Source organism: Ornithorhynchus anatinus, chromosome 4, assembly GCF_004115215.2.
Source record: "Ornithorhynchus anatinus isolate Pmale09 chromosome 4, mOrnAna1.pri.v4, whole genome shotgun sequence".
Classification (NCBI taxonomy): domain Eukaryota; kingdom Metazoa; phylum Chordata; class Mammalia; order Monotremata; family Ornithorhynchidae; genus Ornithorhynchus; species Ornithorhynchus anatinus.
The window spans coordinates 11,699,220-11,771,308 of NC_041731.1; the positions used below are offsets into that span (position 1 = coordinate 11,699,220).

Below are 72,089 nucleotides of genomic sequence, written 5' to 3' on the forward strand. Positions count from 1 at the left end.
TGTGGAACAACCTGATTAGCCTGTATCTACCCCAGCGCTTAGAACAGTGCTCTGCACATAGTAAGCGCTTAACAAGTACCAACATTATTACATACAGAGTGTAAACTCCTTGAGGTCAGGGATCATGGCTCCTAATTCTACTGTGCTTTCCCCAGTGCTTAGTTCAGTGCCCTGCAAACAGTCGGCATGCAATGAATGCTAATGACTGACTGATAGTTAAAATCAAGGACGTGGATGGACGCCTATAAAGAGTGAGTGTAAAGTGAATAGAACCCACTTGTGTATTCTTTCCCAGTGTTTAATATAGTACTCTGTACACAGAAAGTGCTTAAGGAATACCATTACTACTAACATTATTTCTATTACTACCACTAAAACAAAATTAAGCCCTATGAGAGACACACGGCAGAGAAAAGAAAATGCAGGGAAGGACAAAATTGAGAAGTGGTTGGAGAATTAGAATGCAAAGTAGGAAAGCATCACGCCTGTAAAACCAAGGTTAGAGAGTGTAATTAGGATGGGGAGGAGAGTATGGCCAACTTTTTCAAGAGCAATGGAAGATTCAGGAGAATTAATAATAACAATAATAATGTTGGTATTTGTTAAGCAATTACTATGTGCGGAGCACTGTTCTAAGCGCTGGAGTAGATACAGGGTAATCCGGTTGTCCCACGTGAGGCTCACAGTCTCATTTTGCAGATGAGGTAACTGAGGCCCAGAGAAGTTAGGTGACTTGTTAAGAGTCACACAGCTGACAAGTGGCAGAACTGGGATTTGAACCCATGACCTCTGACTCCCAAGCCCGGGCTCTTTCCAGATAAGAGACATATTTTGCCAGAAGAAGGTTACAGGAATCCTTCATGGCATTACCTTAGTAGAGTGAAGAGAACTGAAGATTAAAAAAAGAGTTGGAAGAGAAGATTCTGTCTTTGGACAAAGTGGATGCAAGGGATTTTTTAATTCGGTTTGGAGATATGGGCACCTTTGAAGGCAGAGGAGAAATAGCAGAAGAGTGAGAGACCGAAGACAGCGGTAAGAGTAACGAGGAAAGTTTGAGCAAGCATGTTGAGGAGGTGAGAGAAGATGGTGTCCCCAACTAAGAGAGATGGAGATTTGAGCAGATGGGAAGTACTTTTAGAATCCTGAATTTGCCAGACATATATAACAGTTTCCACAATAACGATGGATTTGTCTGGACTTAAATATGCAATGTCTCATTTCATATTTCATTTCGAACCACTTATATAGTAGGTGTCAGTGAGAGAGCTAGTGTTAGAACTCAGAGTTTGTAATTCTTAATGTATGAAAAACTCTGGGCAGCGGATTACACTCCCAGTAATATTTAATTAAATGCACCAAAATAGCAGTGGAGTTTTATGGAGTTTTATGCTACAGTTAACTTGCCCTTTTTTTTTTTTGTGGATCATACAAAGCAATGTTTTCTAATTCTCTGTGCTTTCATACAGTGAAAACAATAGCATCTTCCCTGCCTACACCGGTGTTGTACTGATTTTTGATTTCTTTAAAATGTGCGGTAAAAAGTACCTATAATAAAGCATCTGAATTTTTAAAATCACAGAATATGCAAACTGTACTATAATTATGGAATTTGTTAAATGCTTGCTCTGTGGCAAGCACTGTTCTAAGCGCTAGAGTAGCTATAAGTTAATCAAGTTGGACACAGTTCCTGTTCCACATGAGGCTCACATCTCAAGGGGAGGAAGTACAAGAGTGTGAGCCGGTTGTTGGGTAGGGATTGTCTCTATATGTTGTCGAACTGTACTTTCCAAGTGCTGAGTACAGTGCTCTGCACACAGTAAGTGCTCAATAAATATGAATGAATGAAGTATTGAATCCTCATTTTAGAGATGAGGGAACTGAAGCCCAGAGAAGTTACCTTGTTGGGGTAGGGAATGTGTCTGGTTATTGCTATATTGTACTCTCCCAAGCACTTAATACAGTGCTTTGCACACAGTAAGCACTCAATAAATACAACTGAATGAAGTTAAGTGACTTGCCAAGGTCACCAAGCAAGCAATTGGCTGATCCAGGATCAGAATCCACCTCCTCAGGCCCATGTTCTTTCCACTGGGCAACACTACTTCATTATTACTGGTGAATCTATGCGATTTTAGATATAATACATTTCAAGTATATTTATATTTCTTTATCTCATTGAACAATTAAAATAAACCCTCTTTACGTGAACACATTTTCTTTTTAAGTTGATTTTGGGTGTAAAGAATAATGAATGACTCTATTTTCCTAAATTTGAGTCATACCCACATTTACATTTCCTTCCTCTTTCCACCCAGGCAATTTCTAGCTTCAATCTATTTTCCCATATTATTGGGAGGAAAAAACCCATCATACTAGCTAATATAGCATTGATTTGCTGTGACCTTTTATGGAATGAATTTTTGAACAATCACTCTTCTGCTGGGTAAACAGTGGGAGGTCATTTCAGTAACAAGGGTTGGGTTAAATAATGGAACAGGTGACTAGAAATGGTGCATTTACTGGGAAGAACAGGTTTTATGCTGTTACTACTATAAAATGCAATGATTCTAAATAAAAGTACCAAATGCAGGGTAGTCTGGGAAAGGACAGAGATTACTGACAATATAAAGGGCCAATTATAGAGAGATGGCAAAACGTTTTCCAAGTAAATCTTCATTAAATCTAAATTTTAACTAGAGTACTGAGGTGAGACCAAAGCAATAGCATCGAAAGAACCTAAAGCATTTCTCTGTGGTGGACACCAATCCTCTCATCTGTCCCAGAGACTTTGAATGCCCCTTCCAAATACCACTGAACAAGGATGTTGCTTCTGAGCAACTGGAGCCATGGCACAGGGAGATGGGGAAATGAAAATTAAAATATGGGACCTTAAATTTCTAATGTCATTTCCTCAGAGATCAAGCGGAACTGTCAAAAACTGGACTGTCTAGCATAAAAATGGTTGACAGACCACCCTCCATGGTATCCAACTGGGCCAAGAATGAGAAGCATTGTGGCTTAGCACAGTGTCTGGCACATAGTAAGCGCTTAACAAATACCATTAATAATATTATTAGTGGAAGAGAGCATGGGCCTGGTAGGGACGGTTCTAATCCCGGCTCTGCCACTTGCCTGCTTTGGGACCTTGGGCAAGTCACTTGATTTCTTTGTTCCTCAATCAGTGGTTTTTATTGAGTGCTATGTGCAGATCATTTTACTAAGCACTTGGAAGTGTACAATGCAATAGAATTAGCAGACACGTTCCCTGCCTAGAACAACCTTAGAGTCTAGAAAGGGAGATGGGCAGTAATAGAAATACATAAGTAATTCATAATATATAATTTAAAGATATGTGCACAAGTGCTGTGGGGCTGGGGGCAGGGCGAAAATCAAATGTCCAAAGGTTACAAATATAAGTACACAGATAACACAGAAGGGAGAGTTAGCAGAGGAAGGGCTTAATCAGGGAAGGCCTCATAGAGGAGAGGTGAACTTAATAATGTTTTGAAGGTGGAGAGAGTGGTGGTTTGGCAAATCTGGAAGGGGAGGGAGTTCCAAGCTAGGGGCATGATGTGCGAAAGGGGTCAGTGACAAGACAGATAGTTTCCTTATTTGTAAAATGGGGATTCAATACTTGTTCTCCTTCCTACTCTGACAAGGTCTGTGTCCAACCTGATTCTCTTATATGATGAGGAAAACTACTTCAAAGGTTAAAATGCTATTTCCCTCGATGAATGCACCCGCCCATCCCTGGGCTTAGGTTTTTGACTGTTTATTGGAAGAGTGAAGTGGAAGCAGAAAGGAGTAGAAGGAAGATGAAATTCTGAAAGTGCAGAAGAGTGTGGAAATATAGGAGGGGAATTTGGACTGGATCTGAGTTTCATTCTTGATTTCTCAAAGTTATGGCTGTAGGCAGCGGCTGTCGGTATGCTGAATTCTCTTTTTATCTGGTCATCAAGCAGCCCTAACCAATCTCTTGGGAATGATTTGTTCAGGGGATGCCCTAGGAAAATCCATTTATCAGCTGCTAAAACTCAGATGCCCAGTACATGTGGGTGAATATGATTTTTTGAGGTTGAACAACATCAGCCCTGTAAACCATTAACTTCTGTGAAGTCAGATATAAATATAAAATTACTAACTCTATCTATAAAATGTCCATGTCCTATCTCGTAGAAGAACAGTAAAGTATTAATGCATTGAAGGGGATGAAATCTATATCTATATATAGAGATGTAAAATCATTATTACTAATCAGACCTAAAATTATATAATTACTTTGTTCTTTTTATTTTTCTGGAATTAATTCTAACCATTATAAATTTTCAATCATACTTGATTAATACTAAGTAATGCCACTTTCCGAGGAGCTAAATTCCTTGTCCTAGCTTGTAAACATACTTTAGTTTTTCGTCAAGGTATGTTTTATTCGTGATGTATTTTATTTTCTCTGAAGATTACAGATTATTTATTTTGGTCCTTCCTTAATAGAAATTCAATTAAGATAAATTTGGATGCACAGAGGATAAAATGCCAGGTTGTAATTTAGCTGTTACATTTACAGTTTATCCCTGTTCAGTATAAAAAAGCCATCATCTCCCATGATGCAGGGTGAAATCATTATTTACAAAATAACAACAGACATCTTGGTTTGAGATAGGTGCAATTAAATGCCAGGACTTCAGTGAGCTAACGTTGTCCAAAACTGCTTCACAGTGGGGTTGTTAACATTTAAGTGAAAGTCCTTGGTTTAACGTACAGTGGAGGAAGTTACTTGCTCTACTGGAAGCATTTTACCTAGCATCTATGGATATTATCTGGATTCTTATAAGCATCTGTTTCAGGGGGAAAGTAGCATCTTCATGTAGAATCATAAAATCTACTCTTTCAAAGCCACGTGGCATAACACACCATATATTCTCAGGGGCTTTTGTGGTCAGTGAATCAGTGACCATTCGGAAAGAAAGATCATCTGGCATTTATAAACCAAGTATGGACGAGGCTATGAGAAAATGAATGTGAACCACGAATAACATTTATGTTACATCTTCTGCTCTGGCCCTCTTTAACGGTGACCTGGTCTGAGAAGAAGCTTACTTAGAACTAAACTGTAGAGTAATTGAGCTGCCTTTTCATTTCTGGAGATAACATTAATTGGTGAGGAGATCTTCTCTGTATATGTGGGTATGGCTGATTAGAGAGATATGCAAATGATAATCATTCCACATCACGCAAAGTAGAGTGGTCTAGTGGATAGAGAATGGGTCTGAGAGTCTCAACTCCACCACTTGTCTGCTGATTGAGGTTGGGCAAGTCACTTAACTTTTGTGTGCCTCTGTTACCTCATCTGTAAAATGGCACTTCAGATGGTGAGTTGGACTGTGTCCAACCTCATTAATCTGTACTTATCCCAGCAGTGCCTGGCACATAGTAAGTGCTGAACGTATATCATAAAAAAAAATGGGGCTATGTCTAGTTCTTTAATACAGGGATATGCTTACCATTTGTAAGTCCCATCTCTCTTTGGAGACTTCTCTCCCCATTTTCCTGGTGTCTTGTTCTTCACATAGTATGTAACTTTGGCATCCCACCACAGTAGTGTAGGTGTCTTTGTCTGTCTCAGAGATACCCCCATTCGCTGTTCATTTCGGTCAGTTCTTGGAGCTAGAGTTCGATGTTCATTGTAGCTACTGGGATCTTAGGGAACTCCTTACGGGTTTTTGTATTCATCAGGAACTTGCTATTTCTCCTTCTTGATGGTTTGGATCCACCTTTTGAGACAGTGATCATGCTGAAAACTCTGGTTTGAAATTTAGAAGTTAACTGTCCATTCAGCCTTTCACATGGTGGCAATGCTACGTTTATCTTCCAGATCCTGCTGATCCATGTTGCTATATGAGATGCCATTACATAGATTAGAGTCATTCTCTTGATACATTCCTCTTAAATGACAGGTGGGGGGAAAATACATACTATTACATAGAGAATTGCTTATAATACTATGTTTGGGACTGTTTATCATATTTGTAGATGACTCTACTTACAGTGTGATCTTACAGAGTGGTATAATGTGGAAACCAGAAGGACCTGAGTTCTAATCCCAGCTCTGTCTCTTGTCTGCTGTGCGACCGTGGGCGAGTCACTTCACTTCTCTGGGCCTCAGTTACCTCATCTGTAAAATGGGGTTTAAGACTGTGAGTCCTATGTGGGACATGGACTACATCCAACCTGAGTCACTCGTACCTACCCCAATGCCTAGTAATAATAATAATAATAATGTTGGTATTTGTTAAGCGCTTACTATATGCAGAGCACTGTTCTAAGCGCTGGGGTAGACGCAGGGGAATCAGGTTGTCCCACGTGGGGCTCACAGTCTTAATCCCCATTTTACAGATGAGGTAACTGAGGCACAGAGAAGTTAAATGACTTGCCCACAGTCACATAGCTGACAAGTGGCAGAGCTGGGATTCGAACTCATGACCTCTGACTCCAAAGCCCGTGCTCTTTCCACTGAGCCACGCTGCTTCTCTCACACATAGGAAGTGCTTAACAAATATTAGTTAAAAAAAACAACAAACCTTGGTGAGCAAATGTGCTTGCGAAGTCCTCTGAATAGCCGACAATATGTTCCACACTGAAAACATCCTATTTTTTGACTGCATGAGGGTGACTCTTCAATATATGACTGAGAAGATGGAAATACCCTGTAGGAGTAATAGCATTCATTAAACTACATCAGCTATCTAAGTTTATGCACAGAATAAGATGTAGAGTTCTGATGCAGCAAACAGCTGGGGACAGTTGGTTTGTAATTTCTACACAAGTCCAGTGTTCCTGAAGGTATTTGTTAACTGCAATGACATCTGTGTGTCTGTGCTTCTGCTTACAAAAGAAATGCTGCTGAAAAGAAATGCAGTGTGGACAGGTAAGGACAAAAGGAAACCTCTGAGCAAGTAAATGTTCACAATAATAATTATGGCATTTGTTAAGCTCTCACTGTATGCCAAGTATTGTAATTAGCCTCTGGAGTAGATAAAATAAAATTGGTTTGGATGCAGTCCCTTTCTGACATGGGGCTCACAGTCTAAGTAGGAAAGAGGAGGATTTACTCCCCATTTTATAATGAGAAACTGAGGTGCACAAAAGCTAAGTGACTTGTCCAAGATCACACAGCAGGCAAATGGCATAGCCAGAATTAGAACCCAAGTCCTCTGACTTCCAGGCCCATTCTTTCTGCTAGGCCATGCTGCTTCCTTGAAGTCTGCCAGCCCTTCTTAGCAAAAGATAATTCAGGAGAAATGGGAAAATTACACTCACCTATTCTTAGGCATGATTACCAGCCCTGGAAGCCTTAGTGACAAAGCAGTCTTAGACTTGTATGTGTTGGATTATAATACTCACAGCCATCTGTATTTTTTTACCCAGTATCTAACAATAGCACACCAGACCCAAATATTGTATACTGTAGTTGGCAGTGGCAATGGCTGCACTTATTTTTTATGAATTTATAAAACTGGGGTCCCAGCAGACATCAATTCTTTGCTGACTTCCTTACACCCTGTACATAGAAAAACACAGGGGCCTTAACTCACATCTAATGAGCTTTTGCACTGAGGTTGAAGTAGACTATTTTCTATGTTAGAGAATGGATACGCTTTAAAATGGATTTGCTTTGCTTTGGCCTCAGTGACTCTCAGAAAGCTTTTCTGACTGCTGCAAATTTTGTAGCAGTGAAACATAGCAGATATTATAGAAGCTGGTTTATTGAAAGGACAGTCACTCAAATTTTTTACCATACAATAAAGTGACGCTTATGTGCACGGGTAGATAAGACAAAATGAATTTTTGGCTAATAAAATAAAATGTTTAAGACCGATTTAGAAACAGAGCATAGTCTACTCAGCTTAACATGTGAAAAAAATGGATGGATGGAATATTACAGTGTGTGTGTGTGTTTGTGTGAGAGAGACAGAGAGAGAGAGAGGGAGAGAGAGGAAGGAAAGGTTGACCTATGATTTGAGTGTGGAGAGGAGATTACTGTTGGTGAGCTCTTTGTTGGGTGTGTGGGTGAATGTGGCTAAAATCAATGCATTGTAATAATAACAATAATGGTATTCCTCAAGTGTTTACTTTGCGCCAAGCACTGTACTAAGTGTGGGGTAGAAGCAATATAAACAGAGAAGACACAGCCCTTACCCCTATAGAGGTCTCACAGTTAAAGGGTGGGAGAACAGATATTCACTCCCTAGTTTACAGATGAGGTACAGAGAAGGTACTTCCGAGTTCACAAAGCAAGGAAGAGGCAGAGCCAAGATTAGAACCCGGGTTTCCTGACTTCCAGGCCCATGCTCCTTCCATTAGGTCACCCCGCTTTTCCACGCTGAAAGGTTTACAATGTCTTCCACATTACGAGCATTGTACGGATTCCCTCTTGCTGCACTGTTGCATTATTGCCCGCAGAGTGTTATGTCACTCATTTATAGGTCACCATCTTCAGGAAGGCTCTGCCGTAAGAGTCGCTCGTGTTTCTGATAGTTGCACGCCAGTCTGACCTGTCTCCTGCTGCTCTCTCCTGATTCTTCACCGCTGTGTCACATCACTTGAGGTTTTAGCCTCACTGTGCTTTTAAAGTGTTTCTTCTTGTCCACCTCGTTTATGATTTTCCCATTTCAGCTCCCCATAGAGCAGGTGTTTGGGCACCTTGCTGTCATTCATTCTCCTCACATCTCTCAGCCAGTGAAGGTATGTGACAAGTATTGTTCCAGTGCCAGTAGACTGAATACACCCCAGGATCTCTTTGTTTTTGAACAGGTGGTATTGTACTAAGGCGAAATTCCTCTGTGCAGTTTTCTTTCTCTAAATACTTCTCCAGAAAACTACGTAACGGCTTTTTTTTGGAATAGTATTTCTTAAGGGATAACTATGTGCAGGGCACCGTACTAAGCACTGGGTAGGTACAAGTTAATCAGGTTGAATACAGTCCATGTCCCATTTAGGCCTTCCAGTTTCAATCCCCATTTACAGATGAGGTAACTGACAAAGAGAAGTTAAGGGACTTGTCCAAGGCCACACAGCAGACATATGGCAGAGCTGCGATTAGAACTCAAGTCTTCCATGCCTAATTTCCCCTTTCCATATATATTTTTTTTAATTGGAAGGAAGAAATAATGAACTCTGAGGTCAATTTCTGGGTCACCTGTAATAGTGTCACCAACCAGTAGAGAAATCCCCTAAGACAATAGGAATTTGGGTGACAGGGGCAGGAATCAGTTTCTCTTTTTTCCCAGGTGTCTTCAGCTGTTTTCAGCTGGGAGCTCATTCACTCCCATGGCTTCAAATACCACCTCTGTGCAGATGACACCCAAATCTACATCTCCAACCCTGCTCTCTCTCCCTCTCTCCAGTCTCACATCTCCTCCTGTCTTCAAGACATTTCTACTTGGATGTCCTCCTGTCACTTCAAACTTAACATGTTCAAAACAGAGCTCCTTATCCCAAATCCACTGCTTGTCAGCTGTGTGACTTTGGGCAAGTCACTGAACTTCTCTGTGCCTCAGTTACCTCATCTGTCAAATGGGGATGAAAATTGTGACCCCCATGTGGGACAACCTGATCGCCTTGTATTCCCCCAGCGCTTAGAACAGTGCTTTGCACGTAGTAAGTGCTTAACAAATACCACCATTATTATTATTATGGGAGGCAGCATGGCTCAGTGGAAAGAGCCTGGGCTTCGGAGTCAGAGATCATGGGTTCAAATCCCAGATCTGCCACTTGTCCGCTGTGTGACTGTGGGCAAGTCACAACTTCTCTGTGCCTGTTACCTCATCCGTAAAATGGGGATTAACTGTGAGCCTCACGTGGGACAACCTGATTACCTCGTATCTGCCCCAGCGCTTAGAACAGTGCTCGGCACATAGTAAGCACTTAACAAATACCAACATTATTATTATTATTATCTCCCACCCAAGCCCTGTCCACTTCCTGACTTTCCCATCACTGGACGGCACCGGTATCCTTCCTGTCTCACAAGCCCATAACTGGTGCATTCACTCTGACCTCAAGATTCAGGTCCCGTGTCACACCCTCAAACTTGGCAGCCGAGACTAAACTGGACGGGTTGTGACCTTCCGCACTGTCTTGTCTTAAGGTGTCGAGTTGTCTCCGACCCCTATTGACTCAAAGGACACATCTCTCCCAGAATGTCCCACCTCCATCTGCAATTGTTCCAGTAGTGTATCCCTAGAGTTTTCTAGGTAAAAATACAGATGTGGTTTATCTTTGCCTTCTTCCGCACAGGAAACTTGAGTCTTGGCTGACCTTCCACCTAGCGTGCATTAAAAAGAGGACAAAACAGGGGCCTTCACCTCTGTGACTGATGAAACCTAAAAATCTTGGTGAACACTTTAGCCAAGCTTGCTTGGGAGTTTCCAGAGCCCCTTGACTGCAAGTGATGTTCAGGCTATTGCAAAGTCTGCAAAAGGACTATAGTGGTATTGGAGTCACTACCTCATTTTATCTGCATCTATTGTGGCTGAAGTCACGTTTCAGTTTACTTAGGGCACAGGTGACTTTGCTTTGGAAATCTGTTCCGAGAGATTCTGGTCTTAATCTCGATGAGAGTGAAAAACTCAGTTCCCACAGTCAAATCATTCCATCTTTTACTGAAAATGAAATTATGTTGGTATCTTTGAAGTGTTATGGCATTTTTTCATGGTTTCAGTTAGTAAGGAAGCATCTGGACGAATGTCTAAAGATTAGCTCCCCTTACTGATTGTAGGTTTGTACAAGGATGCCATTGCATGAAAAGGAGCATGGGCCTGGGAGTCAGAGTACCTAGGTTCTAATTCTGGCTCTGCCAGTTGCCTACTGTGTGACCTTAGGCAAGTCAGTTTACTTCTCTGTGCCTCAGTGTCCTCATCCATAAAATGGGGATTCAATAGCTGTTCTCCCCACCTTAGACTGTGAGCCTCATGTGGGACAAAGACTGTATCCAACCTGATTAACCTGTATCTCCCCAGTGCTTGACCCATAGTAAGAACTTAAACTTTATAATGATAGTGTTATTATATCTGAAATAATAGTTATATTTATGAGTTTACCATTTTTCATAGTTCTTATCGGGGTTGTCACATCTTCCATAATGTGGCCAGTTTTCTGTGCTTTGAAAGGTTTCCTCTTGGATAGAAGACAAATTAGAGAGTTAATTGCCGTGTTCTTGCCATCTTTCTAAGTCTGTGATGCAGGGGGTTTCATCTGTAATTTTTAGTAGTGCCGAAGATATGTCTTTGGGACCAGAGAGTTTCTCTGGTACTTGTGGCAGTCAGTGAAAAGTGGTGAAGGCTGATCTCCTGCATACTGTCAGCCTGAAATATGGGGAAGAAAAATACAACTTGCACTTGACCCTATGTCAAAAGGGAGTTCCATTCTTTATCCTTTCTTCCGTTACTGCGATAGTAATCTATTTATTGAGTGCTTACTGTGATCAGAGCACTATATTAATGGTGGGAAAGAGTAAATGGACCCTGACTTTCAAAGGGATCACATTTTAAGAATATAAAGGAGAAGAGGGAACTGTCAGGCACATAAGGAAAGTGGATAGGGCATAGGCCAGGGAGTCAGAAGGACCCTACGATCTAATTCCGGCTCTGCCGCTTGCCAGCTGTGTGACTTTGGGCAAGCCACTTAACTTCTCTGTGCCTCAGTTCCTTCATCTGTGAAATGGGGATTAAGACTTTGAGCCCCACATAGGAGAGGGACTGTGGCCAACCTTATTAGTTTGTCTCTACCCCCATGCTTAGCACTGTGCCTGGTACGTAGTAAGTGCCTAACAAATACCATGAAAAAATACCATGAAAGACAATGTCAATCTATCAATGGTATGTATTTTGAGTGCTTTCTGTGTGCAGAGTGCTGTACTGAGTGCTTGGGAGAATATACCTCAATATTCATTCAATAGTATTTATTGAGCGCTTACTATGTGCAGAGCACTGTACTAAGCGCTTGGAATGAACAAGTCGGCAACAGATAGAGACGGTCCCCTGCCGTTTGACGGGTTTATGGTCTAATCGGGGGAGACGGACAGACGAGAACAATGGCAATAAATAGAGTCAAGGGGAAGAATATCTCGTAAAAACAATGGCAACTAAATAGAAACACAGCGATGTACATTTCATTAACAAAATTAACAAAATAGGGTGATGAAAATATATACAGTTGGGCAGACGAGTACAGTGCTGAGGGGATGGCAAGGGAGAGGGGGAGGAGCAGAGGGAAACGGGGGAAAAGAGGGTTAAGCTGCGGAGAGGTGAAGGGGGGGTGGTAGAGGGAGTAGAGGGAGAAGGGGAACTCAGTCTGGGAAGGCCTCTTGGAGGAGGTGAGTTTTAAGTAGGGTTGTGAAGAGGGGAAGAGAATTAGTTGGTTTACCAATAGAGTTGGTAGACATGTTCCCTGCCCAACACAAGCTCACAATCACAACAGGGATAAGTCCCTGTTCTCCCTCCTCCTACTTGCTGCATGTGGGACAAGGACTGTGTCCAGCCTAATTTGTACCTATCCCAGCACTTAGCATAGAACTTGGCATATAATAAATGGTTAATACCACCACCACCATCATCATCATTATCATTAATAAAATGAAGAATTGAGGGAGACATAACAGGAGAGAAAGAGGCACCAGCCTCCCAGAGAATATAAATTGAAGATAAAGTTTTTTGGTCCTGCTGGTGTTGCTCCCAGGAATCACGAGGAGGTAGATAAGAACAGATAGTGTTTCTCCATCTTTCATTTTGCCTCAGTCCTTGCAGTTTCTAGGATCGGCCTCGTTTCTGATTTATTCCGTTCACATTTTATTCTACTAGCAACTTTGGCATTTTTTTTTTCTGTTTACCCTAGGTAACAGGACTTTCAGGAAATCCAGCCTAATGGTGCAGGGGAGGATACACGTTTTGTACAGTATAAATGGACCCTGAAAAACACGGCCCATTGCCTCTCAATGCTCCATATCTTGTTCTAATAGAAGGAGAAGCAGCTTAATTTGATTTGCATTGCAGAGGCTATAAGCAGCTGTCCAACCAAGAGGTTTTCCAGGGGAAATGATTTCAGACAAAATTTTCCCTGTTTGTATACTCCCAAGGAAATCAGGATCTGTTCGGACTAAGCCCAGATAGTGTCACTTGCCATTTTCTGGATGCATAGTAAGGTGTCTTGCTGCTTAACAGGGAGTTGCTGATGAAACAACCTTGTTGAAAACAGTTTTGAATAACTGGACTTAACATCTCATTCTCCTTAATAAATGCAATGTTGTAGTCTCTATAGGAAGCCTATGAAGTGCGTTCTGTCAGGAAGCTAACAAAAGCAACCTATGCCTTCATTATCAGTTGCCATTTGGTGAGAGGAAGAAAATTGGGTCAGATGGTTTTCTTCCCATCCTGCCTGGTATTGTGCTCGGCTGATGTTCCTATGACTCCAGAACCCATCAAGTTACTCATCGCCACCACCAAAGCATAGGCCTTTTTATTTATTTTTGCCAAAATCAAAATAAAATAATGTATTTGTCTACCTTCTCTAATTCTGTGACTTTTTTCAGCTCAGAGACCCTGTTTCTGCCTGGTGAATTTTCAGATGTCCTTGATTTCTCTATTTTCCTATTGTTTATATTTTAGGATGATGGCATTGTGACTCCAGAAATGTTCATGATTCATTTTCAAATCCACTAAGAGAAGTCATGTCGACTAGCTGATTGAATGCATTAGAGAGAAAGATTTCAAGAAATGGGACATTCATAAAGCTCTCTGCTATAAATTCCCTACATCCTGCAAAATCAATCCAACAGACTTAGAGATTTGTTTTTTAAGCACATAAATAAAGCTGGCCAACAAATGAGCAGCCATGAATGTCACATGGGATAAATGAGTGTATGGACCATAAACAAGCTTGGATGGAAATGCTGTATGGCAATTCATGGACGGGCTGATAAATAGGTGAAAATATTATAAAGCCAATATAAATGAAGGAAAAAAGAACCTGACATATTTAAAGAGCTCTGAGTAAATATGCAAAAACAAAAGGATTGGGAGATGGATATGGGTAATGACAAAGTGCGCATCGAGAAAGAGAGAGAGAGGGAAAAAAAGAGAGAATCTTCTTTCACATGCAAGGGTGACAGTCCATGCAGGTGTGAAGATGTTACTGAAAAAAAAAATCTATGCATAACCAACAAGCCATTCCACATTATGTGTATGTAAAGATGGATTTGTGCTGCACTGATACATTTGATAATTTTAGCTCATGTTTTTGCATTTGCCTCATTCTACAAATCTTCCTGAAGCCTCTATTTGAGAGAGCAACTACACACTCCTGTTTGCCGCATCTGTCTCCCATTGACCCTCTGCTCTATCGCACGGTTTAAACACTGCTTTATGATGTCTTGGAAATATATATTCTGTTCTCCCTCACTGTGTATGTTCACCATTCAGCAGCTGCTTGGGGATATGTCACCTATTCTCTTCACATGTCCCGACGAGTAAAACAAGTTGGTTGGGAACATCACCTCACTCTTGATGAGCTAACTCTTTTCTGGCACCTCAAGTGAATGAAACCGGGGCTTATCACCTCTAGGAATACAGTGACTATATGCTCCTTGTGAGCAGGTAAATTGTCTATCAACATCACTGTATTGTTCTCTCTCAAGCACCTAGTAGAGTGCCCAGTAAGCACTCAGTAAATACCATTTATTGATTGAGTTCCTTCATCTCTAGGAGGGAGGGAAAAATCACCTAGTAGGTCTTCGATAAATGTCAACAGTCACAGCAGTAAAGTAAGCAATGAGGTCAGAAAAGATACAAGATACTTGCCTCTGCCACTCATTAACTACTTAATCAACTAATCCATCAAAAGCACTGATTTAGAGGCTCTGGTCTCTTTCTCAGCTTCTGGGATAAGTATTACTGAAGAATCCTACCTCTTGTTCTTTACTTATTGTCCTAGTCACCTCACCTGGCATAGACTAGAATGCTGTGCCTTTGAGGAGAATTTTTTTTTCTGGCAGAAAGCACTGGTTCCAAGTAAAATAATCACAATTTAACAGGAAGAAGGACAAAGTATTAGAAAACAAAACCAAATTTTCCCAATGCCTAAAACACTCGAGAAGTTTCATTCACTCTCTTAGTCCATTATGTACAGGAAGCAGTCAGGGCACTGAGAGACAAGGGGTCAGCAGAAAGACTGAATTTTTCAGAGGTCATTTATTATAGGTACAGTTTCATCTGGCAAAACAATTCTAACACACAGCTATCCTAGAAACCGTGTTTGTAGAAGAGCCCTCACAATTATTCTGTCAGTTACTTTTTCTTGGAAATCTTTGTGGTGCAACCAAGGGAATTGATTTGAACAATGGTACCATCAAATGCTTTCTCACTCAATCATATTTGGACACCATTTTATTGTTCCAATTTCTTTTATACTTTGAACTCTGGGTATACAGATTTGACTAACATCAAACAAAAGGTTTTGCATAGCCATTTGTGTCACAGTCAACCTTTGAAAATGACTGTAAACTCGTTGAGAGCAGGGAATGCATTTGTTATAGCATTATATTGTACTCTCCAAAGTGCTTAGTAGAGTGTTCCACACACAGTAAGAACTCTGTAAATACAACTGACTGACATCTTCACCCAGTACAATACCTGCTTTGATAAATCCCTCCAAAGGGGATAAATGCTATTTGTGCCTCTTTCCCTACCATTAACACCTTGCAGAACATCACATCCCTTTCCTAGAGAGTTTCCAGTTCTCTACCAGTCTTGGTTATGGAAGGGAGAGTCAAGCAGAGGACGATCCATTCCATTTCTAGCTTGGGCAGTGGCTAATGAGGGGCAGGCAATCTGCTACAAGTCAAAACTCAGCTGTGCTGGGCTGTAGTGACATGGGAGAGAGTAGAGGGTGGAGAATCAAGTCAACGGTGCGGAAGAAGGCAATGGTAAACCACTTCCATATTTTACCAAGAAAACACTATGGATACACAACCAGAACGATTCAGATGGAGGTGGGGCATTCTGGGAGAGATGTGTCCAATGAGTCCCTATAGGTCGGAGTTGACTTGACTGCATAAGACAAGAACTTCACATCTCTGGCAAAAGAGATACTTATCCGAGGCTATGTTGTAGATGGAGAATAAGCAGAGGGACATACACAGCAAGAGGTAAGACTAGACTTGCGTGGTGGGATCATATCTTCCAACTTTATTTGGAAGCAGCGTGGCTCACTGGAAAGAGCACGGGCTTTGGAGTCAGAGGTCATGGGTTCGAACCCCGGCTCTACCACTTGTCAGCTGTGTGACTTTGGGCAAGTCACTTAACTTCTCGGTGCCTCAGTTACCTCATCTGTAAAATGGGGATTAAGACTGTGAGCCCCACGTGGGACAACCTGATTCCCCTGTGTCTACCCCAGCGCTTAGAACAGTGCTCGGCACATAGTAAGCGCTTAACAAATACCAACATATATATATATTTATTTTTTTGAACTATTGGTGATAGTATGGATTTCTCTGTGCTTACTGTGTACAGAGCACTGTACCAAGTGCTGGGAAAGAGTACATATGTGGGAATTAGACACAGAGCCGGTCCCTTGTACCCTTCCAACCTTCACTATAGCTGAAGAGACAGAAGCCAAACCCAAGGCTTCTGTATATCCCTGAAAGTATATTAGGATATTTATATACTGTGATATTTTTAATGAGTTCAAATGGCTTGGCCCTCATCACAAAGAGGGAATCTTAAAATATATATATATATATATACATATAAATGCTTCCTTAGCACACCTTCCAGCAATGAGGGTGCCAATTACCAAGGTAAGTGAACTGGTGAATGATATATTTAATGAGATGCATGGGAGGCAGGATGGGGTTCAAAAAGCAAAACCCTGAGTAACTTGAAATAACCCTGCGCATATGGGAGACAGCAGCAGAAGACATATAATGGCCTAATGGATAAAGCACAGGCCTGGAAGTCAGGAGAACTGAGTTATCATCTCAGCTCCGCCACCTGCCTTGGATAAGCAGTTCTCTGTGCCTCAACTTCCTTACCTGTACAATGTGGACTAAATACATCTTCTTCCCCTTTAGACTTGGAGCCCCTGTTGGGACAGATAGGGAATAATCTGATTGTAATTTTTCTATCCTAGCACTTAGAGCATAATAAGCATTTCATAAAATTTCACAGCTATTATTATAACGATTAAAATGGGGGTAATGTCTTAGAACAAACACCTCAAAAAGATACAAAGAAGAAGAAACAAAAATAGCACCAAGTACTACTGATTACTAATGTGGCAATTCAGCAAAAGATACCCATTTTGGACACACCTTATCTAACTCACACAAAGCTGATCAAAGCTCACTGACAACTGCATCATTTTATAACCCTGAAGACATGGCTATCCACTTTAATTCACATCCTATTTAGAGTTCCACAAAGGATTAGCATCATTTTAAACTACAACCCTTTTATCAGGTACCCTACATGAATCAGATCCCAACTGCGGGAGCCAAATACAGGAAATGGCTCATTAGCAGGTCATAAACCAACCTCTTCAACTGGGTGGAGGAAGATTAGATCCGAAAGCCAGGTAAATCACTTAGTACAGTATTAAGCACTTAGTACAGTTCTTAAAAAATACAAATTTATTTATAAATGTGAGTGATCAAACAGACCTTAGGCAAATTTGCCCCCCAGTCATTTACCTATAGAAAACAACTGGACTAAGCCTTTATACTTCCCTGCAGTGTTAATGGATCTTTAGGCATATAAAATGACATGCAAGAAATCCATAAATCAAAGTATTTAAAAGGAAGGGAAGAAAATAAATTGGGAAAGTGCCTGAGGCACTTAAACACTGACAGGAGGCATCATCCTCTTAAAACAAAATAACTCTTAAGGTAGGTTATTACACAGGCCTTAACCAAAGCTATTTCTCCAGTATTACATGGCTTTCTTCTGCTGGGTAACAAGATCAAAAGAACCACTCATTATTTGAGAAATAAGTCATAAACTTTCCAGAGAAATAAGTTCAAATGTAAAACTGATGGAAGCTAGCTGGACCATATCTGGTCAGTTTTTTTATAGTTTTTTTTGTTGTTTTTTAATGGTATTTGTTAAGCGCTTACTTTGTGCCACGCACTGTACTAAGAGCTGGAATAGATACAAAGAGAGTCAGGTGGGACACAATCCATAACCTACATGGGCTTCTCAGTGTTAATCCCTATTTCATAGATGAGGAACCGAAGCACAGGTAAGTGAAGTGATTTGCCCAAGGTCACACAGCAGGCAAGTGGCAGAGCGGAGATTAGAATCCAGACCCTTCTGACTTCCAAACTCTATCCACTAGACCATGTTGCTTCTCAATGTTGTGTGTAATAATAGAAAAAGAGAATTCTAAAATTAGAAGATATTTTAAAAAATAAACTGATCCATCACTTTGCCTCCTGAAGGTGAGAACTAAACTATCTTGGACTGGGGGTGTCTGCTCTTTTCTTAAATGTCTCTAGGGTTGGGCACTCCAGAAACTCTATAGGTGGACAACTGGGAATGTGTCTACCTGCTCTGTTATACTGTACTCTCCCAAGCACTTACTACAGTGTTCTCCACACAGTAGGCACTCAATACAATTGATTAATCGATACCTTCTGATAGACAAGAAGTTCCTAATTGTATTCAACTACAATATCCATAGGCATATATTTTCATCCACCAGTTTCTCCATTCAAGGGCAGGATTGTGCCTATTCTGTAATCATGCTAGCATTTAGTATATAGTTCTTTCTTGGTTCACATTCTTAATTAGTTCCATGAGAATAGTGTTCAAGTGAAAGGTGTTCAATAGACTGTAAGCCCGTCAAAGGGCAGGGACTGTCTCTATCTGGTGCCGATCTGTACATTCCAAGTGCTTAGTACAGTGCTCTGCACATAGTAAGCGCTCAATAAATACTATTGAATGAATGAATGAAGTATAGTTTCCAGTGAGAAACAAAGTGCATTAATGTATTTCCAAAGTAAAACAAAAAAAAAGACCAAAACAAATATTAAAAATGTAATATCACAATAAACACAGTTACATGCTTGAATAGAAATGTAAATAAGTATGAATAATGAACAACTTTAGATTTTCTTAAATGTACTTAAGTAAATTCAACACCTGTCCTCCCCCTTCAAGGACTCACAAGGAACAGGGACTGCTTATCTTCTCTCTATTCCAGTGGTTAGTATAGTTCTTGGCAAGAGTAAGTGCTTAACAAATATTACTAAATATCATACTTGATTTTAAAAGAGCACCCATTTTCTGTAGCAAACTGACATTTTGAGCTAGGAGACCAGAGATGTCATTAATCGATTGGTAAAGTTCTGCCATAATTTATACTAATTTGAAATAAGCTGTAATCACTCTATTCGAGTCAGTCAAATACCTCAAAGCAAGGGGAAAGGAAAGCGCGTAAGCCAGGGTAAACCTTTGGCAGTGTTATGTAGTGACGAGAGCATCGTCACGATTCTGTCATCAAAATGGCATCAGAATGCTGTCATCAAATTCAATAGTGCTATCGGGGAAAGAGAGCTAACAGCTGGGGCTGAAATGGGGAATTGTGGTACAACCACATCTTCAGATGATATACTGTAATATTAATTAGTGTTGATTTTCAGTTGTCCTATAAATTCCTATAAATTCAGCTGTTCTACCCATAAATTCCTGTGTAGAGTCTTAAAGAAGATGTGATAAAAAGGGGTAGATTGAACTGGTCTCCCTATTATTAAGAGAAACCTTCCAAAGCTCGTTGGAGTGATCATTCCAGCGTTGGATTGTGTGGTTTTATGTATGATTTTTCTTCAAAGGGAGACACTATGTCCACTGGATCCAACCCTGGGAACGGCAGGGTAGAGAACTGGTATTTGACAGAAAACCTCTGAACACTTTGCACCTTGAAATATGGAGCATGATAAAAAACAACAACACAGCAGTTAACTCTGTTCTGTTATTTTACAACATCCCTCTCTCGGAGACCAGGATAGTATCAAGGTACACTACCCTTTGTATAAATCTCTTTTTTAAAAAATCCCCCTTATGCTTCTTTTTTTGCTGCCTTCTGCTCATAATCCTTTGCTTCTTTATGGGTCGAGCTGGTAAAAATGTGAGTTACAGTGACAGAACAAACATGATAAATTTCGGCTGCCCTACGAAATTTGTTCACTTGGATTTCTTTGATGGTGAGAATCCTAATGTTATGCGCAGTCTTCTCCATCCATCAGATATAACCGTCGCAGATGGGCCACAGTACTGAGATTTATGTGTGACTATTTTTAGGATTTTAGATTTGGCACCTCATGCCATTCCTTTGGCCAAACAATAATATGCTAATTAACCCACTTGACCTAAATTATAAAGCACTTAGGGATGCTTAGCCAACCCAATTGCCTAATTGGATGAGCATTTTTGACCCTGTAATTTTGTATATAGGGAGTCTTCACTGTGCAGTGAATAGTGTTGGAATGCACCCACTTTTAGTGCTCTGGAAAGGAATTCACTGTTTTCCATGTACTAAGAAAGTCTTCTAACCCTTTTGGGGATTGCTATTCTTCTATCAAGGCTCTACAGTAAAAGGTGTAGCACAACCCTGTACTGCAAAACCTTCTTTTTCAATGATAATTTCTAGTTTTCAGTTGGTTGGGGGGGGTTGGAAAAGAATGTGTTCCACAATCATTCATTTTGGAAGGGAACTCGTGACTAGGGATAAAGGTAGGGTCAAGATCTCCTCCTCCTGCAATTTCCTCCCTATGGAACCAAGCTACAGAAATCCATCTTTAGGTGGCTTCTTTTTCATGGCTGGTTTATGGCCATTTTCCCCAGATAGACTCCTTATTCATAAAGTTTTTGAAATCAGAGAATATGAGTTGTCTAGATGACAGTTAAGAAAATAAAGGGTGTTTACATTTATATCCTATCAATTGCCCGTGATAAAAAGCTTTTTCTTTTTGGATTAATTCATCCTGCTGAACTGCAAAGGGCTTTTGTGAATACAGCACATGGGTCTTATCAGCCACACTCACACACAACGATAAAATCTCGCTCTTAGTTACTTCATCTTCAAACCCCAAAGGGCAGCTCAAAATATAGAAGCTGAACATGAAACACTGCAAACTGCAAGGGAGAGGCGTTTCCTGTTGCTTAACAATCAGCAAGAGAACTTTATGGGTTGCCGGGTGCCTTATATCAAGATTTTAAAGGCTGATTATCCAGGCAATTTAAAACAGCTAAACCAGGAAGAGGTAATACAGGGTGGAAAATTTTCAGTGACACCTCAATTGAATGGTATTTGAGTGCCTAGTACAGTGCTGAACACTGTTCTAAGCACATTGGTGGTACAAAACATGAATATTACATATAAAATCAGTTGCCCCAGTATTCTTTTTCCCTTTTAAGAATTTTAGGTATGTTAAGGGTATAAAGGATTTCTATTATTTGGATGATGTCAGCACAGAGATGGACCTCCACTATTCCTTAATGTATTCTTGAAGAATGCATTTTTGGCCTGAATACCATCTGCCCAATTCTGAATAGAGTGGAAATTCACTCTGAAAAATGTGATGTTTTCAGAAGAATTTAGGTTAGAAAAATAATGGAAGTGGAATTCACCCCTTAAAGTTAAACACTAAATAAGCCACATCTAACAGAAGTGGTAGACTGAATAGCAGAACTTTCCAAGTAGATAATTAATAGTGAAAATTCACTTCAAGTTTGACTCTGTAATCTGATGGATTTTTGGAGAAGGGAAAAGTTTTGCACTGATAACAGGAAAACAAGAAAGAAGAGATTCAATAGCTTGTTATCTGCTAAAGGCACTGGACCTTTTGACTTGTAATCATTTTTTTGGTGCCTCTCAGTGATCTCACCTAGGTTTTCAGATGACCGCGAAAGTGATGGCAGACATTATTTCTTCTCTAAGTTAGGGAAAGTGTTGACTCTTTAGTATCACAGGGCTTGGAATACATATCCAGATAAACCAAATGACCTATTAAAAATGTTGCTCTTATCTTTTTGCATCACATAATTAGTTTTGTTTAGTAATAAAAGTAGTCATTACTAGTAAGAGAAGTACTAAGTTTAGGCAATTAATAATAACGTTGGTATTTGTTAAGCGCTTACTATGTGCAGAGCACTGTGCTAAGCGCTGGGGTAGATACAGGGTCATCAGGTTGTCCCACGTGAGGTTTACAGTTAATCCCCATTTTACAGATGAGGTAACTGAGGCACAGAGAAGTTAAGTGACTTGCCCACAGTCACACAGCTGACAAGTGACAGAGCAGGGAGTCGAACCCATGACCTCTGACTCCAAAGCCCAGGCTCTTTCCACTGAGCCACGCTGCTTCTCCAGCCATGCTGCTTTTGAGACTATATGCAGAACATTTTGCTATGTGCATAAGATGGACCCTTAGAGTATGTGATACCTGCCCTCAAGATCTTACAATCTAGAAGAGGAGACAGCCATTAAAATAGCTTTCAGAAAGAAGGAAGAAGGGAAATGGATACATACTTATAGTTGTTTGTCAATGAATTGTAAAGGTGCTTTTTTAAAAGAGAAACCAGCCAGGAGGGAGTTAGGTCGGCTGTAAACAACACTCTGATCTGAAATAGTTTTCAGCCCTGAAAACATGAAACCACTGGCCTCTACACACTCACTAATGTTTTACTAACATGAAAATCTGACAACTATTTTCTTAAAAAAGCAAAAACCAATCAGAGCTTTTGTTGCCATCTTATACTGTAGGCAGAATTAACCTCCCAGCTCTTCCCCTCAAAAAACAAAACAAAAACCTTTATTAGTGGACAACCTTGGGTCATGGGAAAGAGACTATACTGAACAGAAATTAGGAGAAGATGAAGTTGAGCATTCAGCAGCAATTGGCCCAAAGGAGTCATTTTTCCAAGATCAGTAATCGCCCTAGTAGTCATTAAGGTAGTTATATGATAACACAGCCATTGCTCATAGCTATTTTAGGAAACGATAAGTAGCTGGACAAATACATCTGACTGATTAGTCACGGCTGCCAAGAAATCCAAGATGATTTTGGTCACATTGGCCTAGATAGCCTCTAAGACTAAGCTTAATGGTCAGCTTAGGAGTTAAACAATACGATGCTATTAGACTTGGATTGGCAGGAAAAGGGGCCTGACTGATATTCCGCCAGGGAGAAGTTGGATTTTTGTTTCTTTTTTTAAAATGGTATTTGTGTGCCAAGCACTGGGGTAAATAAAATACAAGCAATTCAGAATGGATATAGTCCATGTCTCACATTGGGCTCACAGTCTTAATCACAATTTTACAGATGAATTAACGGGCACAGAGAAGTGAAGTGACTTGCCCAAGGTCATTCAGCAGACAAGTGGTGGAGCTGGGATTAGAACTCAGGTTTTACTGACTCCCAGGCCTGTGCTTAATCGTCTAGGCCACGGTTGTTCAGTGAGGATCTTTGGTCTTTCAGAAAAAGGCCATTCTAACACAAAGAGAGGAATCAGTGGAAAATGTGTCTCTGCCTCATCTGACAACAATCTGACAACAGTTATTGCTCCAGCCTGTTTCTTCACTGAAGTTAGTGAATTGCAAAACCCCAGAGATTTGAATAGCTTTTAACCCAGGCCAAGCAGAATTAATGGAAAACGAAGCATGCTCACAAAGTGGCCTCATATCAGCAACCCACAATCCCATCCATCATCTTCCGACTTTCCTCAGAGCTCTTCAGTGACCTTATGATTTTACTCAGTGTTCCAGTTACAGCCAGAACCTCAAGGAAAAGCAAGTGGAGTAGGAAGGTGGATTTCATTTCCTTACGCAGTGTCATAGGAGATATGCCTTAAATATCACAGTCGGTTCTTGATTATTATCGCTAACGAAGGGGAAAAGTAGTCCACATCATGCAGTAAAGGTAAAAGAACTTGGGCCCTATCTACTCAGTGGGGGAAGGTGATCCTGATCTTGACTGAGCCAAATGTTTGTTTTATGGATGATAATAATAATAATAATAATAATGGTATTTATTAAGCTCCTACTATGTGCCAGGCACTGTACTAAGTGCTCGGGTGGATACAAGCAAGTCGGGTTGGACAAAAGTCCTTTGTCCCAAGACTGGCTCACGGTCTCAATCCCCGTTTTACGGAAGAGGAAACAGAGGCACAGGGAAGTGAAGTAACTTCCCTAGGATAACACAGCAGACATGTGGCAGGGTCAGGATTAGAATCCACGACCTTCTGACTCCCAGGCCCATACTCTATCTACTCCATCATGCTGCTTATGGAACCTGAAGTAAATTACTGTGGTGAACCGCAGCTATCTGAGGGTTTGGAGCAAAAGCAGGGGAAGAAAAATTATTAGAATTCTGACCTGACTAAAAAAAAAAAAATTAGAGGTAGCAACAAGTCACCATGGAGACCAGAGTATGAACCACTGCCATGGAAACCCTCATACACTTTCTGCCTGTATTTGCATCAACCCTGTGAATGGTCCAGTTGCTGATATTAGCACATTCAGTAGTTTATGGGTGAGGTATGGGAAAGGATGGCAGGGAATTGGCCCACACAGTAAATAAAGCAATGTAGAGATTTGCCATACCAGATATTTACGGGATTCAAAAATATACCACAGGTCAATGAGCAAAAAGGTCTTGGGCTGCCCCTCTCCCCCCAAATTTCTTTCCCTCTCATCCCATCACCTCCTGGCTTAAAATAGCTGTTAGAGCCTACTCAAATATTTTCACATTAGTTTAAATGATCACTGAATTAGAAATCGAAAAACATTTTCTGACCTATGCTAAGACTAGAGTAACCACAAAACCTTGGTCAACCTGTTTCTATCATCTACTTTTTCACCCATAAGGCAGCAAAATTACTAGGAGTATTCAATATTGAGGTGTCTATTAGAGGCAAGCAATTTCAAACAATATTATACTCCTTTTACATTTGATTGTCCTACTGTTCCTCTACAATAGTCAGTGGCATATCTTTCTACATTATCTTAATCACACCTTTGTCCAAAATCTTTAGATCATCGGATTAGCATTTTTGGACAAAGGTTTTAACTTTCCAGGATGGCATTTTGTGCTTCTTAGGCAGTGCAATCAGCTTGTCAGCAGGACGAACTAAAGTCTCACCTGTTAGCTGCATGCCTCATTCCATTTTATTATGCTTTGATTACAGCTTACACCATGTTTTTAATAATAATAATAATAATGTTGGTATTTGTTAAGCGCTTACTATGTGCAGAACACTGTTCTAAGCGCTGGGGGAGATACAGAGTAATCAGGTCGTCCCACGTGAGGCTCACAGTTAATCCCCATTTTACAGATGAGGTAACTGAGGCACCGAGAAGTGAAGTGACTTGCCCACAGTCACACAGCTGACAAGTGGCCGAGCCGGGAGTCGAACCCATGACCTCTGACTCTGAAGCCCGGGCTCTTTCCACTGAGCCACGCTCCTTCCTCAAGAGCTTCCTTAAGAGAAACCGACTGGCCCAGTGGAAATAGCATGGGCCTGGGAATCAGAAGGACCTGGGTTCTACTTCCAGCTCTATCGGTTGCTTGTTTTGTGACCTTGGGCAAGTTCCTTAACGTCTCTATGCCTCAGGTTCCTTAACTGCAAAATGGAGATACTTGTTCTTCCTACTTGAACTGTGAGCCCCACACAGGGCAGACACTGTGTCCTTCCTAATTAATTTGTACCGATCCCAGTGCTTAGAACAGTGATTGACACATAGTAAGCACTTAGATAACATAAAAATAATACTTGTGGTCTTTCAGTATTTACTCTGTACCAAGGACTGTGTTATGTGCCAGGATAGTTACAAATGGATTAGAAACAGTCCCTTTTCCACATGGGGCTCACAGACTAAATGAGAGGAAGAACAGGTATTGAAACCCCACTTTATAGATGAGGAAATGGAGGCAAGAAGAACTTAATTGACCTTTCCACAGTCAACTGGACAACCTGGGATTAGAATCCAGTTTGTCATCTGCAAGCTTCATGATTTCTTCATTTGGTCTGTGCTCTCACTAAGAGTCCTTGTAATATTTTCCTCCGTTACTCTTGGGAGCCAATCCAGAGTGGTCCCAGAATAGTTTCCCCAGTCCACTCATGTCTCTTTCCTTTGGAAACTGGTGATAGTAGTGGAGCTTTGGGTATTGTAGCATTCCTTCAGCAATCAATTTGGGGAGTGAGCTATATACAGCCATATTTGGACATAAATTTACTACTCATCTTCTCAGTTTGGTTAGACCTACTGGCGAATACGCCCTTCTGTATATCACTATTCAGCACCTCTTCACATCCACAATAAACATTCTGTGACTGCTTTTTTGAATTGGCTGGTCAAGAATATGGAGTTAGAGGGCGGGGTCCGCATGGAAGCTGAGCAGGCATTTGACTCAGTGGAAATGTTCGCATGCGGGTTCAGCTCCCTAATTTGATCTATAATTGTTGTAATTGAGGCAGGAGTGAAAGGGAGTTTTTCCCCAGGAAAAGTTGCATTTAATAATACAGCACATCCCTTTGAAATATGTTAGTAGTCAAGATGAATTCGCACCCCATGTACACTGGTTAATTCTTTCCCCAGTGTTTATATCTTCAAAGTAGGCACAGCCTTTATACTTTGAAAAATGAATTCAAGAAGCCTACAACCTAAATTTCACATTCAAGTGCCTGTAGGTGATTTAGTGGATGAATCTGAGACCCCACAATTAAACACTAATGTTATTTGCCCCAAAACCACCACAAGAGAAAAATGGTCACTACTTCCTTAACACCAAGAATCTCTCTGCATCTTCACAATGAATTTCAAAATGGAGCTTCCCTTAAGACCAACTTTATTAAGACCAACTAAAGCTCTACTTTACTAAGCAGATCTAGATGTCCTGCAGCATAAATTAATGACTCATGGAAATTGATGATATAGGAAAGAGGGCATTATGGAAGGGATTTTTTTTTCCCACCAGATATACAGAGCCAATCACTTGGCGCAGTTCTAGCTGGGTCAGCAAGACTAAGCATCTGACAGAGCAAAATCATTTGCCCCCCACTGAGGAAGGCCAGTGAGGGATATGCAGGATGAATTACTACCATATCTTGCTTGTCTCCCACTACACCAGTCATTAGTCCCAGGGACACCGAAGAAACGCCATTCTACCCAGAACTCTTGCGATGTGAAGGACAGAGATCTAGTTTCATCAAAACCTAAAGATGAGATTTCTATAAATTTGCGGTAGAAAGGATCATGTCTTTGGAGGACAATGACAAAAATCGGTGATGCTTGTCAGAGAGGAGAGGGTGGAAAAGTGTAGTGTGTAGCATTCAAGCTTTGGCAAGAGAAAAAAATCAAGGCTTTGTTGGCACTTGATGGTTAATGTTTAGAGGTGTGAGGAAGATGCAGGATTAGACATAAATGTGACCTAAAGCAATACGAAAGGAATAGCTAACTTTTTCTTGTGAAAAATATAAACTGGTCTGGGGTAGGAGATTAGAGCCTGGATTTAGATTAGGGAAACCCAGTTGATTGAGAGGAATTCTGGATCGAAAGGGTGCCAGGTAGAAAATCATGTTAGAGAAGGCCACCCTAAATAGCTTTGATAATACCAACATGGCACCAGTATTTGCACAATCCCTGACTCTGAATAGCAGCCCTCACTGTCACCGTAGGATACCTCAAGGCCCACATGGACAACAAAGAGCCATGTCATCTCCCACAAGCCACAGTACCCAGCTAAATGAGGGCACGTAGTATAGATTCTAGCCCTTAGTGTCTTCAGCACCTCCTAGGTGAATATAGAAGAGATGGAAGAGATGCTGAAGGCCTTCTAGCCTCAGATGCCATTTGATCTGTGGTTTACCAAGACAAATAGGGGCAATGCCATTTAGCAGTAGACTCATACATACATTGGTGACCACTCTGTGGGGTCAGCATGGGTAATAGTCCCTATACTGAGCTGGACTCCCAGGTCTCTGATAAGACCCAACAGTTTCCAATCAGACCAAAAATGGTGGTCATCTGAACTATCAGCTCTTTGAAGCTTATCTCCTTTCAGTCATTTTCTTCTCTAGAATCCTGGCCTCCTTCTCACCCAGGTTATTTTTTTTAAATAAATAGTTAAGTACTTACTATGTGCCAGGTGCTGTACTAAACACTGGGGTAGATACAAGAACAGCAGGTTGGACATAATCCATGTCCTACATAGGGCTCACAGCTTTAACCCCCATTTTACAGATAAGGCCCAGAGAAGTTAAAGGACTTGCCCAATATCATACAGCAGACATGTGGAAGAGCTGGGATTAGAACCCTGGTCCTCTGATGCCCAGGCCTGTTTTCTTTCTACAAAGTCAGGGTGCTTTTCCATGTTCAAAATGAAAAGTTGGCAGCTCTGCCTTCCGGAATTATTCCCAAACCTCTTTAGCTCAAGTTTCGACATTCATCCTCTTCATTTACAAATGTCTTTCCCATCCGCAGCGTGGCTCAGAGGAAAGAGCCCAAGCTTGGGAGTCAGAGGTCACGGGTTCTAATCCCGGCTGCGCCGCTAGTCAGCTGTGTGACCGTGCGCAAGTCACAACTTCTCTGTGTCTCAGTTACTTCATCTGTAAAATGGGAAGGAAGACTGCAAGCCCTACGTGGGACAACCTGATGACCTTGTATCTACCCCAATGCTTAGAACAGTGCTTGGCACATAGTAAACGCTTAACAGATACCAACATTATTATTCACGATGCTAGACTATATTTTGCATGAACAGAAACCTTCAAGTCTAGAGGCGACAATAAAACAAGGTCAACATGGATGACTTTCTAGAAGTTTGGTTCCTTCTACCTTTTCCCCCTTCGTGAGTCAATTCCAGATCTCCTGGGGCAGTTCTTTGGTCATCGTCACTGTCTAGAAATATGTAGCATACACAAAAAGTGTACAGAGGATTTAAGTCTTCTAGATTGTGAACCCATTGTTGGGTATGAATTGTCTCTATCTGCTGCCGAATTGTACTTTCCAAGGGCTTAGTACAGTGCTCTGCACACGGTAAGCACTCATAAATACGACTGAATGAAGTACAACAAAATCAAGTAGATCCACTAGATCAATACCGTTGAATCTTTGAAATACTCTGGTTAACCTCCCCCCGCATAGATCCTAAATACTGCTGGAGTTATTTAGAGTCAAACACCTAGCTAATTGGTTGCTTCACTCATCAAATTTGCCAGTTATTTTGCAGAATTATAAAACCGAAGCCACATGGCCTAGTGGGAAGAGTGTGGGCCTAGGAGTCGGAGGACCTGGGATCTAATCCTCGTGTGACCTTGGGGAAATTATTTAACTCTTCTATTCATTCAATAGCATTTATTGAGCGCTTACTATGTGCAGAGCACTGTACTAAGCGTTTGGAATGTACAAATCATGTACAATGTACAATTCTATGCCTCAGTTTCCTCATGTGTAAAATGAGTGAACTCGTTGTGGGCAGGGAACATGTCTATTATTGCATTATATTCTCCTAAGCACTTGGTCATAATAATAATAATGTTGGTATTTGTTAAGCGCTTACTATGTGCAGAGAACTATTCAAAGCGCTGGGGGAGATACAGGGTATAGTGCTTTGCACACAGTAAGCGTTCAACAAGCACGATTGAATGAATGAATGAGGACAAAACACCTGTTCTTCTTCCTACTTAGGCTGTGTGGGACAGAGACTGTTTCTGACCTGATTAACTTGCATCTACTCTACAGATTAGCACAGTGCTTGGCACAAAGCTAGCTCTTCAATTCCACAATTATTATAAAACTCATTTTCTCCCAAGAACTCCTTAATGTTCAAGGAGTGCTCATATTAAAACCTAGTTTATGCCATCATTTCCCATCCACTGTAGGAGAGGTTTTCATGTTTACATTTTAAAAGTTCCCTTTACAACCCAACTGCGCACTTATCTGTGAAAGTTTATTACAGGTACTTCATCTCCTTGAAAGACTGCTAATGACTTGCTAAAAACTGCTAAAGACTGCAATGTTTTCTTGAAAGGAAATAATCCTTCATTAAAATTGTGCAGATTAATATTGAATGCCAAAGCTTCCCAAAATCTAGATTTTCAAGGATAATGCTTTTTTAGGAAACTCCTTCAACCTTTTTGGAGAAGGAAATGTTGTCAAGTGATGGCTGGTAAGATTGAACACTCCCTGTATATCATGCAGTTATTAGCTATCACAGACTATGAAAATATTGCTTCTATGCCAAGATAATCCATGGCTACCTATAGAAATCGTCTTTCGTCTCCTTCATACTACTTGTTCCGCTAATGCGCATCAGCATTTTGGTTGTGCAACACCTATTAATTTAGAACAATGCACTAATTATTTGGATCTGTAAGCTATTCTCTAGGTGTAAACTGGAAAATTTTAGACTGGCGCTCACTTTATGGTGCCACAAAGGGACGATTTACTGTATTGCTGCTCCAGTGCAGCAGCATGGCTGGGAAGCAGCGTGGCTCAGTGAAAGGAGCCTGAGCTTCGGAGTCAGAGGTCATGGGTTCGACTCCCCGCTCTGCCACTTGTCAGCTGTGTGGCTGTGGGCAGGTCACTTAACTTCTCTGTGCCTCAGTTACCTCATCTGTAAAATGGGGATTAACTGTGAACCTCTCGTGGGACAACCTGATTACCCTGTATCTGCCTCCGTGCTTAGAACAGTGCTCTGCACATAGTAAGTGCTTAACAAATACCAACATTATTATTAAATGGTGCCCTAGCGGTTTGAAAGGATGGACTCTGTAGAAGATGCTTAACTTAAAATTAGGAAGCAGATGTTTACTTAGTTCAGGGGAGACACTGTGGGTTGTGGGGGTACTCTATTCACCCTCTTTTTCACAGGAGGGTGCCATTCAATGTGTAGGGTACGGGAAAGCCAAGGGCACGGAGCAGTGTCACATAACTTTAATTCAATATTTTCGGAATGAAGAGGCCTTCCCTGACAAACCCTCATTTCCTATTTTTCCACTACTTTTGTATCGCCCTGATTCACTCCCTTTTATTCACCCTTCCCTCAGCTCCGCAGCACTTATTTACATAACCATAATTTATTTATATTAATGTCTGTCTCTCTAGACACGGAAGCAGCAGAGCCAGACTTGGGGGTCGGAGGTTGTGAGCTCTAATCCCAGCTCTGCCACTTGTCAGCTGTGTGACTTTGGGCAAGTCACTTAACTTCTCTGAGCCTCAGTTACCTCATCTGTAAAATGGGGATTAAGACTGTGAGCCCCACGTGGAACAACCTGATTACCTTGTATCAACCCCAATGCTTACAGCAGTGCTTTGCACATAGTAAGCACTTAACAAGTACCACAATTTACTTTTTATTTTGTTATGTTTTTTAGACTAAGCTTATTGTAGGCAGGGAATGTGTGTTATATTGCAGTCTCCCCAGCACTTAGTACGTGCCCTGCACACAGTAAGTGCTTAATAAATACAACTGATTGATTCTGGTGGCTTGGGAGAACTAGTGCACATTTACAAGTGGCTAACATGAACCAGCCTTGTTGAAAATTCATTCAATTCATTCAATAGTATTTATTGAGCACTTACTATGTGCAGAGCACTGTACTAAGCACTTGGAATGAACAAGTTGGCAACAGCTAGAGACAGTCCCTGCCCTTTGATGGGCTTACGGTCTAACTGGGGGAGACAGGCAGACAAGAACAATGGCAATAGAGTCAAGGGGAAGAACATCTCGTAAAAACAATGGCAACAAAAAGCTAGTTGTGGGAAGGGATTGTATCTATTAATTCTACTGTACTCTCTCCGGTGCTTTATATATAGCAAGCACTTAGTAAATATCACTGATTGAAAAGGTTTCTCAAGGTTAGACAGTTTAGAATGATGTGGTCGATAGAGCATGGACCTGGGAGTCCGAAAGTCATGGGTTCTATTTCCAGCTCCACCACTTTTCTGCTGTGTGACCTTAGGCAAGTCACTTTACTTCTCTCTGCCACAATTACCTCATCTGTAAAGTGGGGATTGATACTGTGATTGATATATGTGATATATACCCCATATATATATATAATATATAATATAATATATATATATTTATGGGGTAGAGCGTGTCCAATCCAATTTGTTTATATCTACCCCATTGCTTAATACAATGCCTAACACATAGTAAATGCTTAACAAACACCACAATTATTATTAGAAAAAAAATCAATCAATGGTATTTATCAAGCACTTACTACACAGTACTATATTGAGCACTTGGGACAATAGAATTCAGTTAGTAAACATGCTTCTTTATTCAAGGAATATACTATTTAGTTGAGGAGAAAGACATTAAGATAAATTACAGGTAAGGGATGCAACCAAGTATGAGGGTGAGTTGATACTAATGAAGACATGTAGCTGCTGGAACAAAGGGGATACCACAGACTCTTTATGTGACTGCTTTTAGGCCTTTGAGAAGACATCAATTAGCCCCTATCCTTAGTAAGTGGTCAAATGACTGTAATTAGGCTACTGATAATAGTATTCAGCTGCCTGCATAGCAATACCCGGATTCGGGGCCACGGCCTACCTCCCTTAATGGAATGTATATTCTAGAAGCACACATGGCTCAGAAATACTACTTCCCCTTAACACGACCACATATTAAGACACCTTTCACACTTGTACAAGAGCCCCTACTTCCCTGCCTAGAGGGTTCAACATCATCCAGCTCCTGAAGGTTTAAGAACCTCAGCAAAACTGAAGGTCTGATCATAGAACCATGTGATATGGCATGGGCTATCTGATCACTCTCTGGGGGAAAACAAAAAAATCTGAGTAACAGGGTCCAGACTTAAATCACCCACTGATGACATTCAAACCACATTAACCTATCCTAACTTCCTTTTTATCTCACCTATATCTTGGGTAGAGAGAAATACATCACCACATGCTGATCCTTCTTGCTGAATATCCAAAGCAGAGAAGTAACACAGTCCACTCTCTCAATCAACCACCCAACTACTTCACGTTTCCTTTTAGCCTCTGGGGCAGTTTAGCTCCGCCCCTGGGGGATGGGAATTTTCACCCTGTAGGCTGAAAGTCAGTACTACTCCAGATTATTCCAATTAGTAAAATGAGGTTATAGGAACAGTGCAATTGTTTTCCTGGATTAAGCCCTCTTTTCTCCGCCTCCCTCTCCCTTCTACGTCACCTGTCCACCTGGATCTGTGACCTTTAGGCTTTTCATATTTGCCCCACCCTCTAGGCCCACAGTCCTTATGTACATATCCATACATTACATATTATAAATTATTTATTTCTATTAATGTCCGGCTCCCCTCTGGACTGTAAGAACATTGTTGGGAGGAAATGTGTCTACCAATTCTGTTGTACTGTACTCTCCCAAGGGCTTAGTTCAGTGGCCAGCAACGATAAAAACTCAGTGAAAACTGATGATGATCATAGTTGTCCTCTTTGTCATCCATTTTAAAGGTGAGGTTTGTACCATCTGATTGCCAAACCTTTCCTTTAACAACTAGGGATTTAGCCTGAGCCTGCTGACATTTTCTGCCACCTCAACCCCATTTACTGATGAAATCCATTTAACACTGCCATGTGAACAAATGTTTCCTTTAGCTTATAGTGAACCTACTACCTTCAAGCTCCAGTGGATGTCTTTTCATTCTAGAGTTGTGGGATTTGATGAGGGACAGTTTGGTTTGCCCTTCATGATTATTCACTGTTGGCTTTGTTTTATGGTACTTGTTAAGCACTTACTATGTAACAAATGTTGTTCTAAGCACTGGGGTAGGTACAAGTCAATTAAGTTATACACAGTCCCTCTTCCACATGGGGTTCACAGTCTTAAGTGGGAGGGAGGACAGGTTTGGAAACCTCATTTTACCGTTGAGGAAACTGAGGCAGAGAGAAGTTAAGTGACTTGCCCAAGGTCACACAGGTAACAATTGGTAGAGACAGGATTAGAACCCAGGTCCTCTGACTCTCAGGCCCGTGCTCTTTCCACTAGACCACTTGGCTTCATGCCCTTTCTCAGCCTCCATCTTTCTAGGCTGCTGAAGTGTCCTAAACTCTTCAGTCTCTCCTTATAAGGAAATTTCTCCATTTCCCCATGATTTACCCTAATAATGAGAATTTGCTTCTGAGTCATTTACTCCCAAATTTCTTGGCAGCCAAAATAAAGTCATTGGCAGGTGATTTGCAATTCACACACAGTCCAACACACAGATGCTCAATAATTAGCAAAAACAAAAATAATAATAAATGTTTTCTGATCTGGGTCATATAGAAAGCCCAAATGTACCTAGTGGAAACTGGCATTTGCAAGATGGAATGGTTTTCCTATTGCCTGAGGGATCCAGGCAAGACTGTGGATTCTGACAGTGTAGCCGAGTGGTTCATTTCTTGTTTGCTCTATCTCAGAGCAGGATTAGCCAGCCATATCAATGGTTTTATCAGGCCAGAGGCCAAATGGTCAGTGTTGCCTGAATTTCAGCAGCTTAATCAGTGTTTCACTCCCAAATATGACCATTTCAAAACAATTTTGGATTTATACAGTTTTGCTTATGGTCATGGAAGCTCACAAGGTCCCAAGCTCATTCATTTGAAACAGCAAAAAAAAAAAAAAGGCTGGAAATCCAGATTACATATAAAAGAACTTGAAAAGTTCAAGATTTCTTCGGAAATACATTTCACAATTTTCTTCGTTTTGTTGACACACCAAAGTTGTATTGAATTAAAATACCTTTTCAATCTGGCCAGAAAGGTTCCTGATGCAAAGTCATTCAAATTCACTGAAGACAGCCACTAGCGACACATAAAGCATTACATCATTTTACTCACATTTCTTAGTGAATTTCAGGAGGTTCTCTGAAGCAGCAGAGGGATGCTCAAGCATTTCTCATATCTACCACTGAACTACTCTACTGTACCTGGTAGAGTACAATACAGTAGAATTGGTAGACATGGTCCCTGCCTTCGAAGCAGCGTTGCTTCGTGGAATGAGCTTGGGAGTCGGAAGGACTCGGGTTCTAATCCGGCTCCTCCACTTGTCTGCTGTGTGACCTTGGACAAGTCCTTTAACTTCTCTGTGCCTCAGTTACCTCATCTGTAAAATGGGGTTTACTACAGTGAGTCCCATGTGGATTGAGTCCAACCTGATTAGCTTGTATCTACCCCAGCGCTTAGTACTGTGCCTAGAACATAGTAAGTACTTAACAAATACCATTAAAAGAGAGTGCTTACAATTTAGCCCTTTAGCTAGAGTTCCCTGAGACCTACTTCAGTGTGAGGTATCTTTTGGTTCTGGGCTATCCCGGGACTCAAGGTGGCCGGGGGGAAGGAGGTATGTTCAGAACTACAGGTCCTGCAGATGGATTGGGACGGAAATGGATCAGGCTGCAGCGAGGTGGGATGGTTCCCCGGAACTGTGTGCTTGAATGGCTTTAACAAACCAAATCAAACAGGGAACAAGTCCAGCCCATTTCTCTCTGTTCTTCTTGTGTGACTTGCTCATGGGACCCAAAGTTCAGGCTCTCTGCGTTCCATACACGCCCCTACTTAGCGCCTCAGAAGCACAAATAGACAGGGGGCCCAAAGAGGCATCCAACTGCTCCTTATGAGGGAAGATGCAGATTGATTACAGATACCCCACATGCAGGAACAGAGAAGGAATCTGCAAAAGGCACTTTAACAAACTTTCCACAAGAGTGGGGCTTGCCCCAGGTTTTCCAGGAATTTTTATGTGTTTTCTATCATTTCCTAAAGTACCCCCAGTGCTTTCCTTTGAGAATCCTAAGCATGCCTACTATCAAAAGTGAAGGCCAAGCAAAGAGGCGATTTCTTTTAAGCGGATCATCTGGACTGCACGTTAGGTTGCCGAACTGTACGCTGGTCACAGTGTGGCAGGTCACCGGATCCTGCAGCGAGCCAGGGGCTGTCCTTGCGATCATTAGTAACCATTAATCAAGATTTTATAGCCTTGCTGGCATTGTCTCTGTATTCCCAAAAGAGCAAGTTAACCTTTTTGTATCAGAAATGGCCTTGCTCGGTTAGTGGATGATACATTCATAAGCAATGAAAATAGCATGTCGAGATTTCGATAGAGTTTGTAAGCATTATGGATGGGGAGGCATCTCTGACTAGACATGTCTGGAAATGATTTGTTCTCAGTAATGCAGAGGGATTATGGTGAGCTGAGGAATGATGTTATTTGAATCACGACTTAAAAACAACTCTTCTACTTGGAAGTTAAATGCAGGCTGATGTAGAGAAATATGGCGTAGGCACAAGTGTTCATATTATTTTGAAAATCCCTTTTGCAAACTCTTGAGATTATTTAACTTCATCTGAGAAAGAAAGAGCTAAAGCCCCAGGGAGTAAACTAAATTCTCAAATTTGTGAACTGAATTCCAAATTCCAAATAGAAAAGTGTTTTGCTTTGGAAGGGAGTAGTGAAGAGGGGAGGGGAAAAGGTGTAGAAAGTATTCGACAGAGGGAAGAATTAAGCATATAGGGACTATGATTTAATAAACATGTGAGAATGTGTTATCTGTTCTCAGGAATGTGTATGGTTTCAATTTGGGAATTCACTTGAGTTTTTCCCTTCCCATCTAATAAGAGGCAGGTAACATCCTCTATAACCAAAGAGAAGGAAATATTACCTCTCCCTCATTCCCAAATTTTTATTTTGTTTTTTGTGGTATTTATTAAGCGCTTACCATGTGTCAAGGACTGTTTGAAGTGGTGGGATAGATACAAGGTTATCAGGTTGTACACAGTCTCTGTCCTGCAGAGGGCTCACAGTCTAAGTCTGAGGGAGAAGGATTTAATCATTTTACAGATACGGTAACTGTGGTAACTGAGGAAGTTAAGTGACTTGCAGACAAGTTACAGAGCGGACAAGTGGAAGAGCCAGGATTAGAACCCAGGTCCTCTAACTCCTGAGTAAGTGCTCTCTCCACTAGGCCATGCTGCTTTTCCATTCTCTTCTAGGCAGACCTCAGAAATGCCCCAGAGTATCCACTGATGCCCCTTGCCCCCAGGCAAAGAGATATATGTGATGATACAAGCAATCTATAGAATTTTTTTCCAGAGCTGACCCTGCAATTTGCCAGAGTCGTTGTATTAGTAATAATTGTGTTATTTGTTAAGTGCTTACTATATGTCACAAGCTATACTAAGGGCTGGGGTAGATACAGATAATTTGGTCAGACGCAGTCTCCGTTGCGCAGAGGGCTACCTGTCTAAGAGAGAGAACAATTATTAATGCCCCTGTAGACTAATAGTTCCTTTTGGGCAGGGACCATATCTATCAACCCTTATTGTATTGTACATCCCCAAGTGTTTAGTACAGTGTTCCGCATATAGTAAAGCACTCAATAAATACCACTGATTGATTGATAATTTCTGTTTTCGAGGTGAGGAAACTGAGAGACTGAGTAGTTAAATGACTTGCCCAAAGTCACATAGCAGGCAATGGAATTCCTGTAATCATTTTTATTGTTAAGTGCTTATTTTGTGCAGAGCAATTAGCTAAACACTAGGAAGAATGCATGGACATTATTGAGGAAAGTGGCCCTTATCTATATGGGGTTTACAATCAATCAATTGCATTTATTGAGCATTTAGAGTGTGCAGAGCCCTGTACTAAGGGCTTGGTAGAGTACAGTACAATAGAGTTGGTAGACACATTCCTTGCCCATGAGTTTATAGACTAGAGAAGCTTACAGTCAAGAGGGTAATAATAATAATGTTGGTATTTATTAAGCGCTTACTATGTGCAGAGCACTGTTCTAAGCGCTGGGGGAGATACAGGGTCATCAGGTTGTCCCACGTAAGGGTCACAGTTAATCCCCATTTTACAGATGAGGTAACTGAGACACAGAGAAGTTAAGTGACTTGCCCACAGTCACACAGCTGACAAGGGGCAGAGCCGGGAGTCGAACCCATGACCTTTGACCCCGAAGCCCATGTCAGACTCATGAGGGCAAGAAACCTGTCTGCTAATTTTCATTTTATTTTCATCACAGACTAGTATAGTCCTTGGTCCATTCTAGTGCACTTTTGGAAATGATACATTCCTGGTTCAGCAAACCTGTAAAATCCCTCTCCACTGGAACCCTGAGTTCCGCTGCCCGGAAATGAGTGAGTGAGTAAATATGAGTGAGTAAGCCTCTCTCATATAGTTTCTGAAGTATTAATAATCACGGGCTAAATATTCCTTCTCATTCTTCTTGAATGATTATACATGAACATCTTATGACTGAAATAAAAAAATGCAAGACTTCTGTTCCCCCCATAGGCCAGGGGATTCAATTTTTACTCCCCGTGGGCTGGAAATTTAAAGGAGGACATATAGGCCCACTGACCCAGGGCCTCTTAGCTAAAAGGGAGCAGCACACGTTCCTCAGAAATGGTTTACTGCATTGACATTTAAAGGAGGCTTTTCTCCCCTGAAAAGAGTCACCTTGTGTGGGGACAAAACACAGATATAATTCACCAGGAGAAAAGCAAAACTCCAGCCATTAATTCAATAACTGAATAGGGTTTTATTTCTTTAGGGCTGTTGATCTGATTCTGTGAGGCACTCTGGGGCACTGAAGCAGTTATGGCAAAACACAAGCAAAGGCCCAAGAGGAGACTGTTGCCCTTTTTCTTTTCTCTTTTTTCTTTTCTCTTAGGTGTGAAAAGACCATGTTTGAGAGAATAACTGGAGTCTCAAGTTATCTCCCTGGGTCTGAGACAAGAATTCTCCCAGACCAGAAGTTGCCTCAAAGAGTGTTGCTCGACAGGGACTACAATCTGTCTTTCTGGGGGGCGGTAGATGGCACAACCAGGAGCTTGGGAGAGTTTCAGAACTCTGGGGTTTTTTTCCTAAATTTACAGATTCTTCTCAAGAATTTTCTTCAGTGCTCTAGGAGATTACTTGAACCACAGCTTTCCCATTTTTTAACAAATGCAATGATTCTTTTCAAGTAATCTCCCCTAACTTCCCTTTTGTTGTCTTCCAGACAAAACAGTGAGGGCAGCAGCTCCCCTGACTAGGACTGTGAAGGATTTCAATGGTCACAATGACTATTTGGCCCAGCAAACCTCTGAACATCAGACAACGTGGTAAGACAACAGGAAGAACAGGACAAATGATTAACCCGATTCATTGGATTCCATTTCATTCATTCATTCAATAGTATTTATTGAGCACCTACTATGTGCAGAGCACTGTATTAAGCGCTTGGAATGTACAAGTCGGCAACAGATAGAGACAGTCCCTGCCCTTTGACGGCCTTACGGTCTAATCGGGGGAGACAGGCAGACAAGAACAATGGCAATAAATAGAGTTAAGGGGAAGAACATCTCATAAAAACAATGGCAAATAAATGGAATCAGGGTAATGTATATCTCATTAAACAAAATAAACAAAATAAATAGGGTGGAGAAGATATATACAGTTGAGCAGACGAGTACAGTGCTGAGGGGGTGGGATGGGAGAGGGGGAGGAGGAGAGGGAAAGGGGGGAGAAGAGGGTTTAGCTGCGGAGAGGTGAAGGGGGGCTAGAGGGAGCAGAGGAAAAAAGGGGGGAGCTCAGTCTGAGAAGGCCTCTTGGAGGAGGTGAGCTTTAAGAAGGGATTTGAAGAGGGGAAGAGAATTAGATTGTCGGAGGTGAGGAGGGAGGGCGTTCCAGGACCACGGGAGGACATGGCCCAGGGGTCGACGGCGGGATAGGAGAGACCGAGGGACGGTGAGGAGGTGGGCGGCGGAGGAGCGGAGCGTGTGAGGTGGGCGGTAGAAAGAGAGAAGGGAGGAGAGGTAGGAAGGGGCAAGGTGATGTAGAGCCTCGAAGCCTAGAGTGAGGAGTTTTTGTTTGGAGCGGAGGTCGATAGGCAACCACTGGAGGTGTTTAAGAAGGGGAGTGACATGCCCAGAACGTTTCTGCAGGAAGATGAGCCGGGCAGCGGACTGAAGAATAGACTGGAGCGGGGTGAGAGAGGAGGAAGGGAGATCAGAGAGAAGGCTGACACAGGGACACTGACCCACCCTTTAGTTGTGGGGAGTTGCTCAGTAGGTCTTCCCTTATTTCAAAAGAACCATCAAAGGCCATTATTATTAGTTCATATCTTGGGAATCTAAATGTCCATCACATCAGTAACTGTTTTGGGTGTCAAACCAACACCTAACATTTCTGTTAGAGACATGGGTCAATGCCAATACAAAGTTTGTATCTTTTGTTTTTGTGTAATGTAAAAAAAATTATAAAAACAAAACACCAAAAGAGAGTAAGCAAAGGTTATCTATTCATTTCCTTTGTGAAAAAGGTAGAGGAGTTATTAGACCATCCATACCATAAATGTGTATACTGTAAATCACTTTACTTGAAATTTGTTTCAATATGTCTAGTACTGAACATGACAACTACAGTATACTGCTGCTCTTCTCTTTTTGAGTCATTGAATAAATTACAAATGAGAAATGAGAAAGACAATCCACTGGAGAAAAAGATTTCATGTGAGAAAATGATCCTCACGCTGCAATACGTACACAAAATATTCAGGGAGAGAAACTAAGAATTTTTTTCCAGATCTATCAGTCTCAAGAACAAAAGTTCTTCCTTCACCCAAATCACATCCTTTGCCCTCAAATTAATTTTCCTTCAAGATGTACGCAGCATGGCTCAGTGGAAAGAGCCTGGGCTTCGGAGTAAGAGGTCATGGGTTCGACTCCCGGCTCTGCCACTTGTCAGCTGTGTGACTGTGGGCAAGTCACTTAACTTCTCTGGGCCTCAGATACCTCATCTGTAAAATGGGGATTAAAACTGTGAGCCCCACGTGGGACAATCTGATCACCCTGTATCCCTCCCCAGCGCTTAGAACAGTGCTTTGCACATAGTGAGTGCTTAACAAATACCACCATTATTACTCTGATGAAAAAAAGTAAAGGTAGAAGTTACATATTGGCAAGAGTGAATATGAAGGCTTACGTATGGATGCATATTATTTCTCTTTCTCAGCATGATGTGTAGCCAGTTATTTTAAAGTAGAGTATGGAAAAACCATTTCGTTAGAATAGGCCAAAATTCAATTCCGTGAACATGATTTTGCAAAGATGAAATCCAGCTAAAAATCTGCTTTTAATGAAGATGTGCTAGATGACACTGGAATAATTTATGTTAACTGTCCTTATGGCTTAAAAAGCGACTCAAAGTTTTGCATAATAAGTCCTACACAAAACTTGGGGAACATTAAGGAGACTCAATTCTAGATTGAGTTTGAATTTTTTCTTTGTTGTAAATCCCAGCCCCAACTAGAAATAAGAGCAGTCAACTGTCTCCCTATTCCATAAAAATCCTCATCAGAATTCTATTTCATGTTTTGTAAGGTCAGAAATATATACATATATACATATATGTATGTGTCTATATGCTAGAAGATTTTGTTTTTATAATTTCTCCCACCCAATATTCAAAACTCTTCACTAGACATTGATGGATTACTCTGCACATTCAGGAATATAAGGTTTCCTGTAAAAATAACTAGTTTCATTAGCCCAGACAATAGTGACCCCAAAAAATATATGATTAAAAAATCATGGTACTTTATCACAGTGTTTCTATTCAGAAAAACCTGCTAAATGACCTTGAAGGATAGTGTTCATCCTTTCACTTCCTCAGTTCCCTCCCCTCTTGCAGAGAATATGTTGTGCTTATTACAACTGGTATTCATTATCATCATCATCCTCCTCATCACTATTATCAGTGGTATTTTTTTATGGAATTTGTTAAGTGCTTACCATGTGCCAGGTACTGTACTAGGTGCCGGAGTAGATACGAGAAGCAGCATGGCTCAGTGGAAAGAGCATGGGCTTTGGAGTCAGAGGTCATGGGTTCGAATCCAGGCTCTGCCACTTGGCAGCTGTGTGACTGTGGGCAAGTCACTTAACTTCTCTGTGCCTCAGTTACCTCATCTGTAAAATGGGGATTAAGACTGTGAGCCCCACGTGGGACAACCTGATTCCCCTGTGTCTACCCCAGCGCTTAAAACAGTGCTCTGCACATAATAAGTGCTTAACAAATACCAACATTATTATTACAAGTTAACCAGCTTGGACATAGTCCACATCCTCATGGGGATCATAGCTTTAATCCCTATTTTGTAGATGAGGTAACTGAGGTACAAGAAGTGAAGTGACTTGTCCAAGGTCACACAGCAGACAAGTGGTGGAGCTGGAACTAGAACCCAGATCCTTCTAACTCCCAGACCCATGGTCCATCCGCCAGGTCAAGCTGCTTCTCACTAGGCCATACTGCTTTATTGAGCGCTTACAATGTGCAAATGGGCAGGAAACATCTTTACCAACTCTAACAACTCTGTTGAATTGTACTTCCCTTGCTTAGTACAGTGCTCTACTCACTGTAAGTTCATTCATTCAATAGTATTTATTGAGTGCTTACTATGTGCAGAGCACTGTACTAAGCACTTGGAATGTACAAATCGGCAACAGACAGAGACAGTCCCTGCCCTTTGATGGGCTTACGGTCTAATCGGGGGAGATGGACAGACAAGAACAATAGCAATAAATGCCACTGGTTATCTGATTGATTGACTGATTGGTATTCCTAGCCTAATGTAGAGACTTGAGTAGAGCAGGAAAAGATGGAATGCCATCTGTCTCTGTCTCTAGAGGGCCTGAAGCCATTCCACTACCTTTCAGATAATCAGTACATGACATGTATCCACTACTTTTTTAACAAAAAACATATAGTCCCTCTGCTCTTTTAATATTGAATGTCCACCAGTTTGTATCATCTCGTCTTCCTCTAGCATATAGAAATTCTTTGAGGTCCGGAATCATATCTTCAATTTTTTCTCCATTTCCTCCAAGGGCACTTAATTGAGCACTTACTGTGTGCAGAACACTGTACCAAGCGCTTGGGAGACTACAGTACAGTAGAGCTGGTAGACAGAAACCTTGCCAACAAGGAGATCACTGTTTAGCAGGGAAAGTGACCAACTTTCCAAATGGTGGAGTCAGGAATAGAATCTAGGTCCTTCTGACTCCCAGGCCTATGCTCTATCCACTAGGCAATGCTGTTTCTTTATTCCCGTGGCTCACGTTAGGCTGGGTTAGACCTGGGCTCAGGGTCAGTTCAACCCGGGCTCCAGAAATTTGGTCTGTGCAATTCTCTACCTCAGAATGTCAGTGGCTTCTAGTTCTCAAGAGATTCAATTAAATTTAGAAAAATCTACTGTTTTAGCTGCTAAAATTCAGTACTTGTCTGAACTGAAGTGGGAAGAAAGTTTTGTGGTTTGACCAGCAGTAGCTGGAAGGAGATTTTCTACTTGACACACTCTAATTAATCATACCTCCCAGATTAGAGAGACTTGACATAATGACACCAACAAAATGCATAGTGGGAATTAAGGTTATTCTAGTGTGTAATGGTAAAATCTAATTGACCCTTCTATAAAGTGATGATATCCAGGAAGGACTGAGACAGATCATTGCCAGAGGAGCACATTCACTGCCTCCCTGAACCAGGAATAGGAAATACATTGGTGATGTTTCCCTAACCCTGAGAATGCCCTGGTGGCTCACAAGCATACAGTTATAGAGACCGATAATGGGATAAAACCACATTATTGTCATCATGGTATTTGTTAAGTGGTTATTTTGGCTCAAGCACTGTTCTAAGCACTAGGGTAAGTTGGACAGAATGCCTGTCCCACATGGGACTCACAATCTAAGTAGGAAAGAGGACAAGCGTTTAATCCCCATGTAAAGACATGGGAACTGAGACACAGAGAAGTTAAGTGACTTGCCCAAGGTAACACAGCATGCAACTGGCAGAGCTGAGATTAGAACCCAGGTCCTATGACTCCTAGGCTTGTGCTCTTTCCACTAGGCCACACTGCTCCAGCTCTTCTAGATTCCCTCTAAGATTATGGCCATATCCAAAGCCCCAAAATTGCCATGAAATATGTTTTTTGGATTATGATATTGATTTTTTTAATATTTACATCTCATGAGAAAACCTTCCATTCAAAAGCTATTTGTGTGCTTGGAAGCACATCATTTTCTAATTAAACTTCATTCATTTCATTTCAACAGACTAACAGAGCTTCTTGTAATCTTATTGCTTGAAAAAAAATCTTGTTCTCATTACTTTATTTGATTTTGTATTCTTTGCTTAGAATATTTAGATCTCTTCCCCCCTTAAAATTATAAGAAATGTCAATGTCTCGATTATTGCTTACTTGAAAATGCTAGGTTATGACAGGTGAGGAATATTAAACTTTGAGTTCTGCAGAAAATTATGAAAAGCCATTAGGTCACCTCCCCAAATTCCATTTACCATGGCATCCATCTCTCTCTTCTTTCCCAGTCTTCCCTGAAGAAGAGGACTCCTGCCTGCTTTCAAAATCTTCCCTCTTAATCTGAACCTCCCATCCCATCCTCTCTCAACTCTTTAAAAATTCTCTTCTCACTTGTCTTCCCTCCCTTGGCTTGTCTTATGCCGTCGAATCATTTCCAACCCTTAGCGACACCACAGACATATCTCTCCCAGAACGCCCTACTCTCCATCTGCAGTCGTTCTGGTAGTGTATCCATAGAGTTTCCTTGGCAAAAGTCTGGAAGCTGTTTACCATTACCACCTTCTACGGCAGTAAACCTGAGTCTCTGCCCTCGAATCTCTCCCGTGCCACTGCTGCCCAGCACGGGTGAGTTTTGACTTGTAGCAGATTGCTTTCCACTGGCTAGCCACTGTCCAAGCTAGGAATGGAATGAGTATGCCTCTGCTTGACTCTCCCTCCCACAGCCGAGCCTGGTAGAGTACTAGAAACTCTGCAGGTGTGACCCTGAGGGTCATCCCTTCCTACCTTTGTCTTTAACTGTGTTTGCCTTCAATCTTGTTCAAGTCCCTCCTATACTACAATAGTCTTCCCTGGAATCAACGACACCCTCCAGTTATCGCCCTTTCTCCTTGCTGCCATCTCGAGCACTTAATACAGTGTTCTGCACACAGTAAATGCTCAATTGATACAATTGAATAAATGAATGAATCTCTTCCCAAAGTCCTCAGATAGGCTGTCTGAACCTGCTGCTTCAACTTCCTTTCCTTTAACTCCCTTTTTGACCCAATATAATCTGATTTCCACTCCCTTCCCTTCCCAGGGGACTCTACTCTCTACTAGTCCTCTTTGACCTTAAACTGTTGACTTCTCCTTTCTCTCTGAAACATTATTAAGCATTATTGGCCCTATTTTCTTCAGCTAAACCTCTTCTGGTCCCTCCCAGCTTCTTTGGTTGGGTCCTCTTTGAAGCCTAATGGTAGGTGACCCTCAAGCCTCTTCCTGGGCCCCAACCCGTCTCACTTAAAATACACTCACTTGGGAAACGGATCCACTCCCTTGATTTTAGCTACCACATATATGCAGGTGACTTCAAAATCCATCTCATTAGGCCAAACCTCTCACTTCCTTGACAAGCTTGCATTTCCTCAAATCTGGGATATCTCCACCTGAAAACTCCTCTGACACCTAAATCTCAATAATAATAATAATGATGGTATTTGTTAAGCACTTACTATGTGCTGAGCACTTTTCTAAGCACTGGGGTAGAAACAAGGTAATCAGGTTGTCCCGTGTGGGGCTCACAGTCTTAATCCCCATTTTCCAGATGAGGTAACTGAGGCACAGAGAAATTAAGTGACTTGCCCAAGGTCACACAGCAGAAAAGTGGCGGAGCCAGGATTAGATACAAATCCTTATTTTTCCTTATCTTTATTGAACATCCACTTGGGGCAATGCACTGTACAGAATAAAGAATTGTCAGGGTTCCTGCCTATTAAGAATCTTAAGTCATTTGTTAAGTGCTTACTATGTGTCAGGCACTGTACTAACCTCTGGGATACGTACAAGCTTATCAGGTTGGACAAAGTCCCTGTCCCACATAGGGCTCACAGCCTTATTCCCCATTTTACAGATGAGGTAACTGAAGTGCAGAGAAGTGAGTGACTTGCCCAAGGTCACACAGCAGACAAGTGGCAGAGCCAGAATTAGAACTCAGCTCTTTCTGATTCCCAGGCCCCTGCTCTGATTCCCAGGCCATGCTGCTGTCAAGAATTTACCATCTAATGGGGGAAAAACGTTTAAATATTGCAGCCAATATAACTGAATGTACAATTCAATATTGTACAACATTGTACAATATTTACTTAACATTATACTATATTGTACAATTCAATCTTGTACAGATTCTCTAGTCCCTACTTCAAACTTGTCCAAATTGTTTATCCAAAACACTTTTCTGCACACCTCTCTCCACTTTCACCCCCTCTAATCCATAGTTCAAATTATTGCCCAGATTGGTTTTCCAAAATTATCTATTGCACACATCTCACCACTTCTCAAGAACCTTTAGTGGTTATCCCTTTCTCTCTGCCTTAAGCAGAAACTACTTTCCATTGGCTAAAGATCCTTCAAAACCCTCCTCTCTCTTACTTATCCACCCTTCTACATCCCAGCTAACATTCATCATTCCTTCCAATGTAACCTTCTCACTGAGCCTCCTTATCTGACCTCTGACCACTGATTACTTCTGATCTCTGACACCTCTGATCAAGCCCTCTCCTTGTCTGGCGTTCCCTTCCCTCCTCTAATCTGTGAGACCATAGCTCTTCTCATCTTCTAAATCCTCTTGAAATTTTACTTCCTCCAAGTGGTTTTCCCTAATTACTTTTTCTTTTCCCCAAGTCATATCCTCCAAACTACCACCTCAACATTTATGCACTCACAACAAACCGCAGACTTTGGCCTATATAGATTAACCTCTATTACTAGTTAAGCATTCATTTAATCACCTCCCCAAGTTTCCATTCTCTTTTTTCTCTTACTTGTAAAAAAATTTTATGTTTCTCCAACCCATTAGATTGTATACTCCTTTAAGGTCAGGGATCCTACTTTTTATTGTATTATATTGTATTCTTCTAAGTCATTAATGCAGTGCCCTGGACAAAGTAGATGCTCAGTAAATACTATTGATTGATTCTGAATGTAACTATGGAGTTTTTAGCACGTTTTTGAGTAGATTGAGAAGAAAATTTACAGGTTTTAGACAACCTTTTCTGGACGCCCCTACTGAGACTTAAGTGAAATTTGGTCTTATGCTGTCGAGTCATCTCCGACCCATTACGACTCCATGGACACGTCGCTCCCAGAATGCCCCACCGCTTTCTGTATTTGTTCTGATAGTGCATCCACAGAGTTTCCTCTGTGATTTACCATTTTCTTCTTCCATGCAGTAAACTTGAGTCTCCACCCTTGTCTCTCTCCCATGCCACTCCTGCCCAGCACAGGTTAGTTTTGACTTGGAGCAGATTGCCTTCCACTGGCTAGCCACTGCCCAAGCTAAGAATGGAATGAGTATGCCTCTGCTTGACTCTTCCTGAGAAGCAGCGTGGCTCAGTGGAATAGAGCATGGGCTTTGGAGTCAGAGGTCATAGGTTCGAATCCCGGCTCAGCCACTTGTCAGCTGTGTGACTTTGGGCAAGTCACTTAACTTCTCGGGGCCTCAGTTACCTCATCTGTAAAATGGGGATAAGGACTGTGAGCCCCACGTGGTACAATCTGATTCCTCCTGTGTCTACCCCAGCGCTTAGAACAGTGCTTGGCACATAGTAAGCGCTTAACAAATACCAACATTATTATAGTCGAGACTGGTAGAGTACTGGAAACTCTCCAGGTGCAATCCTAAGAGGGGTAAGTGAAATCACACTTCACTAAAGTAACAAAACTTTATTGTTATCAGAAAAGAATTTCTCTTTGGCCCATAACACCCAGACTAAATGCAGAAAATGATTGTTTAGTGGATTCTGAACTACCTGAAAATTAGCATAAAGCACTCCCACAATGTGCATCTTGGTAATTTAACTATCCGGTGGGATGACTCCATCGCAACCAAATTCAGCCATAAATTTCCAAGAGATGATGTCTATTCTAGGCTTCAGTGAACAAGCCAGTTTTTGAAAATGAATTTTCTTTTGCAGCACAGCCTCACAAATGGCTTTTATAGCTCATTAGGCCATAGCAGTTCTACCTGGTCCACAGTATTTGTATTGGCTCTCACAAATCCAGGCACCCTGCTAAACCAGCTCCTTCTACCGCTGCTTCTATGGTGAAGCCAAGAGAAGCAAAATATGAATATAGCAATTGCACCCTAATTTTACTCCATAGATTCAATATTGCCAAATTAAACCACACTACCAAAAAAGGGAAGAGAGGTATTATTTTTCTATTAGTCTCACAGCCTGACTTTCTTCAGTCCTACCACCTGGTTTCTTTTAAGTCTAGTGACTCTTTGAAGGGCTGGATGCTTAGGCCAAGATTTGCTTTTATAAATATTTTCATTATTGATTTGAGAATTTCTTTGTGAAATTACATAGAAAAAATGTTTCCTTTCATGAGAATTAAATTAGAATCTAACAGCAACAAGTGGCCTAGTCAGTGTTTTCATTCTCACCATATGGTGAGAAGACATATACACACACACATAAAGAATACATATTATATAAATATACCATAAATATTACACATTTCTAATCTCCCAGTGACATTTCCCTACTGCCATTTTAGCTCTTTGTGCTACCTAAGCACTTAGGTACTCACATCTTCTCCCTTCCCCAACATTAGCTACTATGTCCATATATTTATACTTTATTACTTCCTCCTTCCTGGAATTTATTTTCACATTTCTGTCTCTTTCACTAGATTTCAAGCTCCTTGAGAGCAGAAATCATTTCTACTAATTGGACTGCACTTTTCCAAGTGCTAAGTATAGTGTTCTGTACACCATAACTGTCCAAATACTTTTAATATAGCTGTTCTCCATGTTCAGAGAAAGTGTCACTGATGGTGTCATTCTCTTATATGTAATGCACTTGGCTCAGTACCATTTGACACTCACCCCACAATAGTTTTGTAAATAACTTTATACTCTATTTTACCTATACCTAATCTTTTTTAATGTCTGTATCCCCCTGTAGACTGTAAGCTCCTTGTGGGCAGGGATCGCATCTACCAAATCTGCTGAATTGGATTTTCCCAAGTGTGCATTACATCATTCTAAGCAGAGTAAATGCCCAATAAATACCTCTGATTGATTGACTATAAACCATAAGTAATCCTGAGTCAGATGTAACTTCTGTTGGTAACCTAGGTCTCAAGGCCTACAAGAAGATTGAACGACACTTCAGTTTTGTAGACTTTTAGTTTGGTCTGAAAGCTAATATAGCCCTGCTGCCACTCTCTGCTTTCAGCATCCCAAAAGATCCTTTTGCTTTCTTCATTCAATTTCCTACTTCCTTGTCTATCATTGGCCAGTGTTGCCTAGGTAACGGAATTTCGAGACGGGGTTATCTCTGTTGCCAATATAGATTTTTTAGTTGTGTGTATGGCTATCTTGGTGCAGGGACCTAGAGGACAATCTGTAATGCTTGGCTTATTCAGTGAAGTGCTTTACAATCATTTGTTTGTCTTTCTGGTTGAATGCTTCTAAGGTCCAGACATCTTGAAGAACTGCCTCTAAGACTTTGAATGATGCTCAAAGCCTACTGACTTGGAAAACACCCCTCATAGAGTGGAAGCTTATACTAATACCTACATCCAGAGTTTTTGTTGTTACTTCAGCATGGCTTCACAGACTAGACTGGACAGGATCGGGTCTACTATATAGCCCCTGCTTCACCCCATTGGCCATTGGAATAGATTGGACAGGACGGCCTCAGGGTTGTCACAGCTAGCCATGGCAGCAGGAAGTAGTCTTGAAATCTTGATGGACTCTTCATGCCAATCAAATTTACAAATTCTAGGGTCCAGGTCTACTGAATAGTAATAATAATGATAATAGTAACAATATTTGTTAAGCATTTACTCTGTGTCAAGCTCTGTTCCAAGTGCTTCAGTAGATACAAGTTAATTAGGTTGGATGCAGTCCCTAAGCCAAAGGGGCCTCACAGTCAAAATAGAAGGGAGAACGGGTATTGGATCCCCATTTTATAGAAGCAGCATGGCACAGTGGATAGAGCATGGACCTGGGAGTCAGAAGGTCAAAGGTTCTAATCCTGCTCTGCCACCTGTCCGCTCTGTGACCCTGGGCAAATCACTTCAAGTCTCATGGCCTCAGTTACCTCATCTGTAAAATGAGGATTGAGATGGTGAGCCCCACTTGGAACAGAGACTGTGTCTAACCTGATTTGCTTGTGTCTACCCCAGCACTTTGTACAGTGTTTGGCATATAGTAAGCACTCAGCAAATCCTATAATCATCATCATCATCATACCATAATCACTGAGAAGCAGCGTGGCTTAGTGGAAAAAACACGGGCTTGGGAGTGAGAGGATGAGGGTTCTAATCTCGGCTTCGCCACTCGTCTGCTGTGTGACCTTCGGCAAGCTGCTTAATTTCTCTGTGCCTCAGTTACCACCATCTGTAAAATGGGGATTCAGACTGTGAGCCTAACGTGGGACAACTGATTACCTTGTACCCACCCCAGCGTTTAGAACGGTGCTTGGCGCATCGTAAGCACTTAACAAATACCTTAACAATAATAACAATAATTATTATTATTATCATCATTATAGATAAGGGAACTGAGGCAAAGAGAAGTTTAGTGGCTTTCCGGAGATCACAGATATCAGAGAAATGGCAGAGTCAGGATTAGAAACCAGGTCCTCTGACTCTCAGGCTCCTGTTCTTTCCATTAGGCCACAGTGCTTCCCTCATTTTTTTTCAGTAACTGGGTTGTTGCAAAGATCATGTCGGGAGTACCATCTCGACGAGAGTGTTGCTTAGACCTTGACACTTTTGGCAAAGAGGAAAGATTGAGCAATCAAACATTAGATAGTACAGACACAGCAATGTCATCCTTAGACATTTAGCACCAAATTACAGATTGTTAATGGGGTCTTAGAAACTGCTTCAGCGAGTGATTCCTGTTACAGCTGCTGATTGATCTACGGCATATACCCTCACAGAAAGAGCCAGGGCCTGAAGTAACGCTCTCTTAGTCTTGAAGTAGAGGCTGCTTTTGTCTGAGCCAAAAAAGAACAAAAAATGAACCACAGGGGAGCTGTTGCTATGTGGAGTGTAAATGCCAAGGATGGGGTCAAAATTTGCTTGGGATTGCACTCTCCCGATTTATCAAGATTACAACTTGATTCAGGGGAGTGTCTTGGAACATCCTATTTCAGGGTTTTCCCTTCCTTTGTTACTACATAAAACCTAGGTGAGCATAAGCCACACTGGGCACTATAAAAAACAGACTATAAAGATGTGGTTCCCGTTTTCCAGGAGTTTACATTTTGAAAAAGACATCATTAGGATTTACATGTAAGTGCAACTCTATTCTTTCCTTGAGGGGCAGGGCAATAACTTGTAGCCACCAGGGTGAGTAACGGAGAAAAACTGCCCTGAAATCTTGCTCTCAGGATGTAGTTCCCCTATAACCAAGGCTGGTGACCACTGAGGACATCCCAGCCACTTGTCTGCTGTGTGACCTTGGGCAAATCACTTCACTTCTCTGGGCCTCAGTTACGTCATCTGTAAAATGGAAATTGAGACTGTGATCCTTGTGTGGGACAGGGACCGTGTCCACCTCGATTTGCTCGTATCCACTCCAGAGCTTTGTACAGTACCTGACACATAGTAAGCACTTAACAAATACCACAAGTATTATGACTATTTTTATTAGGAACTCTCACCACAGGAGCTGTGGGAGGGAAAAAGCTATGTCTGTTTCAAGTGAGTACCAAATTTCCCCACGGAGACTTGGCTTACTTCGTTCTCATTGTGACTACTGACTAGAAAAATGATTTGCTTCCCTCACGGACTAGACTGAAAACTCCCGGGGGTCAGGGATCATGTCTACTAGAAAAGCAGCATGGTCTAGTGGAAAGAGCACAGACCTGAGAGTCAGAGGATCTGGATTCTAATCCCAGCTCTGCCATTTGCTTGTTGTGTGACCTAGGGCAAGTCACTTTAGGTTTCTATGTCTCAGTTTCCTCAACTCCAAAATGATGCTTAAATATCTTTTCTCCCTCCCTCTTGCAAGGGGAGCCCTATGTGGGACAAGGTCTGTGTCCAACCTGAATAACTTGTATCTACCCAGTGCTTAGAATAGCATTTGACCCATAGTAAGAACTTAGTAAATGCCGTAACAGTAATAATAATTCTATTGTACTCTCTCAACCAGTGCTCTGCACAGAGCAAGTACAATAAATATGACTGAATGATTGGCTGTTTCATCAGCCATTCCCTGTCACTGTTTCTTTCCAGAGTGCTTGTTCCAGTAGTACCTTTCATTCATTTATTCAATTGCATTGATTAAGCACTTACTGTGTGCAAAGCACTGTACTAAACACTAAACAGAGTACAATATAGCAATTAACAGACACACTCCCTGCCCACAGAGTGCTTAGATGCATGTCACTAAATGCCACTTAGGAATCATATCAACTAATGGGAAAAAAAAAAAGCAAGACTAGATTTTACTGATTAGCAAGAAGACAGGAAATGGAGAAGTTCCCAATTACAAGATAGAAAACGCAAAAGGTATATGCACCTCTTGGATGTGTTGGGGTTTTTTGTGTTTTTTTTTTTTTTGTGTCAGGGAGAAGTGTATATTATGGGACACTCTAACAGTTTCTTTTCACAGTTATGTAGAAACCACTTCAGTGGGGTGAAGAGTCAAGCATCCAAATGTTTTGGAAGACTGCTTAAAAGAGCAGAAATCTTTAAACTCCATTCTGTGGGGAAGTATTTCACCAAGAGAAGGTGTTTTAATTTCTCTCTGGGATGATCTAATCCTTGAACAATGATCATAATTCCCTCTTCTGATGTGTGCATCACTTCAACTGAAGGACTCTTCCATGGTATTATGACATCCTTTTATATTGTATTTTTAAAAGCAACAAGCACGGTGAACAAAATTAGAGTGGAGCTGGAGTCATTACAACCAGAGTGGCATGGAAGGCTGGTTATATATTTGTCTTTCCAGCCACACCTGCTCCCTTGCATGAAAGCTCAGTGTTGGTAGCATCATCTTTAAATAGCTACAGCTGTCCTTCATATCCAAAGATGATGCTACCAACGAGCATCAGGGAGATCCTATTGCGTGTCTGGGTATGACTAGAACGACAGATGCAGAATGGTCAATCGATTCCATACTGTGTGCATAGAAAGACTGTCCTGTGCCACCCTGAAATGCATCTCTCTGGCATCGCCAGTTGCTGTTTAAAATATATGCTTTGTTGTAAGAAAAAAGTGGGGTTTAGGATTACCATTTTTTTTTCTGTTTTCTTTTAGCTTTCTCATTGCAGTCTAGATTCAAGTCCGTATCCCTTTGGGTATCTGCTGTCTACATTATTTTCTGGATATGATATCATTACAGAGAATTAAACATGGTAGAAAGTGATTCTAATATGAAGTAGGATTAGATATGGGCCAAATTGTTTGCTAGTAATTTGGACAAATTCATACACAGCTGGTGCTTCGTATGCCCAGTTATATTCTTTTCTGTCCTGGTGTGTTAAAGCTAAGGACCTAGCCAAATGAATCAGCAAGGTCTGGAATTTTCAAGCAACTTTTGAAAATAGTACTGTCCTAATAATCACATTAATACTTAAATATGTGCACATTGTTTGAGGTATATGTTCATTCTGTGTAGGATGGTATCAAGCAGGTTTTCAGCAGCGAGATGGAAGAATGAGATAGGAAAATGTAAAGTGAAGTTTGTAAGAAACTTTATCAAGGCAGACATTTTGAAATATGAGGAGACCCTCCCCCCAGGGAATTGGAAAGGAGAATGTATCCAAAGAGAAATGTGTTCGTCTTCAAATAATGAGGTTTCATTTGCCAATATTTATAATATCTATCAGTATATGACTAGCCAATGATTAAAGTTCAATATTCATTAACAATGTTTTAATTGTTTTTTTAAACCTTTGCAACAGGCCAAGTTTTTTCTTTCCCCACTTGTTGATAAAATAAAATGTTTTCCCTATCAAAAGGATAAAACCGGATAGCAGGGAACTTTAGAAGTGGAGGACAACACTAGGGTGGATGTCATATTTTCCATTTTTATTAAAATTCTTATCTTCCTGAAGCCATATTTCTCTTATATTTGTATATCTGGCCTAGGATTTTTCAGACTGGGGAGAAATTGGCTTGTTTTCTCTAAACCCTTCTTCAAATATTCTCTGATTTATCACCATACCAGACTTCTACCATGTGATTTATTTATTTATTTATTTTGATCAGTTTATAGGTTAAGAAAGGGAGGAAGATTTGGGCCTGGATTTGGGCTAAGGTCACTAATTAAAAGCCCCTCTCAGGCTTGTACCTGGAGAGTTTCCAGTACTCTACCAGTCTCGACTACGGGAGGGAGAGTGAAGCAGAGGCCTACCAATTCCATTCCTAGCTGGGGCAGTGGCTAGCGAATAGAAGACAATCTGCTACAAGTCAAAACTCTCCTGTGCCGGGCAGCAGCGGCACGGGGAGAGTCTAGGGCGGAGATTCAAGTTTATTGCATGGAAGGAGGCAATAGTAAACTGCTTCTGTATTTTACCAAGAAAACTTTATGAAAACATTACTAAAATGATTGCAGGTGGAGGTGGGGCTTTCTGAACAGATGTGTCCATGGTGTCGCTATAGGTCAGAAATGACTCGATAGCATAAGACAAGACAAAACACTCATTGAAGTGCAGTTCAGATGCACTGTGCTGAGATAGGTTTTTGAGTAGGATAAAGACCTGGCTGATATTTTGGGGAACTTCCTTGCTTAGGGCTCCTGTTTGCAGTAGGTTAGGAAATATCTGACCATCACCAAGAACATGCCCTTGAGATGTTTTCCTAGAAATATGGATAAATTATGATGAGCGATCCAAATTGTCTTACTTATTACCCCAGTATTCAACAGGAGAACCAAAGAGAAAAGGATCCCAACATACGACTTAATCATTCCCTCTCCCTCCCATCCTGGTAGGCATGGCTGAATAATAGTAATGACAGTGGTATTTGTTAAAAGCTTATTCTGTGATAAGCAATGTACTAAGCATAGATGCGATATAACCTGGTCGGACATTAATCCCCATCCCACATGAGGCTCCTTGGGGAGGGAGAAAAGGGATTTAGTGCCCATTTTACAGAGGAGGAAACTGAGGAACAGAGTAGTTAAGTGACTGGTCCAAGGTCACACAGCAAGCAAATGGCAAAGATGGGATTATAAACCATGTCCTCTGACTCCCAGACCTTTGATCTTCCCACTAGGCAGAACTGATTTATAACGTGCCCAGGTAACTAGAAGTCAATAAGGTCATGCTATTGGAGTGAACAGTTCTATAGTGTCGGTAGGTAAATGATCTGCATCGTGTTGATGGCATCCGTCACAAAGAAAAACCTAATCATCTGGCATTCATAAAAATTTAGTTTTTTAAATTAACTTGTTATTCTCCAATGGACTCAGATCAGATTAAGCATATTTATTGGGTGCCCACCGCATGAAGAGCACTACATTAAACCCTCATGACAGTACAGTGGAGATAGAAGATATGATCTCTGTCCGCAATTTACAATTCAAACTAATTAAACCAGAGGCTGTTGCCTAACCAAATTTTGTTTTAGGAAAGTTTAGCATAATGGTGGCAATGTGCTAACATATATTATAAAAATCACATTTTTGGTAGATCACTGTTCATGAAATACAAAGAAAAATTTACATGTGCAAACTTGATTACCTGATTACCTTGTATCTATCCCAGAGCTTAGAATAGTGCTTGGCACATAATAAGAGCTTAACAAATACCACAGTTTTTATTAATATATATGGAAGTGAATCATAGACAATGATAATTCACCCTCTCTTCCCTCTTCCCTCTTTGCTCAAAAAAAAAGCTGTTCAAGGCCAAATTACCACAAATGAAGAGAAAGACTAAAATTAGGTGGAAAGGCATAGATTCTGAATGTGGTGATTCAATAAAAAAAGAAGGATGCGAGAAAGGGAAACTGAAGAGATGAAATGAAACCAAGAGCAAACAGAATAAAATGGAGGATATTAAAATATGAACAGTGTTCCCAGAGTAATCCCAAAGTAAAGGGAAGGTAGAAAGGAGGTATTAGGAACCAGCAAAAGAAAATATTATTCTTATAGATGTAATGTTCTGGGTCATGCAAAGAAAGAAATTCAGATATTCACTATTTCTACTGCTTACAGGGAACTAATATCCAAAGAAGAGCTTCTTGCTCTCAATCAGTTGATCAGTCTACTGATAGTTGAGTGCTTACTGTGTGCAGAGCACTCTAGTAAGGGCTAGGAATAGTAAAATACAACAGAGTTTGTAGACATGCTCTGCCCACAACAAGCTTACAGTCTAGAGGGCTTTGATAGGAATGTGCTGCTATCATCAGGTGAGAGATGAAATGATACTTTAATATCAAACAGAATCCAGGCAATCTTTCTGATAATTATTGGGCTTTATCTTTTTCAACCCCACTCTATTCATGTATTTAATTAAGGGAGACTACCTCAAGTATGGTAGGATATTTCAGGAGACAGCACAGTTTAGTGGAAAGAGCACAGGCCTGAGAGTCAGAAGATCATTGTTCTAATCCTGGCTCTGCCATTGTGTGACCTGGAGCAAATCACTTCTTATTTATCTGTGCCTCAATTATCTCATCTGTAAAATGTGGATTAAGACTGTGAACCCCATGTGGGACATGGACTGTGTCTGACCTGATTAGTGTGTATCAACCACAGGGCTCAGTACTGTGCATGGCACAGAGTAATTGCTTAACATATACCATTATTTAAAAAAAAAATTAAATCCCTTCACATAATGAGCATCCTCAGTTGTTGTTCTGAGAACTATGCCAGCTTATGGTCTTGCAAAATAAGAACATTTCAGATTGCAAGGGAGTTTGAGATAGCAATGATTTAGAGATAAGTGTATTTGTATTCTAAGCTCTGTAAGGAAATATTAAGGATTTTGAGAGATTTATCAACAGGAATGCTGACAAAACTTTCCCTGTTGGTACTCTTTACCAGTTTTCTTCATTAATTGTCTTTATAAAAAATATAAAATGGTCTGTCTCCTTTGTTGGGTGGAGATTCGAATAAAGCATCAGCTGAGGAATCAGTGGAAGGTTTGGCCTTAGCACTGAGATCTCCCAATTCCTCTACTGGGCTTTTCCAAGTCTAGTTGATATTGTTTCTTCCTGAGGAACTCTGAAGCTTCCTGCTCAACAGAAAATGAAGGCTTGGGGCATTTTCCCCTCTTCATTATACCTGTGTTTTATATCAATTTCTCTCACATTGAAGGCCAGCTTCTAGGCAAAGGGCTAATTTACTGTCAGTGATCATGCCTGGAAGTGTTAAACTGCATAGCTGAAAAGAAAATGTGAGCACATCACTCATTCTTTCATTTATGTTATGGTCACCATTTTAGTGCTTCATAAAGAGATTTCCAGCCAATATTTTTTTTTGGCACAAGTTAGAATTCTAAGTTGAATCTGTGAAGAAAGACAGTCCGTCTGTGAAGTAATTTCTTGTTCATGTGCCATGATTGGCTAAGAGTCTGTAAGATTTACAGCTGAAATCCTGGATGGACTCCACAGGCCTGCCTAGATACTGGGGACTGCCCCAAGGTGATTCAGGTAGGTATGAGGTGGAGGATGGGGAAATCCTGAGATGATCTCTGATGATCTGATGTGTAATGTGCTCTGGTTAACACTGGGCTTCCTGAGATGGGTTTCAGAGGCAGGGGTAGTGACACTTGCTTCCCTTATGAATGAGGACTGTTTTGTGCTAACAACATTAGGTCCTTAGTGTCAGATTTGTCTAGGGTGGAAATGGGACTAAAGGTGAGCATTCTCTTGAGAAATTCAGTGAGGAAAAGCACAAATTCTCACTGTAGAAACAATAGGGAATGTGAACATTTCAAGTTTAATTCAACACTATTTATTACACCCTACAAGGTGCAAAGGATATTATAATAATGATGGTATTTGTTAAGCATTTACTATGTTTTGCAAGCACAAAACCACTTCTTCGAGCACTAACATTGTGGTGAATCCAGATGTCCTGTGGGGGAAAATGTTCCACAATTCTAATATAGCATTCTACCTAAAGCATAGAATGCTGTTGCCAGAGCATATATTGCTTAGATTGTGAGCCCCCCAGGGGCAGAGACCATGTCTAATTTCCATCTGGGTATTCTCTCCCAAGACTTTGTTCACTGCTCTGCATAAAATACCATTAGTGCTAAACATATATATATATATATATATATACACACACACACATATATAAATAATTCAATATATAATATGAATGGTAAGTACATAATATGTATAATGTGTCACTTATAGATGAGAAATATAACTAGATACATGGGTGGTCTGCTGTTTTCTAAATTATGATTTGCTTCAGCTAGCTAAGCCTCCCGGTGAACTTTGTGGGTCAAATTCCACAAATCTTTGAGGAATTCACCCAATAGCACGATAGCTGACCATATAACTGCATTAGCTCCACAGTATCATAAAATGACATTAATGTATACATTCTCTGTCAGAAAGATTCCATGATAAGATGGAATTAAAATTGACCAGTCTACTCCTCCGGTTACTCTACCTGGAGATGAGGTGAACATGCCCTTCTCTGGCTCCCCCTTCATGTCCTCCCTACCGTCAAACACTATCTTCCTTTATTCCCCCACCCGCCCAATTGCTGTTTTCCCTATTTCTCTTCAGCTTCCTTGTGGTCCCCCTCCATCATGGTCCCAGGATATCCCAGGAACTTGTGTCAACCTGGTGGCTAGTGTAAAGTTAAGCTGAAATGATGTACAGTTTAGAAATGCTGTACCTGCCATTCATTGTTACATCAATTATTTTAAGTTGAATTGAAAAATATGTATATTATATATATATATATATATGTATTTCTACCCTTTGTTTCCAAGATGACACTACTGATCATGAAAATTCATCCATGTGTGCGACTGTACATGAAACAACTAATGTGTTACCAACACACAAAACTCTACCTTCAACTCCCAAAGCTGAAATTCTGAATAAACTACCTTTTGTGTTCTCCCATCACAGAGGGCTCATTATCATTCTATGTACATCCTGCATTCATCTTATATCCACATATATAATGATATATGTACTAAATATGATTTATATATATATATATATATATATATATATGATAATGTTGGTATTTGTTAAGCGCTTACTGCGTGCAGAGAGAGCACTGTTCTAAGTGCTGGGGTTTGCAAGTACATTATATGTATATAGCATATTACATCCTTTATGGATAAGATCCTTGGTTCACCAGTGGGTATGTCCATTACAAGGCCTACCTCTGTTTGCAAACCTGCTCTTGGTCTCCTGATCTTCATAAAGCCATTGGTTAATGAGGACAGTCCCTCTCCTTAATGCTGCCAGTTGGCGTTTTTCTTCATTTTTTTTTTAATGGTATTTGAGAAGCGCTTACCTTGTGCCAGGCACTGTTCTAAGGACTGAAGTACATAGAAGCCAATCAATTTGGACACAGTCCATGTCCCATATGGGGCTCACAGTCTTAATCCCCATTTTACAGATGAGGTAACTGAGGACCAGAGAAGTGAAGAGACTTGTCCAAGGTCACAAAGCAGCAAGTGAGAGCCGGGATCAGAACACAGGTCCTTCTCTCCTCGCCCCGACCCTGAATCAAAATGTTCCATGCTAGGAAAACCAAAGAGCTCAGAATGTACTTTCTCAGTACTTCAGTTCAAGTCCGATCAGGGCATAAATTTGGTGTGGAGTATGACGAGACAATTAGTTCAGAGGCTCTACATGACACACTCCCACTTCTGCCCAAGAAAAATGAGTTTGCTCACAGGGCATAATTGCAATACCATTTACAAAGCATGTTCCCAAACGTGCCCCAAGGTTTCGCACATAGGCACTATGGGAGAAGTGCATTTACTTTATACGGAGAACCAATTATTCACGAGTTGCATTATCTCAAAGAAGCCATTTATCACATGGGGAGGGAAGAGATACCCAGTGCTGTTTGGTTTATTGAACATTGTTCTACTGTCTTTTCATTGTTTTAGAAATGTAATTTTAAATGTTCAAAATAAGCATAAGTATGGTGAATATTACCATATTTCCAAGCAACGCTGAATAGACGGATTGTGTTTCTGAATTAGGTGAATAAAAGAAGCTCAAAATTCTTAAAGGGAAGTGAACATCTCATCTAACCTTAAAGTATTTCTTTTTTGCTAAAAGATGTCCTAGAGATGAGACTGGAGGCTTACACAGCTGTTGAAACCTAAATTAGGGGGCATATGCTTTTTTTAAGTTGTGGCACCAAAACTCATTCACAAAACGATGCTCATGATCAGAACAATTTTGACTCTTCTGATGTCTATTTTGGCTTTTGGCTAACTGGAAAATCTGAGAAATATTTTTGTTGGTGAATGAGCAATGATCATCTTTCAATTTAACAATGTTCTGCACTTTTTTTTCTTCTAAATGGTATGTGTTAAGCACTTACTATGTGCCAGGAGCTGTTCTAAGCAGCGGGGTAGGTACAAGCTAATCAGGTTGGACACAGTCCACTGTCCCATGTGGGGTTCACAGCTTTTACCCCCATCTTACAGATGAGGTGCCTGAGTCACAGAAAAATTAAATGACTTGCCCAAGATCACCCAACAGACAAGTGGCAGAGCTGGGAATGGAACCTAGGTCCTCTAATTCCCAGGCCCATGCTCTATCTACTAAGCAAGGCTACTCTCCGATATCCATCTTCCCACCTTGGGGTTCTCATGGACATATACATCTGCTTCTATCTCATGCAAGAATAGGCTCCTCCCAAGAATGGCTTTCTGAAAATAATTAAAAATTACTAATAATAATTATTGTTATTTGTTCATAAGGGGCTCTCTGTTTAGCAGAATCTTTACATTTACAAATGGGGCTTTACAGTAGAAAACTTTCTACTGTATGGGGTCAATACTTTCCTCTTGCTTAGGGGGTCCCAATGCATTTGGGGAACTGAAAGTGTTTACGAGCAAGAGGGTTCGATCCATGTTTAAGAAGGAAAACAGAAAATATTTCTCCTCAGGGTGCAAACATTGATCTGGAGAAAGACTTCAGGTACTCTTGAGAAAATCCAATTGTTCACTCGTTGTTAAAATTTCAGCAACATTTCTCCCTCTCTTCTCACTACATCACTCACTTGACTCATTTTCCCACGGCCTTGCCTCTTTCTCCACAAGATTATCACTCAACTATTTCACGCCTTCTGGGGGCTCACACACAACTACGGAACTAGGATGGCACAACACAGTTTTTAAATTTATAGACAGAATTTCAATATGCCTGGTTAGATGCTCTGCCAGTATTAGGGGTAAATGTCAACAGTGGGAATCAAACTATTTAATTCAATTCCATTCCTCCGTGAGATTGGTAAAATGAAGCTGATTACTTTTGGGAGCTCACTTCTCCCTCTGATTTGGGGTTTGGAAGAATCAAGGCCTACTCCCCAACAAAGAAGCCTGATCTCTCCAATGTCTGCCCCTTCAGATCCTGACTTGGGTCTGCTATTTGGCCATCACTGCAATCATGCTCTTAACTACACTACATCTGAGCGATGCCCTTCCTACGCACAGAAGAAGAGCGCTCTGAATGACAGCATCAGGGAAGGGCCTGTAGGAGCCAAGAAGCGGGTACATCTCTTCTCTACAGCTTTCTTCCCAGCCACCTTCGGTTCCTAGTCCTACTCCACCCAACCTATTAACAGCCCTGTGACCCCAACCTGTACCTTCTCCGGGACAACCTCACAGAAAAGTGAATCGGGCAGACTTCATGGTGCATAACTGCCAAAAATAAGAGTTTGACAGCCACCTCCTGTTCCCAGGGAATTCTACAGATATGTACACGTTCCTCTTCTTACTCCAGTTTTAATATGACCCACAGATCATTTCATTTTCTAAGTAGAGTCTTGGGTATGCTTTCGTCAGTGTTTTTGGCAATGGCTCATCTTTTCTCTTCTGTCCATCCAGGCATGGATTGGGACTGCTGTGTCATACAAAACAATTATTGGGTTTCACTCACTGGCCAGGAGACCGATCCCTCTATATGGGCTGTTCATCAGTTTCAGTTTGCCAAGTACTTTGGCCCCATATAAATGTGAGGGATTAGTGATCGAGAAAGAGAATCCATGCAGGGCGCTCCAACTGTATTAGCAAATGGTTATTAATACTCTGAGAGACAGAGCTCCATTTCTGTGCAATTTCTGCATGTGATGGAGGAATGTTGCCAAAGCAGATTGGGATTCTTGAATATTAACAAATTTGTTTGCTCAAAATTCAGCAATTCTTTAGCAGAGGAAAACCAGGATGCAACCAGGTTTCCAATGTACAGTGCATACAATAGCTCTGACATTACCTTTACAATTTAGTTGAAAATAATGTGTCTTCAAACAAACTCTATTTGTTCATATTGGATGAGTTTTCACAGAATAAGCAGGGTGACTAATTGGATAGAGTATGTGCTTGGGAGTCAGAAAGTTCAGGGTCCACACAGCAGATAAATGTGTGACCTTGGGCTAGTCACTTCCCTTCCTCTGTGCCTCAACTACCTCATCTGTAAAATGGGTATTAAGACGGTGATTCCCCATGCGGGATCCAAACTACATCCAACCTGATTAGGTCGTATTCACCCCAGCGTTTAGTACAGGGCCTGGCCCATAGTAAGTGCTTAAAAAGTGCCATTAAAAAAAAGGAAGCACGGTTTTTAACATATTTTTCCAAAGCGGATTTTTGGAGAGGAGGGAATCCAAATACATCCAAGGCAAATCAAACCCATTTTCATTATCCCGCATCCAGAGAATGTTCTGAGCACCTTCTTCATGTGAAGCATTATACTAAGACTTTGGAAAACACAATGGAAATAAAGGATGGAGTCTCAGCCCTTGAAGACCTTATAGGTTTAAAGGGGAGTCAAAGCAGACCAAAACTGCCAAATATATAATAGGTAAAACAGAAAGGGAATTGAGATAATCGAGAAAAATACCAAAGCCATCAATGTCATGCATAAAAACCACATAAATAGCAGCTATATTCATGAGAACAGAGAAGCAGCGTGGCTTAGTGGAAAGAGCATGGGTTAGGGAGTCAGAGGTCATGTGTTCTAATTCTACTCTGCTGCTTGCCTGCTATGTGGCCTTGGGCAAGTCACTTTACTTCTGTATGCCCCAGTTACCTCATCTGTAAAATGGAGATTAAGACTGTGAGCCCCACATGGGAAAACCTGATTACCTTGTACCTACCCCAGCACTTAGAGCAGTGCTTGGCACATAGTAAGGGCTAAACAAATGCCATCACCATTATTATTATTATGAGCACTGAGGTGGCTGTTGGGAGTCGTGTCCAAAATGATGAGGTGATGGTTGAGGGAATCCTTCAGAGGAGACAGCATTTTTGGAAATATTTAAAGATGAGGAGGGATGTGCATATTTGATGAATTTAGGACTTGGTAGGCAAAGGGGCAGTTCTGGTGGCCCTAGAAGCCAGCCCACTGCAGATGGTGAGGGAGCCAGGGATCCCACTTGTAGAAGACACAACAGAAGGCACTGTACTAAGAGCTTGGGAAAGTACTATACAGCAGAGTTGGTAGATACGTTTCCTACCCACATGGAACGTAGGGTTTAGAGGGGTCGATGCAGATGTATCAGGAGACCCCGAATCATGAGATCTGGAGAAAAATAGGATTGGGTGTGAGTAAAATAGAACCATGGATGCCTGCTGGTGGGACCTCATCTCTATCAGGTGGCAGGGACTGTAAGCTTGTTGCGGGCAGGGAATGTGTCTGTTTACTGTGTTAGTACAGTGCTCTGCAAACAGTAAGTGCTCAAAAATACTATTGACTGACAGGAGAGGAGGAAGGCCTGGGGTGGGAAGGGACAGTTTCTCCGTTTCCCAAGGTATCATCTCACAAAGAGGCAGAAGCAGTAGGCAGATTCTGCTTTCAGCCAGATTTCCATTTTTTTGACAGTCATCACATCCCTGGCAGAATGAAGAGTAGCTGCCTTTGGCTCTCTATACTACCATGTAGCTGTTCATTGGTTGTTACATTTTTGCTATCCTTATACATCTGCTTTTTAATTAGAAATAAGGGTTGATGCATCTCCTTTCCTTCATCCACCTAGAAGAAAAGAAGAGCCCCGTAATTTTGCTTTTGGACTTGTGAACTTTTGAAGCCTTTTGTTCCTATGAAGAACCTGGATTTTTGTCAGATAAAGTGCCACCCTAAAATTAATTGGGTGTGAACTGACTGATGTGATTCTGCTTTCTTTTCCTATTACAGTCTTAAAGCCTATATAGGAAAACCGCATGTCAGCTGTGTGACTTTGGGCAAATCACTTAACTTCTCTGTGCCTCAGTTACCTCATCTGTAAAATGGGGATTAAGACTGTGAGCCCCATGTGGGACACCCTGTTTACCTTGTGTTCCCCCCCAGTGCTTAGAACAGTGCTTGGCACATAGTAAGCGCCTAATAAATGCCATCATTATTATTATTATTTTTATTGGCAAGCTTGAAGACCTTAGGTGGAGTGTTCTGAAATATCTGTTCCTAACATCTGGCAACAGAGCTAAATCTGCTATAGATTCTTTGGATGACTGAACATTTTATTGTGTTGCCAGTCCTCAAACTACTGCTTATACTAGTGAAGGTCAAATCCAGTGAGGGGTCATCGGGCATTCCTGTACAAGGGTGATTTTCTCTCTTTTCCTTTTCAAGAAGAGCAAATAATAATAATAAGCGTGGTGTTTGTTAAGAACTTACTCCTTTCCAAACACTGAGGACATTACAGGTTATTCAGGTCAGTCACAATCCTGGGGCTCACAATCTAAGAAGGAGAGAAAACAGGTATTTATATACAGATTAGGAAACTGAAGCACAGAGAAGTTAAGTGACTTGCCCAACGTCACACAGCAGGCAAGTAAACCTGGGTCTCTTAAATTCTCAGTCCTGGGCTTTTCCCACTAGGTCACACTGTTTCTTAAAATATCAACAGGGTAGCTAGAGGGATCCTCTTAGGGTCACACACATGCAGATGTATCAGGACACCCCGATAGTAATTTTCCAGTACTCTACCAGACTCGGCTACTGAAGGGAGAGTCAAGCAGAGGCACACCCATCCCATTGCTATCTTGGCCAGTGGCTAGCGAGTGGAAGACAATCTGCTACAAGTCGAGACTACCCTGTACTGGAGAGCAGTGGCATGGGAGAGAGTCGAAGGCGGAGACTCAAGTTTACTGAGCGGAAGGAGGCAACCGTAAACCTCTTCTGTATTTTTACCAAGAAAACTCTATGGATACACTATACTGGAATGACTGCAGATGGAGGTGAGGCGTTCTGGGAAAGAAGTGTCCATGGAGTCGCTGAGGGTCGGAAATTACTTGACAGGATAAGACAAGACAAGCTAGAGGAGAATGAATGCTTTAGTAGGGCCCAGACCTTGCTGTCACCTTCTTTCCACAGACCTTGTCAGCCAAAATGTGGAAGAATTTGGTGCAAGGGTGCCAGCAACACCTAGATTTAAATCCCTGCTCTGCCCTGGCTGCTGTTTGACCTTGGGCAAGTCGCTTAACTTCTCCTGGCCTCAATTTCCTCATTTGTCAAATTGAGATTAAATAACTGTTCTCCCCTCCCCCTTAGATTGTGAACCCCTTGTGGGATATAGGTGTCAAGTCTGTTATCTTGTATCTATTCCAGTATTTAGTGCAGTGCTTGTCACATAGTGAGCACTTAAATGCCAAAATTATTATTTTATCGATTTTCCAGAACCGAATCAGTATTTTAGATATTGATTGATGAAGTGGCTCAGGAATTTGATAGAAGAGAGTTGCAATTGATCCTTTAAAGTGTGCTTCGGAAAAATTCATTGACAGTGAAATCTCTATAATTCAGATGAATGGGAGGAAGGTCTTTCTGATTTAGTGGAAGTGGAGAGGTGGAAGTCATAAAAATGCTTTTTGTACAAGCAAGTGTATTATAAGGGTTAAACCTGGCCTAGCAGGAGGGATATGACATCTTTCCTTTCAGCCAAAGTTTGCTCTTTCTCCCTCACTTTCTCTATTTCTCCCCCTCTCTTTTCACTCTTTTTTCCCCTCATTTTCCTCTAGTGCCTGGCTCGCTGCATTACTCTTTAATGGGAAAGCAGATAAATGTGCTTTGTGTTCAGGATACCTAGAGGTACTTTCTGCTTACCTACACTAAGCCTCTTTTTTGAGAGCCTTCTTCTCTTTTCTCCCACAAGGCTCTTTCCTTGACAAAAAGTAAGTAAGGTTTGTTTAGAAGGCTTTCTCTCTCACTGCATCTACTCAGAGACTAAGCCAAAGGAGAATTAATAATAAAAATCAGCCTTCTCCATTGTTTCCCCTTTGATCTGTACTGCACAGAGTGACTTGTAGAATGGCATACCATCATGGCTGTGCTCTGTCCACCTGCCTGTCTGTGACTCTTCGTCTCTTATTCAAAGATGCCAAGACTAAAGGAGAAATGCTAACCATGTGTGTGATATGACAGCCCTGTGCTCAATTCCCACAATGTGTGCAAGTCAAGAATGACCTCTGTCTTGTTGACGTATTGGCCACTTGCTGGATCTCCAATTATTTTCAAATTTGTCTGGATTTACTAATATTCAGAGCATAAGAAAGCTAGCTCTCTTCTTATTGCTCCTTGCCAAGCTGGTCTGGATATCACAGTTGCCTCCTAGCTGACATACCACATTATTTGAGGTGGGCAACCTGAAAATGGTTGGCAAAAGGGGAGGGTAAAGACACAGCAGCTACCGAGTCGGTTACTCTGGCAACTGCCTGCCTGTCTGTGGCATTTTGGAGCAGCATGGACACTAAACTCTGGTTCATTTTGGACTTCAATGATTTCACTAAGGTCAGTCATGAACTACACTCACCATCAAATAGCAGGACATTTTCACCAACCACAGGGTCCTTGGGAAACAGCCTGGCCTAGTAGAAAGAGCATGGGATTGGAAGATGAGCTGGGTTTTAACCCCAGTTCTGTCACCGGCTCACTGTGTGACCTTGGGCAAGTCACAATCTATTAATCAATCATATTTATTGAACACTTACTGTGTGCAGAGCCCTGTACCAGGCACTTGGGAGAGTACAATATAACAATATAACAGGATTGGTAGACATGTTCCCTGCCCACAGTGTGAACTTATAGCTTAGAGGGGGAGAGAGACATTAATATAAAGAAATAAATTATGGATATGTACATAAGTGCTGTGGACGGGGAGGGAGGTTGAATAAAGGCAGCAAATCCAAATGCAAGGCTGATATAGAGGGGAGTGGGAGAAAAGGAAATGAGGGCTTAGTCTTTCTGAGCTTCCTTTTCTTCATCTCCTCTCTCAGACTGTGAACCCCAACATGGCACGGAAATTGTAGAATCTGATGATCTTGCATTTTATCTAAGCGTTTACCTAAGCTCTGGAACAGTGAAAGCACTCAATAAATGCCATAACTGATAAACTCACCTGAATTCCTCACAGTGACACCACCGGATGGGACATAATAATAATAATGTTGGTATTTGTTAAGAGCTTACTATGTGCAGAGCACTGTTCTAAGCGCTGGGGTAGATACAGGGTAATCAGGTTGTCCCAAGTGAGGCTCACAGTTAATCCCCATTATCAGGTGAGGGAACTGAGGCACAGAGAAGTTAAGTGACTTGCCCAGTCACACAGTTAAGTGGCCGAGCTAGGATTTGAACCCATGACCTCTGACACCCAAGCCCGGGCTCTTTCCACTGAGCCACGCTGCTTCTCTGCAGCGTGGACATGTGAGGAGAACTGACAACAGTAGCATAACAAAACAGTTGCCTTATGGTGAACTGAAAGGGGCTCACATGAATCAGCAGGGCTGAAAAAAAAAGGTAAAGATATAGTGAAACCTGGTTTCTAACAGACTAATCAGTGGGTTGCTGGGAGGCAAGTGAGGTGGGCAAAAATCAGGAGGGTGATTGTTCCTTTTGAGCAAAGTCTTTGCAAAGAGCAGGGTACGAAGATGCATCCATAAAGACAGAGGCAGGCCTAAGGTGAGACAAACCCATTAGCACAGCAAGGACATATGCTAGCATGCAAAGCATGAAGATGGCAATTTGGTCAGGCATCAGTCTTTTCAGCCTCATTTGTGTGCCTGGGTGAGTTTTCACCACCAGTAGTCATCTTTGAACGGAGAAGAAAGTTCTCTCACTCTCTGTGCTTTGAAAGACCTGTACAAAATTTCAGGAAATCTAACCAACTGGACTAAACATTGGAAAATTGGGCCCATTTAAGCAGGTAAACTCAGTGTGAACTTTTCCTTCTCAACTGGCAAGTTGGATAAATGTATTCTTGATTGCTACCTTCCAGCCATAGGAACAGCAAAGCCAAGTGAATATCATTTACAGTCCAGTGTCAAGCTGTGTTAGTCAAAGTATCTTGAAGAAATGCCTCTCTTTTACATTATCACGTCTTTAAGCATGCATTGCCTGTTCTATATGGAAACAGTAGGTCTATTTTTCTTGTAATAGCAGGAACTCCTGACAGTCCTTTGTGCTGAAGGTTACATTATTAATGATTGCTGGGAGGATTAGGATAGAAAGGACCATATAATTTGTTCATAAATGTACTTGGCCTTCCAATCCAGTGCAAGTACAAATCAGAGGGTCTAAAGACCAGAAAAATAATTAATTTTGATATGATTTAGAAAACCATCAAGAGTCCGGGTGAAGGCATATAGGGTAGATAACATGGCTTGTTTGGTTTTTCAATCTCAACACATTTTATCTCAAGCAACTTTAGAAATAGAGCCATAATATAAGTACGTTGGAAGCTAAGCTCTGCCTGTAGCCTTAGTTTAGCAGGGCAGGACACGTTGCATACAAACTGGAACGGGCTCATCAGAGCTGTACTCCCGAAACCTTGGACACCCAACAGCGATTTGGAGGTTGGAAGGAACCCATATACCCTAGGCAGAAAGTCCTTTAAGTCCAGGTTGCAATCCATCAGTGGTATTTATTGAGTGCTAATTGTGTGCAAAGTTCTATTAAGAAAGCATAATAGAGTTGGTAGATACCAGCCCTGCCCATGAGGACAAGTCACTTAACGTCTCGGTGCCTCAGTTACCTCATCTGTAAAATGGGGATTAAGACTGTGAGCCCCACGTGGGACAACCTGATTCCCTTGTGTCTACCCTAGCTTAGCGCTTAACAGTGCTTGGCACATAGTAAGCGCTTAACAAATACCAACATTATTATTATTATTATGAGGAGCTTGCCGTCTGTAGGGAGAGATAGACATTAAATTAAGTTTTAAGTAGGAGAAATAGTAGAATATAAGGTTATTTACATAAGTGCTGTGGGGCTGGGGTGAGTATTAATGTGCATTAAGGGTATTCAGCCAAATGCATAGTCAATGGTGAGGGGAGGATGGATAGGAGAAATGAGGGATTAGTCAGGGAAGACCACCTGGAAGAGACATGATTTTAGGTGGGTTTTGAAGGTGGGAAATAAGGGATGTCATTTGGTTGTGCAACTATCAGGTAACCAATCAATAGTAATTACTAAGCATTTAATCTGTGCAAAGCGTACACTAAACACTGGGGAGAGTATAATTAAGTAAATCCACAGGATCCCTTCCCTCATTGAATTTACAATCCAGAGGGGGATACAGACTTTAAAATAAATTACAGGTAGGGGAAGCAAGAGGGTATAAAGATAAGTACATAAGTAGTGGGGGTGAGGGGGCTGAATACTTAAATGCTTATGGGGTGAGAACTCAAGTGCAGAGATGACACGGCCGGGAGGGAAATAAAGTGAGGAGAGAAGAGATTAATCAGGGAAAGGTTCCTGGAGAAGAGATTTTAGTCAGGTTTTGAATATGGAGAGAGTGGTTGGTCTCCCTGGTGGGAAGGGAGTTGGAGTTCCAGCCAATAGAGAGGGTGGAAGTAAGGGGTTGGCAACAAAAGAGATGAGAGTGAACCATAGAGAGTAGGCAGGGTAACTGTGACTGCGGCAGTGAAGCCCTGTCCAAAGTGGGCAGAAGGGTAGAGATCTGACTGCAGTCATCCTTGTGAATTGGCTGAAGTCAGTTTCTGGGCAGATACCACATCTCCTCAGAAGAAGCGGCGTGGCCTAATGGAAAGAGAGCAAGCCTGGGAATCAGAAGGATGTGGGTTCTAATCCTGACTCTGCCACTTGTCCTGCTGTGTGACCTTACGCGTCACTTCACTTCTCTGTGCTTCCGTTTCCTCATCTGTAAAATGGGAAGTAAGACTGTGAGTCCTATGTGGGACAGGGACTGTGTCCAACCTGATTAGTTTCTATCTACCCCAGTACTTAGTACAGTGCCTGGTACCAGACACTGTACATAGAAGCACTTAACAAACACCATAAAACAAACAGAACTGAGGGCTTCTGAAAATAAGAGGTTTCCAGAGAATAGGCCCTATGGAAATCCAACTAATCAGTGACAGGGAGGCAGATGGTAAAATCTGTTTTTTATATTCGTTTTTAGTCCTGTCTCTCCTCCTTTCTCCCCATGTGTTAACGTGAATGCAGAGTTTCAAGTTAAGGTCCTAAGACCAGCAGATTTGGGGATAATTATTGAAAGTGTTTTGCAGCTAATTGTGGCTTTCTGGATGGGTGTTATTAATCTGCAGAATGGCTTTATAAACTACAGAGCCATCCAGTTAGAACAGACTCCTTTTGGCTTGTTTTCTGGTGAATGAATGAATGGTGACTTTTGGGAGTTCACATTATTTTCCAGAAAACTATAGCTGCCATTTCATTTCACAAAACCGATTTCTTATTGCTACTGTATATAAATATATGCAGAAAGGAACGATGCAGGTCTTAATCATTTCCCTCCCTCTTGAACTCCCACTACAACTCATGAGTGCATTTAAATCAGTCAGTGGAATTTATTGAGTGTTTACTGTGTGCAGAGCCCTGTACTAAGCACTTGCCATTTTGATTTCATTACTCCTCAATGATTAGCTTCTAACAACAAATGAGTTAGGGTCTTCTCCTGGAGTGCTTATCTTGTGTGTATAGCACTGTTTTAAGCATATGGGAGCGTGCAATAGAGTTAGACATTCTATAATGGTAAAACATTATAAAAATCTTAAGGGAGGTGGAAATTTAGGTGGAAAATATGCAGGTTTGTCTTGGGAGGAGTACTATCAATCAATCGTATTTACGGAGTATTCATAGTCTGCAAAGCATTGTACTAAGCACTTGGGAGAGTACAATATAGCAATAAAAAGATGCAGTCCCTGCTCACAGTGAGTTTACGGTCTAGAAGACCAACAAATATCCCCAAAAAACACATTTTAAGACATATTACAGAAAAAGAAAGGACCATCCTGAAAAAATGCAAAGATAATGGAAAGAATTTGAAGGGCTTAATGCAGTGTGCTCTGAACAGAGTAAATGTTCAAAAATACCTCTGACTGATTAAGGTCTGTGTAGTTATGATGCCAGGTTGGTCCCCAAATCCCTGTTAATAGGGGGATCACAACTCATTTTACATTAATGTCTGTCTCCCCCTGTACGCTATAAGCTCCTTGTGGGCAGAGAACGTGACTACTGACTTTGTTTTACTGTACTCTCCCAAGCATTAAGTACAGTGCTCCACACAGTAAGCACTCAATAAATATGAGGACAAACCCATGGGACACTGGACTTCAGGCCACCCATATAGATCAGAATGGTTCTACCAATTAGATAGCTTAAGAACGTTTGATTTCTAGTCTGGTGCTTTTGACATTAAGCCACATGCTTAAGCCAAGCAATAATAATAATAATAATAATAATAATAATGGTATTTGTTAAGCACTTACTATATGCCAGGCACTGTACTAAGTAATAGTTAGAACAGATTCAAAAAGGTCCCCTGACCTAGAAAGGTTCATTTTCCTGGCCTCTATCCAACTT

The 72,089-nt window shown here is 41.2% G+C and overlaps 1 long non-coding RNA gene and 2 other non-coding genes across 3 annotated transcripts; 1 reads left to right on the forward strand and 2 right to left on the reverse strand.

Annotated features, from left to right (window-relative positions):
* Window positions 1-5,413: 5,413 nt before the first annotated feature.
* LOC103167687 lies at window positions 5,414-33,059 on the reverse strand. Its single transcript, XR_485217.3, has 3 exons — window positions 32,942-33,059; window positions 6,579-6,704; window positions 5,414-5,891 (listed from the first exon to the last, which is right to left on the reverse strand). It is a non-coding gene; the product is annotated as an uncharacterized LOC103167687 (long non-coding RNA).
* Window positions 33,060-44,769: 11,710 nt separating this feature from the next.
* Window positions 44,770-44,906, reverse strand: LOC114811448. Its single transcript, XR_003759151.1, has one exon. It is a non-coding gene; the product is annotated as a small nucleolar RNA SNORA7 (small nucleolar RNA).
* A 9,511-nt stretch (window positions 44,907-54,417) lies between these two features.
* Window positions 54,418-54,555, forward strand: LOC114811560. The gene has a single exon (XR_003759256.1). It is a non-coding gene; the product is annotated as a small nucleolar RNA SNORA7 (small nucleolar RNA).
* Window positions 54,556-72,089: the final 17,534 nt, after the last annotated feature.